The sequence below is a fragment of the Embiotoca jacksoni genome, unplaced genomic scaffold (genome assembly GCF_022577435.1).
Source record: "Embiotoca jacksoni isolate LCO1_2020_lvr unplaced genomic scaffold, fEmbJac1.0.p SCAF_38, whole genome shotgun sequence".
NCBI lineage: Eukaryota > Metazoa > Chordata > Actinopteri > Embiotocidae > Embiotoca > Embiotoca jacksoni.
In genome coordinates this window covers 893843-965931 of record NW_027185390.1, presented here as the reverse complement: position 1 = coordinate 965931, position 72089 = coordinate 893843, and the positions used below count along the sequence as shown (strand labels likewise).

The 72089-nt window shown below is 42.4% G+C and overlaps 1 protein-coding gene across 3 annotated transcripts; it reads left to right on the top strand.

Moving 5' to 3' along the window:
• The first annotated feature begins 11450 nt into the window (after nt 1-11450).
• Nucleotides 11451-52067, top strand: LOC138208450 (FERM and PDZ domain-containing protein 4-like). 3 transcript variants are annotated; one of them, XM_069166319.1, is made up of 17 exons: nt 11451-11985; nt 30087-30209; nt 33961-34112; nt 35927-36029; nt 37093-37138; nt 38214-38318; nt 38575-38682; nt 40268-40399; nt 41483-41602; nt 42124-42260; nt 42962-43088; nt 45028-45117; nt 45242-45424; nt 45609-45747; nt 46173-47192; nt 47616-48833; nt 49582-49649. In XM_069166319.1, the coding sequence occupies exons 1-17, from the start codon at nt 11945-11947 to the stop codon at nt 49584-49586; spliced, it is 3849 nt and encodes a 1282-aa protein (XP_069022420.1). In that variant the 5' UTR covers nt 11451-11944; the 3' UTR covers nt 49587-49649. The 3 variants fall into 3 exon arrangements, with proteins under 3 accessions (XP_069022420.1, XP_069022419.1, XP_069022418.1); XM_069166318.1 differs by having other exon boundaries at nt 11452-11985; nt 38214-38294; nt 47616-52067; XM_069166317.1 differs by having other exon boundaries at nt 11452-11985; nt 47616-52067.
• Nucleotides 52068-72089: the final 20022 nt, after the last annotated feature.

Here is a 72089-nt window from a genome sequence, read left to right as displayed (position 1 = left end):
TTTTTCAATCTCTCCACCTGCTGTTCCTGGTTTTCCACCCACCGATATTGCAAATATTTTAATGTTGACTCAGCAGCTGCAGACAGAATGAGACAATCAAAGTCAAGGGAATCGGTTGTGCTTTTTTGCATTACTATTGCATTAAAGTTTGCCACAAATCTGTAGCTATTTTCTCCAAAATAAATAAGTCATAACAGTTTTACCTTTCTTTGTTATTTTTAGTTCACGCAAAATCAAGAGTCCCAAAACAAAATGCTTTCAAGGCTGCACTCAGCTAATTCTGTAAAAGTGTAGTGTATACAGATGTAAGTGGTGGAAATGAGAGGCATTGTTCATTTCTTGGCTGTGATTATTCATCTCAGGTTGAAAGTGTACCCATCTCTCAAAAATCCCTCAGGTGGTCTCTCTTTTTTTCTTTTTTTTAATGTATTTTCCCTCATTTCAATCTCATTGGATTTGTACATAACAAGGAATTTATATTCTGGGGTATTACATGCTTTCTATAATATGATTTAAATGTGATGAAATTCAGTAGTTTCCGATACACACTCCTTGGGCGCTTTGTCAGAAGCCAGGTCTGATTCTCTCATTTTCAAACAGGTGCAGAGAGGTCGTGTGCGTCTACTGAAAGTGTTCTTCCTTTGGTTCTAAAGTACACCCGCTGCACCTCTTCCTCCTCGCTGCGCCGCAGGATGTTTGTGCTCGGATTGGTCGGGTCAGGCGGGATGGGACTCGGGGCCAAATCGGTCATAGGCCGATTAGTTTGCTGGCAGGTGCTCAATGTCTGGTCCTCCTCCTCATCCTCCTCCTCTTCTTCTTCTTCTTCTTCTTCTTCTTCTTCTTCTTCTTCTTCTTCTTCTTCTTCTTCTTCTTCCGCCTGTCGGATGGACAGTCATGTAAATAATTGCTGAGCAGAGAAAGCCAACGGAGATGATTGCGGGAGGCATTCTGAAACACAAAATGACCTGTAATTCAGATTTTCAAAAACACACTTGGAAGGAAAGTGTAGAAAACACAGAGAAAATAGGTGTCAGCTTTTAGTTTTGATCTGATAGGATATGTTTAGTAAATCTGGATGTGACTGACTTGTAAACAAATAACCCTTTCACCGAATAATCTAATTCATGAAAAAAAAACTAACAGAGTGACATCTCCTCTCTTTTCCCTCCCTGACACAGCAGGACTTTAATGTACTGTATACTCTGCTGAAGTTGTGCTGACACGTGCGAATGAGTCCTGGAAAAGACAGACGTCTAATATGACACACAGTTGCTGAAAAAGCAGAGTGTGTGTGTGTGTGGGGGGGGGGGGGTGCAGATATGTTGGCAGGTATTGGTGAGGCATCAGTAGGATGTTTGCTTGTTATTTGTGGTCGGTTGGTTGTTGTTTTGTATTTCTTTAGTCTCTTTGTTATTCACGCTAATAAAAGGAGATGATGATGATGATAATCTCACAGGGAATATCACACAAACAGAAATATAAGTAGTGCTCGTGTGTGTGTGTGTGTTCATATCTGGACGTGCAGACCAGACATGTAACCGCGTGTCACGATAAGTGGGGATTTGCGGCATAAATCCGACGTCTGTTTCCAAACAGTCGGGCGATCTTTCATAAATATCAGATGGGCTAATGTGTTAAAGCCACAATCCCTTAATGGCTAAATGCAGATGTGGCTGCGACCCTGCCATTTAAGAAACATTTACTTTCAACAGGGTTATCACCCGACGTTTATCTCGGAGTGTGTGCCTCTGCGCACCGCCACAGTTATGACCCATATGCTACTTAGCTGCATATGGTCTGATCTGCGTTCCCTCGCATGTTAAACAACTACAACAGATGGAGGCGATTTGGATCAGCAAGTCCTCTGTCACCCTTAATGGCTGTTTGTTACGTTGTCTGTTGCTGTTTTCATGTCTAAGATTTATTTTGTTAGAGATGGAGGAAGAGGCTGAAAAATTATAGTTCATTTCAATGCTCATTTATTCAGCATCAGTGAGCCAGCAGTAGCAGCAGCGAACATCTATTTACCTCCAGCTCTCCAAATCAGTATTTGTAAACAGGCACTATGATTTACTGAAAGTGACCTGCAAAGGAAAATTGAATGATGTTTATGGGTGTACCCTCCCTCTGCATCATTATTTTCCTCCAGCCAGAAACTGGGGTTGACAAGCTCATTGATTTTGAATGATAAGTGAAATTTCTTGGGAGAAAGTCAGGTAGAATAATCGTTTTACTGCACAGACATAGAAGATTTGAGTAAAAACCTGTTTATTTTTGCAGAGCAGTGTATCACGACCACTGTGCATCAGTGGGTTCAGTGATCAGAAAAGTTACATCTCAAGGTCTATATCACTCCTGGTTGTCCTGATTAATGTGGTCTTCTTGAACCTACAGTAGGTGCAAAGACATATACTGTAAATCTGGGCCTGTTTGCTAACCATGCACAGGTCTTACTCTTTTATGTTCCAGCAGAAGCATCCAATTTGTCTTATTTAATAGGCGGAGTATTTTCCTGGCTTGCTGATGGTGTCGGAATGAAACTCTGGGCAGTACCTCTCCCAAACCGTTGCCTTCTTTACCCTAAATGCCTCTGAGACCATTTAGTGCATCAGTTCTTATCTGAAACACTTTGTTGCTGTAAAACAGGGTGCATGTGACTTACAGCGCCAACATATAACTGGACTAATAAACAGTTGTGACTCTCAGAATCTGAAACAATAGTGAACAAAGCAGGAACCGACCAATGGGAAGATTTGAATGTGAAGCAGCCGCAGCATGAGTCGAGTGTAGCTGCTGAGATGAAATTAGTCTTAATTTTGGATTTGGCTTCATTTCATTGTGGAGCATATGAGACAACAGTAAGCAGCTGTGTGCACATGACAGGAGCTTAGAGTTCATACAAATATAACAAAATTGAGATTAATTAAAATAATGACTGTCAATATCCAAGATAAACAAATGGTGGAGCTAATTCTCCTGTTGGGTGATATTGTTTGCATTTAAATTTGATCAATCTATCATTTTTTTCCACAACAGCCAGATGTAAAAACTCCTGAAGATATGTAGAGATATTTTGCACTTTTGAAAGTTTTTTGAAGCGGAAATTGAAAATGCACAAAATCAGGCAGGTGGGAGGAAAAGCACATATGGATCCATGTTTATAATCCTATAATCCCAGGATGAGGTTTTGAAAATGCTTTGGAAAAATCCACCAACTCTGCAGTAATATGAAGTAACATTAAAACAGTATTTGTTGGTCATGATAACACATTTCCAGCTCCACAAATCGGGACACACATTTTACAGTTTGACAGCTGTACTTTTACAATGTACCACTCCAGTCCAATCACATTTGAACAAGTAAAATTAGTTGAAGATTGCAACACACACACACACACACACACACACACACACACACACACACACACACACACACAGAATACCATAATGCAGCCTCTCAGCTTCTGTTCCAGGAAAATCTGTTATTTATTACGTCGGCTCTTGCCCACACCACTTCCACCATCACTCTGGCTCTCACTTTCTGTTCCTCTCATCGCTGGGAGAGCTGCCCAGTTATGTTCAGCAACACTGGGATTGTTGCCCAAGCAAAAAAAAAAAACTCGGGCCCCTTTGTTGTCACACAGTATCGGCTCTTAGCACACTGTTGGTCCCCACATCCACCAATTTTAAACTATTTCTACTCAGTTGGAAATGACAGAAATTAGTGCGCTCGTTTCCATTTGATGAAGCTGTTTGGCTTTTTTTGTGTTGTCATGGGGCTTTTATTCCTGCCACAAATGTCCGTTGTATTATTATGACGTTTAAATGCACCGTTCTAATTATTCCATTAAAAAAAGAGAACTATTTTATTTATTGCATGTAAGCATGTGTTAACACACGCTTGTATAACTGCATTCTTGTGTGTTTGGCAGTCAGACTATTGGCTTTGCCGGTCGCCTCCAGAGATGCGGTTCTAAAAAAATAAATAAAAGCACATCTCTCTTCAGCATTCAAGCTTTGTGAGTGTGTGCGTGTAATTAAATGTCACACTGGGCTCGAAGAATAGCTAATAGCGTTTCATCAATTTGTTCAGCCTACATATGGGTTTCCATCTCTGCATTCGTGGCATACCTACCATTGATATGAATTCTTCTCCAGATGTTTTTGCTGGGAAGGTGTTTTTGTATGCGTGTTTGCCAAAGCGGCCTCCACTAAAAAGCTCAGGGATCCAGCCGCATGCTAATACGCTGCGAGGTGACAAATGGCTCCCGCCGTTTCCCGGTTTTCCTTATCGCCTTAGTGTCCGCGACAAGCGCCGTTATTGAAGAGCGATGTTTAGGAAGCTGACAGCGAGGACAGAGCGATAGAAAGAAAGCCAACCTGAGCCAAATGCTTTATTTGTTTAAGCCCGCATTGAGCAGTCAGGAACAGGCTGTGTGTTTCCAGGAATATAAAATATGGCAGGTAGATTAAAGACTCGGCTGCTCTGGGAGTACACAACTTAAAACACATTTTAATATACAAACACGGTTCTCGTGAGCCTGTGGAAAAGTTTTACAGGGTATTACCTGTTATTATGCAACACAAACTAGGCTTTAAACATTTTTTTTGGTGTAAGTTAAGACGGAAGGTGTGCGATATTTTAATCATCAAGTAATTAAGAGGTTTTCCTTGCAGTATGCAATTTCTTTGTTCATTCTGGTTCTTCCTCCTTGACTGAATTTCAAGTTTGCATTACCTATTTAACTCCAAGTTAAACTAAACCCTCTTCTAAATGTTGTCTTGAGATTGTCCATCTTTGTGAGCGTCCACTGTGCGCACGTATCACGGAAAATCACCTGAAATATTTTTGTTTGATTGTAAACAGTTCAGGTCACAGGTGACTGGAAACAAGGGGAGAGAGAGGAGCAATGATTTGCTTCACAATTACCCTACTTGGGAAGCTGCAGGCAGTGTATGTGTGTAACTGGGCCACCAGGACACTCAGCTGTGCTTTTATTTTCATACGGCTAATGCAGCTAAAAAAAAAAAAAAAAGCGACTTTCACACCGTGTGTCAGCAGCTGTTTTCATTCTAAAAAATGGCGTCAAGGTGTTAGAGAGTGCTGGCAGCTTTTGTGAATGTGCATGGCTATTTACTGTTGCTGTTTGTTTACTTGCCTCTCTCTGGCTCACCGTGTGACCATGGCAACCACATTGTCATACCAGGGAAAACAATGAAGAGGCCAATTGTTGTTGTTTCACAAACAAATGTGGCTGATTTTAACTTATTGCAGACATATCACTGCAGGTGAGGTTTATATATATCAAACAATAAGTTACAGTTTACAGTATTCTTATTGAAAATATTCAACAACAGTATGGCCTTCACTGGACAAGTAAATTATCTTTATACTAAATTTCTCATATTGTTAAAGATGTCCTTCCTTGACAGCTCCATGACTAGATTAGAGTAGGTGGATAGCAAGTAGCATAGGATGTTAGGAGAGCTGCAATAACAAGTCAACTAATAGATTATTCGATGGGAAAAATGTGTTGCATGTAGGAAAACCCGTATGATGTACATCAGTAACAGCTCTCACTTCTTTATTTGAGTTAATTTAGATAAATCTGCCAGAGTTAATGCTGTGTTCGCAGACCTGTTAGAACTCTCCTTTTATTCTCCTTCCATAAAATACCAGCTTTTCTTGCTGACCGTCTGTCATGTCTTGTTACCAAACCTTGAAATAAACATCTCCCCTGGATCTTTGATAGCTTTATATTTGAGGTAAACATCTTCTCACTTCTCCTTTTCCCTTTTGTCCTGTCTCCACCTCTTCTTGTATAATCCCTTCCCTTCTGTGCTTCCACTTGCCCTTTTCCCTCTGTGGTTCGTCTCCTTCTCTTCAATCCATCATCAACTCCCACATCACACCCTTCTCTTTCGAATATCCATCTCTCCCTTCATCCATTTATCCTCCCTGACCTTTCTCTCCCGGTCCCACTCACACCCTCATCATGCCTCCCAATATATGCGTCCCCTGTTCCCCCTCGTTGTATCAATCTAGTCCATTTCTCCTCCCTCCGACTCACCCTCTCCCTTCCTTGCTTTCGGGTTGTCTGCCCCATCAGATTAGGCCCGTGTCATAAGGAAAAGAGAGAAACAGGGAGATTGCCGGTTGGATTAAACGGGGTGCGGGAATGAAATTCTATGATCTCATTGTTTAGACGAGTCACATAAAGTTGCTGCGTGCGTGTGTGTGTGTGTGTGTGTGTGTGTGTGTGTGTGTGTGTGTGTGTGTGTGTGTGTGTGTGTGTGTGTGTGTGTGTGTGTGTGAGAGAGTGCGTGCGAAGCGTAGCGTCGGCTTTATCCCCTGTAATGACAGGGAGGAGGCCAGGAAGGCCTGGCCCCGCAGCGGTGCACGCTGGGAAACGGTGCATGTGGCTTTATTACAGTGACAGAGAGAGAGAGAGAGAGAGAGAGAGAGAGAAAAAAAAAAAGCAACATTTAATGAATGATGATTTGCTGTTGTATTGTATTAATTTATCATTATGATGTTGTGTACCTTTGACAGCATATTAAATGACTGCGCGGTCATGGATTTAACTACAGAGAGGGAACATTGCAGAGCGTTCAGGTGCGGTAAACGTGCTGTCATTAATATCGAATGCCTCATGTTGTGCCGTGACCCAGTAAAGCAGCGTGTGACATGACAATTTATTTGAATGAATACAATGGCTATAAAAGTGAAGTCAACAAGCAGTTCAGTATTTCTCACCGCACATATGTTGCACGCAAACTCCAGCATTTTTTGCATGGCTTGTTGCCCGTCTTCCTCTCTTTGTGTTGTGATTGCATCGCCTTCACCCGGTTGTTTTACTTTCCAATACCGGCAGAATTCTGCATTTGTTGACTTTCAACCTTCACCTTCTTCCTTTAACTGTATAAAAATGCTGCATTTCATGATGTAAAATAAAGTATCATCAGTTAATGTGATCTAAGAGGCAGCATTTACATCTACATGTAAAGGGTGAAGTAGAAAGGCGGTAAACAACCATATGTTTCATCACAGATATGGTTTCCTCTCTATGTATTTATCACTGTTCTGCAGAATAGAGAACAGTGAGATCCACACTAAGTGGCTGTTGCATTGTTGACAGTGATTCATGTTTTAAAACCACCATTCAGAGGCTCAAGGAAATGTCAAAGTCATCAAGGTCCAAATGTTCCTGTTGAAGAAATGTAACTTCATTCCACTTTATCATCACCGAATAAGCCCGATGCTTTACAGCATGATGGATATGCTTCGCTGCAGAACATTTCAACTGTGTGACTTTATTGTTCTTGAAGCAACGTGCAGTAAAAATCTCATTACAGGGTGCAGTTATGATGGTTATTTTGTTGGACATCCTGCATCCTGCTCTTTTAAAAGGGACAGAAGAGGTGATACAAAAACACTACACACGCACGCACAGGCAGTGTAACGATGAACTCTGTGTGTCGGCCATCATCGACCACAAGGTGAAGGAGTGCTGAATGCCAATGTGGTGTGTAATAATGCAGCACGCGCGCTTTGTCTTTCTCACTTTTCGCCCGCACTCCAATGGTGACCTTGGGCGATATTGTTATTCATTAGTAGACAGGCGGGCAGACTGCCTTTTCTCCTCTTATCTCTATCGGACAGAAACCAGCAGTGGGATGCCAGTGGCGTTCCTATCTGTCCCCACTGACTGTAATAAGCATCTCTGTTTTATATCAGCCGAACGGGGAGATCAGACAGCAGACTCGAAAGATAAAAGGAAACGTCCTGCTGTCCTGTCTGTCAGGTGTTTAACACTTTCGTAGACTGAAGGAAATAATTAAGTATGTAGATTTTGTTTTTTCATCCAGATGAAAGGGGAAAAAAACCTTAACGTGGAAACAAAAACTGGCTTTTTGGCTCCTCATAGTTCATATTTCTGTTTGCTATCACGTCATTCCAGTAGATCATTGCTTGGGGCACAATTTTTCTAAATGACTGTTTGCAATTTAATTAGTATTACATTTCAGAGGTGGGTCAAAGTCAGTGGGCCGCTTGCAATAAATTATTCTTTGAAATCTCCACCACCTGCTGAATGCCACCTGTTCATGCACTTCTTCTTCATCTTTTTACGAATTGCAAGCTTTAAAATTGCCATAGAAATTGATGTTTTTTTTGGTTTTATTATTAGTTTTAGTCATGAAAATGTAACAGAAACGTATGGAGAATAATTTATTATGAATGTGAATGGGAGAAGTTGCTCTTACAAAAAGCCCAAGTGAAGCCGTTTGTCGTCAGTGGTAAAGTCAAAGTCGAGTTGTAAGTCTTCTTTGATTTTGTCTTGTCAAAAGTCATCAAACTCACAAGTCGGGTTTGACTTGAGGAGAAAAAAGGAGAAAGAGAACGTCTTAGATGTTCCTCTTGTCTGTTGTTGTCGTCTGAGAGCTCGTGTTTCATATCGCAGTGTTCAAAGTTTGCACTCACAGTCCCTCTTGGGGTGGATAAACTTTGAAAGTTGAATGGGTGGCCAGGTCTCTGCAGGTGGAATCAGTGAAGTGCGGAAATAAAATTACAAGCTCAGATGTAAAAGGTTTTGCACTTCCTTTCTTAAGGAAGTTAAGAATGCGGACTCGTTTAATAAGCCATCTCGGGCGTTCTTTTGCATATTTATTATGCATTTCTGCTCCAGCGTGTTGCTCTTTTTCCTACTTTTGAAGAAGAAGGATGACATAGAAATATTCAGAGTCAGTTTTATTGGCCCCAGAAGATTAGGTTGATGAAATAAATAGAATTTGCCCGCAGTCTGAACCTAAATCTTCACAGGAGTTATGATATGGAACAAGGGCAAGCAGCAGAGGTTAGCGGAGAACACCGTGGTTAATCCACACACTCTTTGTCCTGTTTTGCATTCCTCTATGAAAGAAGTCAAAGTAATAAAAATGGGAGTTTGTGGACCTCGGCAAAAGTTCATTCACTCTCCCCCACTTCCTTCCCTCTCCGTCCTTGGCTTCTCTCCATCCTCCGAGATCCCTGCTCCTTTATAATCCTGTCAATTTGAAATCAGGCTACTCTTTCTTCAATCACTTTATCCCGTCTTACAGGCCTAAAGGAACCACTCGCTTACCAACACAGGAGACAATCATTAGTCACCATTTCCATCACGAAACCAATCAGCTCCTTCTGAAGTCTACAGCTTTCACCTTGTAAAACTAATGCCACCTTACATACCAACATCCAGAGTCCTTCTGTTATCAGCTTAACTTGTCTTATTCAAAAGCCTCACTATGTACAGGAACTTTGTGTCTGTCAGACAACCTTATCATCATGTTGCAGAACATATGCATTGCACAAGATAAGAACAAAACCCCTGTGTCTGCCCTGCTGCTGAAGACCAGGCAGTCCTATTATTTTTCTGGCTCCCATCTATGTTTGTTGTTCCTTCTTCTTCCATCAAAGTGTCGAGTCAAATATGTCGATGCAGGAAAGAAATAGATTTTGAAACCGTCTGGGGCAGATGACACATCACTCCCTGCCATTTCGTGGCTGTCGCTCTGACTTATAGAGGTCCACTAATCTAAGGACATCCCATTTGAAAATCGCCACTCTGAGGAGAAACATTTGAGATTTATTCACCTCAAAAAGTCTCCCATCAGGATTGACTCCTGAAAACTGTTATCCAAAAGCTGCCAGGGATGCACAGCACCAGATATCCCCAAATAACATCTATCAGTAATAAAATGCAGACAGGAAATTGAATGTTCTAACAGATAAAAGGGCCTTCATTCATTTCTTGTCTCCAGATGAGTTTGCACCTCAGCCAGTATGAAATTATGAGAGGGCACCAAAACCCTTTTGTATTCCTGCCACCCACAGAAGTATGTTTGATGTGCATGCATTTGCTTCAGTGTGCGCTTCAGGGACGAGCAGGGTCATCAAAGAATTTTTTGCATCAAAGCTGCCTGATGTAAAACGGCTGCTTTGTGTCGTTGCTGCTTTGCACTCGGAGCAAGATAGGGGACACACATGATGCCTTTGTATTCACAGACGTGCAGCACACTGAACATACAGCTCATTCCCACAGGGTCAGGGTTCATTTTAGCTATTCAAATGTGTTGCTTTAATGCTGGTGATGTTGAAGGCTACTGTTTGGCATTGAACAATAGCATCCTAGAAAACTGCCGAAGATTATGTGACAAACACATGATGTTATGCTGTTCTTGTGTCCTCAGACAGTCTGGGTTGCATTCTTGTAAAACTTCTCTTAAAATACAGCAGAGTCAGAGCTCAGCCACAAACTTTTAATGTGATCAAGTATGCAGTCTTGCGTTGCTCCCCAGAGAGTTGTTCATGCTCATAAATAGTGATTAGACTCTGCTAAACCATCGCAATAACTTTTTATGAATTCTTAAATCTTGCGGTGTTCAGAGAACACCAGCTTCCATTTCTCTGATTTCATGTGTCGCTTGATATCATGTCTCCCGGATGATTTCTTGATCTGACAGCTGTTTATAACTACAACCCTTCTAATTACCATCATCTGAGATTGTTTTTGTGACGGTGAGTACAATATGACAGAGGAGCATTCTCACAAGCTTGTATTATTACAGGTAGCCGGTACTGCTAAAATTATTGGTAAGAAATGATTTTCCTTCATTAATAGAACTGAAAAACATGTAACTTACATTGTATACGATGTAAAAGCTCCTCTCCACTCATTTGCATTCAAATGAAGTTCATCATCACCACTGAGGTTCATTTGTGGCTGGTCTTTAGCTGCTCGTGGCACAAGGCCAACAGGAGCAGCATCTTGCTAAGGCTGAACCATCTGTGCACGAGTTAACACACAAATACACACAAACACACACACTTGTTAGAGTTTGATGACTGGCTACAAGAAGGGAGACCTTGAATGTTATTGTCAGGGACAGTAGCAGACTGTTAGAATTATCGAGCTGGAGTCAGTTTGCTTGTGTTAAATGACATAACTGTAAGGTTTTCAAAATAAAAGATAGAAAGGTTGTTGTTTTGTTTTTTACAAGAAAAAGCTGTCGTATTTTTCGGCTTCGAAGTGATGCAAAGCCAAATGTTCGTTCTGGATGAGTAACGATGAAGCCGTGTGTGGACTGCAACACCAATGCATGTTTGTATCACAGTGATGCCGCTCTGTATGACACAGAAGCTCACCGAGTAAAACCAAACAGAGGGGGAAGAAAAAGGAAAACCATGAGCGACGGGGTCTTGCTCCCATCAGCGTCCCATTCTGCAGAGTCAGCTTTCCTCTGCCCATCACCACCCTCCCCCCTCCTCCCTCTGTCTCTCTCAGTTGCTCTCTCTTTACAACCAATGCACTTTTACTCTCCTCCTCCTCCTTCTTTCATCTTGTACCACCTCCTTCCTCTGCATCCCTTCCTCTCTCTGCCCTGCAAAGAGACTTGCATCCCCCGATGAGCAGAGGGCAAAGCCGGAGCCAGAGAGCATCCATCATCCATTCGCTTCGTTCCTCCCTCTCACCTCCCTCCCTCTTCCATTCTCTCTCCTTCCCTCCCTCCCTTCTTGCCGCGGCTACGATCTCTGCACTTCTCCATGCGCTGAGATGGAGAGCGCATACACAGGGCTCATTGCAGCCCAACTGATTCAGGTGGAGAGCAGCAGAGTGCAGAGAGGTGGAGGGTGACCCTCACTGCTTATCATCACTTGTGGAAAGACAGGGAATTGGACTGTCTGCACACTGGATGGGAGCTTTCAACAAGGCTGATACCGGCTGCCGTTTGACTTTATTTTCTTGAACTGCGAGTAATTCTGCGTTCCACAGACATTTGCTGATTCCTGATATGGATCCGGGTTGACACTGGTTGCAGTTTTAAATGTGAAAGGATTCGGATGTGGATTAGAATGCTGATGTGGAGCTCCTGAGCTCTGGGACGTAGCGCTCCGTAGCTGGAGCACATGGACATGTTTGGTTTCTCCAAGATGCCAAAGCTGTCTGGGTGAGTGTGTGTGTGTGTTGACTTTTAAAATTTAAAGGGCATTCAAGTAATTTTTGCAAGATAACAACCTCAAAAGGGACGTGTAGGAAATGGAATGCACATATTTATAATATGCAAGGCTGCAGATTGTATTTGTAGAGCATAGCCTTTTTAATTTTTTTTGTTCAGATTTACAATGCCAAAACAATATATCCAAGGCAATTCTTGAGAAATAATCATGTCTCTGCATGTTTCAGTTTCTACCTGGAGGATTGGACCATGCATTCAGGGTTTTTTTTTGTACTTAAAAGTTTTCTCACTCTTCCAATGAAGTATTGCACTTGAGAAAAACTGTGGTAGCAAGGCTAGGAGGAATTAAATAAATATGAGAGGCTGCAATGAATGGTATGATTCTGTGTTTGAGGTTGTAACTTATTTTTTCTGCTCCATGTTTTTGAGCATGTAGAAGTTGGATTGTGTCATTTATTTTCTTCTACCACTACTTGTGTTCTTTGAGCGACTTAAGTAACCACCATGTTGAGATCTGTTGGGTAGAACTCATGCTAAGATGTGGATAGCAACAACAAAGGCTCAGGGAATGTGGGAGGAATAAAGTCAGTGTTCAAGGAGCTTCTGGATGGTGGCAGGGATTCGAAAGGAGATAAACAAGAGGGGACGGACAGTGGGCGCTGAAAAGGATGCGAAGTACATTTTTGAGTTTAAAACAAGACTACTTAAGAAGGCAGCTTTTCCAGATAGGATTTCCAGTCTCCTCTCACACCCACTGTAATTATTTTAGGTTCATGGGAAGACCTTTCAGTTGTCACGTGAAAAGCCTGACTTGAAAAGCTCTCTGCAGGCCAAAACCTTGATTTCACAATCAGAAAAATAAACTGTATGATGATGATGAAGAGCTCACTACATAACAAACCCTGTCACTCGCACACACACACACACACACACACTCGCACACACACACACTTCATGATACACATGTCCATAAATACATGTTTGCATCATCTTTGAGTCCTGGGTGGTCACATCACTTAGCCCACTAAACGTGGCTCATGACAAATCTCTTAAACCTATACGCCACCACACCCATTCGATCAAAGGCTAACATCTGGACTGCGTGAAATAAAGAAAGTTTAAAGGAGCACATCTGATCTGATAGAAAGAACACTTTGAGCTAAGAGCGAAGTTATATTGTTATTTTCCCACATTTTGAGGGTTGATTGAGTTTCTGTATTGACTGCATCGTCTGTCAAGTCCGTACTTAACTGACTTTAGGTGAATGCTGTGGAAGTCGTTCTTAGAGGGACGTAAGAAATGTTGTGTTTGATTTATCATATACTTTTGCTGGCAGGTGAGCAGCTTTGTAAATAATAATAAGACGGATAAACAATTGAGTGTTCCAAACATAAAATGGAATACATTTATGTTTAGCTCATTAATATGAATACCTCCCACGGCACCGACACAAGTGTCTAAAGTGTGCATGTGTTGCACTTGATACATTTTTTTTTTATCTTCATATGACTTCTAATTTGAATAAATAGCTTCAATTTCTCATAAGAAGTGCTTCTCATCTCCTTGTTTTCAAAGAGTTTTACTCTCGCGGGAACCAGTTGCGCCTCTCTGGATGTTTAAGTACCGTGTCAACTAGTCGTAATGTCCTCCCCACGTACTTTCACACATTTGGCTCCATGCATTGTCGACAGAATGCAAAGTGTCATAAATTAACAATGACGTAACGCTAACAGCCACTGAGAGAGAGTTCGCGTCCACGTTGGCGACATTTTGCAAAGACCCAGATGGCGGGTGTGCATCTCTGAGCTGTCATGATACGACTTTGGAGCATTCTGTTTGCAGATGGCATACAAGCCAAATTAGCTCCATAAACTTTAATGAGAACTGGTGGATCATTTGTCACCTTAAAACGCTCGTGATAAATCATTCATTGTGAGATGGGGAGCAAAACAGCTGTGTCAGGTGAAAGGGATCCGTGTTTGTTGTTTTTATCCTAATTGTGGACTAATGAGAGTTTTGTCATGGCACATCTGGCTTCGTTTCATGAACATTAACCCGATCTCTCCTATCTATTCCAATGCATGCCTCTTAAAGGCAAAGACAGGACCTGTATCAGCATTTTTAGTGTGGGAAAATTTTGGCTTTAGTGTGCTGGCATTTGGCAGTGAAACTAGCCGGCAGCGCTTGTTTGTGTTCTGTATATCAGCTTACACCGAGGTGTGCCAAATTGCCATCTGCTTTATGCCAATGCATGCTGCTACTTCACAGGGCAAAGTTCCATTGTACTGAGAGCCATCTGACAAGTCACGGCATCCTGATAGTTATTCAGTGATTTTCAATTTTGTGTAATTCGGGGAATTTATTACATAAAATGACCTGTAAGTATTCCATAATGCTCTTCAGACGTCCACGGCGGAAACATTGCCTATTGTGGAAGTGGGATTCCTTATTTAGCACTGTATATTTCTTTAAGTAAAACCCACATAACATATTTGAAAGATGAAATATCCCCAGAAATCCTCGCTTCACAGAAGATCTGCGCATCTTGATATGGTATTGTTAAAGTTAGGAAATGATTGTTACTGGCAAATAAATGCTTTAACGTACAGATATATGATCAGGCAACTAAAACACCTGGTTAAGCTAAGGGGAAGATTGAGGATTGTTTTTAAAAGGCAATTCTATTGGCCTGTATGTGAAGCCGAATGTGGTAATGTACTGTATATGCTCATCCACCACCCTGACCTCCACACATGCATGTTGGCATTAGACATAAATCGTGAGGTGCCGAATCACCCAATTGGGAAGTAACTGAGGATACCAGGCTGCCATTTCCATATATCCATGTTTCTTCAAGTCCTATCTGTGGCATGGTTAATTAATATGGATTGATTTCCCCCGTACTTTGCCTGGGAACAGTTTAAACGAGACATACACTTTTGGAAATCACTGTTCAAATACCCACATACCCATATCTATACTGCACAAGTTAATGGTTGAGTGACATTTTGGACAATACAACTGTTCGCTGTGTTGTATGCTAAATATGCAGCTACAGCCATGACAAAGTTAGATTAGATTAGCATTAAGGCTGGAAACAGGATGGAAAAGATAATCTGGCTCTGTTCTAAGGGTAAAAAAAAAATATGAAAACAATCCCTTTAACGTTGGACCAACTTTGTATCGCTACACAAGATTCAAGAATCCTTATTGTCATTTGCACATGCCCAAGGTACATGCATACAGGTTGAAAATATTTACAGAGAAAAAGAGTATGAATAAATGTATCGCACATATTGCAAGCGTAACAGCGTGGAATAGAAGAACGTTTAATACGATGAGCAGGCAAAATGATTAAGAGTCAAGTATGGGACACTTACTAAACTAACAAACACACACACACTCACTCACTTCATTCCTCTCTTTCTCACTCTCTGCCTGTAACCCTTAAAGTTGCACGATTTTCTTGATTTGAGTCTGGATAATCCTCCTAAGGGATTTGGTTGGTGATGACTGCAGGGGGTGGTGGGTGCGGTGAGGGTGAGGGGGGTTGGCAGGACGAGCACTGTCGGCTGTTTCATTCTGTATATGAAATCGCATCACACCTCGTTCTCTTTCTCCCTCCCTCACTCACCTGTCTTTCTACTTTATATGGCAGCACATCCATCCACTTATCTGTGCACAATCCCTGCTCATAATTTAAACCAGGCATGGTCTGCTTCCTCACTAGGTGTGATTCGTATTTCAAATACACTTTGATCTGGTTTTCAACTGTATCAGCATGTTAAAACATACTTTCAAACATGTTTTCTTTCTACATTAGATTCAAAACTATGACGTGTTTTTTCTTTAAAGTGTTAAGCCACAGCAGCAAGTTCCTCCAGGTCTAACACATATTTGTTAGCCCTCAGTGCATATTTAATAAAGATTTCAGCTCTTAAATGAAATGCTTTAATCAATCCCACATTCTTAGCAGTGTTTTCTCTAGGGATTAATTTCCTGGTGAACACTAATATTCTGTTATGTTATGATTACCGCATTTTACTTCCCATAATTCCACTCATCTCTCACACCAGATAAGAGACAGGCTGTGGCTTCCGCTCCCCTTTGACGCGAGACCAAATTTCATCAATTATTCAAATGACGCAAGCCTATTTTGTTGTTTTGTTTCTTTTTGCTCTATTCAGATTTTCAACTTCCTTTTCCTCTTCTCTGCTCCGCAAAAACAAATAGCTTTCAGAGCAAGCATCGTCTCCCAATTATGCTTTCATTCTGGAAGAAACACTGAAATACTGAGATGATAATATGCTGGCTGATCAGTGATGCAAAAAGTGACTTTTTCACCCAGGGGAGGGAGTGTGTCACGTGTTCTGGAGACGCACCGAGAATGTGATGTACAGCATATGTACCTCTGTTAGCACTTCCGTATCTCATGTATTCTGCATGGAGGCCTTGGTTAGGAAGCAGCACTGCTCGGTGCATTATTTTATGACACACAGGTGCGTAGGCTTTTGATGTATCAACGGTTAACTGCCTTGTTGCGATGTCATTTCAGTGTTTCTATTTGCTGAGACAAGTTATTCTTTTCCCTAACGCCCATCATAACGGGGCTTGTAATTGTATTTGGCCTGAGGGGGAACCCAGAACCACCCATGTATCCCAAGATGATTCACTCAAGTAATGACTTCATTCTAACAGTACAGTTTACACTCGGCTGAGTTATAAGATACTGTATGATACAGTACGGTATTGTGTGACGTGATGCGTTATGATAAAGCATGATACGACACGAGACGGTACGTTGTAATTCAGTATGATACGGAGCGAGGTGCTATGGTATAGCACGATACGGACCATTACGATGGGATACGATCAGTGCGTAATGCAATGCGATATGGTACATCGCGAAATAATACGACACGACACAATCTGCAGCGTTGCAATGTGATGCGGTATGCAGTGGCAAGATACGATGCAGTATTAAACAGAACAGTACTTTTGTAGTTTTAAGACCTGTTTACTGCCCCTTTTTGTCAATGTGTTGCCCTCCTCAGCACAGTGGGAGCTTGAAAATATCCATAATACATTATTAAGAAAAATTGGTGTCCACACAGGCTGCTTCAGTCAATCAGTCCAGACTGAGTGACATGGTTTGATGTGTCACTATGTATACTTTAGAAAGGCAGACCAGTAGTCTTAAGTAATCTTTAATTTGTGTGCTTCGCCATTCGTTTTTCTTTTTGCATGGAGACAGGCAAATTGTTTCTGATTGCTAATTGTCTCATTTTTCTCTAACTTCTGAAATATTCCTATAAAGAAGATTTAATGTTTCTACAGTCAAAATCCTATACAGGTTTTGCAAGACGGTTGCAACCAGATGCATATTTTTTTGTATGTGCAGAATTTGTGAATTGTAAGAGTGAAGTGCATGACTCTCAGTGTACTGTACCTTCGTCCTGCACCCTCCGTACATCTTACCCTTGCAGCTGCCGTGGTCCCCTTTTTTTTTTTCAGATAAATGTTCATGGATGCATTCCGGAAGTTTAGCGTTGGTTTAACACACCAAGGACATTTCAGTGTTTTTGGCATCCCCGTTCTCTTTACATAACAGGCAACATCATCTTAAAATCCTCCACAAATTGTCAGTGTGTGAGGATGCAGTTTTACTGTACATGTCTCTTAGCAAGCGCACACTCAATTATTGATCACTTTGCCTTGGTTTTACGACATACAGTGAGCAATTCTGTGGCTGTAGGACAGAAGCAAAGTTAAAAATATCTTCACCATCTTGCATTTTAAATGTTTCCTCTCTCTTACTCTCACACACACACACACACTGGTATTCTGGGTAAATATTGAAACAGACATGACAGAAAGAGTGTGGAACTAATGCATCCTGGTCATGTATCTTTAATGTTGTTTGTTCAAGTTGGAAATTTGTGTTTGGTTGCATAATTTTGTTTTGCATTTGTGATTATGGTTTCCCACATCTGAGTGTCACATAAGTTGTCATATATGGGGAAATAGATTAGCTCCTTAGACTCTTAAATCATTGAATGAAAGTTATATGATAGAGTGAGGGTGAGGAGATGATGAGTGAATACGTTATCTGGCTGGTGAATGAGATTAAAGAACATCTAGTCAAAAGATTGTCCAAAGATAAGTGAGTGACAAAGAGGTGACGGATGAGCCCACCCTAAATGCAGCCAGTTGTTTGCTTGCTGATACATTTGCTTGCTAAAGAGGCTAGTGGAGCAATTAGTTCTGCTCCAAATACTGCCACATAATACTTAAGTGCCAACGTGTATTCTCAGAGCCACGCTGCCACACACACACACACACACACACACACACACACACACACACACACACACACACACACACACACACACACACACACACACACACACACACACACACACACACACACACACACACACACACACACACACACACACACACACCAAATGTACTGTAAACCTACGGTACAGTATTCACTCATGTACATAGAAAGTTAAACTGGCCTGGTGTGGCTGCACTGTATATATGTAAACATGCGGTCAACAGTCCTGAATCTCAGGTCAGTTGTGAGTTGAGATGTTATTCTTTCTTTGCTGTTTTGTCACAACCATGACTGTCACGGATTGTTTAAAGAAAGGCAAACATTCTCCCGCGGGCCTTTGGCTTCGCACAGTAGGATGTTAAATCAAGTGAAAAGCGGTAAAACTCAGACTTATGGGAAACAAAATATTGTTACACAGTCAAAAATTTAAAAAAAAAAATTCTCTTTTGGCTATTTTTACTTTACTGTCACAACTTCAGAGCAGCATCTCCGATTTTGAGCTCCATCCAGACACCAAATCTGGCAACCTCACGCGATGACTAGACTTCAGGGAGCTGTGCACAGTCTTTGCACCTAGCCGTTGTTTGCCAAGAAATAGTTCCAGCATGTAACTTCCACTAAATTCACATTTTCTTTTTTTTTTTTACATTTCTGTTTATGTATGCGTTAAGCAAATATAATATGTTAATGATTCATCCATCAGCATATAAAATGTATATCAGTGGCAAATCAGATCTTACTGCACTTTTTATTTTCAGTCTTTTTTTTTTTTTTTTTTGGTATGCGTGTGTTTGCGTGTGTGCTGTGGGCGCACCCAGACAATAAAGAGATTTTGTTTCCAACATTATGATTCAAGAAGCAAGACGGGAGCGTAAGTGTTTCTCATTCGTCCTAATGATCACCATTCTCCTGTGTAATCTTATTTAGGGAGCGTTTTGCGACGCTTGTTCTGCGGCGGTATTTTTAGCCTGCTGAATTATGCCTCAGTGTGGGTGCAGATGTTCCTGTCGCTTGTAATGCTTTCAGCCCGCATGTCTTGTGACATGGACTGAATACGCCCAGTGACAAATGAAGTTGCTCGAGTGTGTTGAGCAGCGTAATATTCGCACATTGCTGCAGCTTCGGCTTCTTGAGCACACTGGAAGCAGATGCGCGCACACGCTGCGCTCTTTCTTTAACCTTTCCGATTGACTTGAACCAAATAGGCAGAGCTAGTCAATGCTTTGGTTGTCATCACGTCTTTGGCTGTCGTCACATCACGCGAGTACGACCAGCCAACCAGAAACTAAGTGGTGGTGAAACTCCCCACAGGCATGACCTCAGATGAAGTACTGCTCCCCAGTCCAAACATGAACAGGGCTCTGACACAGAAGGAAAAATACAATTAGTAAAATGTATTTAAAACATGTACATGAGCACAAATTGAGAGCAGTTATTATCAGTTCAAATCTAAATCTGGTTTGTGTGGTTTTGTTCATCACAGACGTGGAAATTAAGGTGACCAGAGAGAAGTTTTCTTTGGCTTTCTTTGGGGATCCATCCATTTGATCTTATTCTTCAAAGCTGCATCTTATGGCTCTCTCTTAGGTCCATTCATGGACAGCAAAATGGTGCAAACTGCACTTGAGATGCAAAGGAAACAGGAATTTAACAGGAATTTATTGGCTGAATATATGTTGAGTGCAGACAAACAATTACAATCGTATAGAAAAAACACTTGAGTTAAAGTGGTTTTGGCCAAATTCAAACATCACCCTTTCAGCAGCAGCATAAATATAATTAAAAAATACAATCACCATTTCAAAAACTTTGTTTATAACCTGCTCCGCTGCCCTTTCGGCCCCTCCCTTCCGCTGGGCTTTATGTGACATTTACAGAGAATCAATGGGGTGTTGTGTTGCTGTGTTGTCCCACTGAGACGCATTGCTGTGCCGCAAAGGTTGAAAAGCAACGCTGTAAAGTGGTTTCAGTCTGCTGCTGATAGAGATACTATCAGAGTGTCGCGCGGTGACAGGTTGTAGTCACAAGTGTACTATATGTAAGAGGGAGTAATTAGTTTGATTCCATCACCTTTATCTTGTCCTGTTGGTATTTTTCTCATCCTGTATTCACCTTTTGCCGTTGTCCTTTTTATGTTCCGACCTTATAACCACTTTTATTTAGAATTGAGTGAACAGAGGGGACTTTTTTTCCGAAGAACAAATATGCATTTTAGACAAAAACGGTGAATATCAGATAAAACATTGTGCTTTTTTTTTTCTTTTTCTATTAACATTAATAGTAAAATGATGTCGTATATGCTGTGATTAATGTGTTATTATCAGATGGGTTCATTCACAAAAAAGTGTTGAGTCAAACTGATGTTAAATCATCCGTGTCTGACCGCTTAAGACTAAAGGGAATATATCATCTAAAGCAATACTCGGAGCTGAACAAGCATGACGTCCTCTACTGTAAGGGTCACTCCACCTATTGATCTCTGTTTCAGTTCCCTCATTTTCAACACACGAGGCAATCTTGTCAGTCAATCAAAGCTTCGACTTAAATAGCTTCCAAAGGGCAACGGCCCTTTTTACAGTCACATATAAATTGTCTAATAGAATTAAAAACGTAAAGTTCCACAGTGTGTGCTTAAAGGTTTGCAAATATATAAAGTGTAGCACACCGAAAAATGAAATTTATTTTTTAACAATTAAATAAAATGTTAAATACTTTTCTGTTTTGATGGAGTAGCTCCAAGACGGCCCAATGGAAGGCTTGACTGCAGGCCAAAAGAAGTGGATGCATTAAATAATTACAACAGAGGAATCAGTAACAGCTATTGACCGCCCCCTCAGGGACGACCACGTAGTTTATGTTTTTTTCAATACATGAAGAAAAGCCCAGGTGAGCTTCCAGCCCCCCGTTTTTATAGACTTCGTCTGGATTGTAGTGCTTGACTTGCTGTTACGGTCCCCTCCAGAGTGATCCATACTTACATGTTTAATCTCCTCTCCCATTTTGTAGTCTAATGTTATTCTTTCCTGCTCACTTCTATTGATTTAGGTTTTCATGAACAGTTTTTAGTGTGTGTGTGTGTGTGTGTGTGTGTGTGTGTGTGTGTGTGTGTGTGTGTGTGTGTGTGTGTGTGTGTGTGTGTTTTGCTACGACCAAGATACCAAATCGTCTCATTGTGAAAGGACAGGGTGTGCCCGGTATAGTCTGGTACACTCCCAGTTTGTGAAAGAACAGCGAGGGGAAATAAATGATAAAGGATGAGTAAACAAAGCCCTTTAAAGTCTTCTCTAGATGGCGTGTTTTCCGAGACAAACTGTCCGAGGTGATACCAGCGTCCTGTTGTCCACTGTGGGAGCCTCGCTGTTAAATGAGGCTGCAGGGGCTGGAGGTTTAACCAGGCCAGACAGCTGTGATTGATGCCGCTGACTGTGTTTATATTGACGGAACCCCGACAAGTTTGTTTTTTCTGCTCATCCACTGTATTGCATCGACTTGAATATCAGTATTCTGCAAAGTGCTGTGTAACAACAAGGGAGCTGTCCGCGGTGCTGAAACCAGCTGAGCGAGGGCCTCAGTAAAGCAGCTCCCTCACTCACCTGCTTTGATGTCTTTGTGAGGAGGCGCCTTTTACGGGGAGCTTTTAATTGATTCCATCATCATACACTGTTGGCATGTTTCCACATCAGCGACCGACGAGTGTTTGTAAGGAGCCGAGTTTCATCTCGAGAGGGTATAACGATCCAATTCCCACTAATCAGCGCGAGTACAGTTCGGCCTTTATTAAGATCTCAGAGAGCAGTTCATTTGCAGGGCGAAGACTTTATTATGTGCAGTGCTGCATTACAAACGCAACATTTACCCGCAACCATAAAACGGAAGAATAGTGGTGAGTTCACTGTCTCTGCATATAGGGCTGTTATAGGCTTTGGATTTAAAAGCTATGTAGCACAACAGGACGGGGTCATAACTAAATGATTAACCCGTTGAACCAAAATTTACCTTTAATATTAATTTAACATATAATTTGATTGATTTAACATCAGCCTCTTCCAGGTCTCCGGATTACTGTACATTGTTTTCCAGTGATGTATCAGATCACTGGCATCTGACAGCTGTTTCCCTGGTTGAAAAAACAACCGACCAATCAGAGCTTTATTGGTGGAACTGATTGTGACATCAGCTTTAAGTATATGCATGAAAAATAACAGCAGACAAACAAAGTGCTGGTGCAGGTTGCTGTGTGCTTACTTATTTCTCTGAATGAAACCAAACAGGGATCCAACAGTCACTTGATATGGTGCTCGAGGGTTGAAATAAGGACCACTCGCAGTGCCAGAAATTAGTGAGTCCCACCAAGATGGATTCCGATTTGTCTTTATTGTGCTGTTTACTTCCCCTTGTATGTTGTTCTCAGAGGTGTTCACTAGTTCATTAAACCGGTAGTTACAAATACAGAAAAAAGTTCTTACAATTAGCTAACTAACTAGGATAATAACGTAACGGGACAATAACTCCACATAGTTTACTGTACTATTGACTCATGTCTCTTTGTAGGAGCAGTTTATACTGTGGCAGAGAAGGTTAAGTAAAAGTCAATGGTGCACCACTGCTCATAAGCTGCAGTTGTTGCTGTTTTGAACTTTAGCTCTTTTTTCCAAAACGGTCTGAAACCTTGTCAACTTGGATTGCAGCGGTTCTATTGAAATGGCTTGATTTCTTCATTTTAAATGTTGCTGTGACCAAATCTTCGTAAAGCAAAGTATCCACCTCCCAAATACAAACCTGCTAACATGAGACCGAATGTCAGATCAGTCAGATTTTCAGGCTGTCAGGAAGAAAGGGCTCCATCCAAAGTCCTGATCCTGAATGTGGTCTTTCGGTATTACATTTGAGTCCTCAGTTGCTGTGGATGCTTGAAAAGGATCCATGAAGCAGTGAGTTTCTGAATGAATGCGAGGAGCGGTTTCAGTGATTCTTTGAATTTGCACGTTTCATTTTCAAGAGGTTTCAAATGCCTTCACTGCAAATTTGCAACTTTGTGAAACTCTTGCAGTTTTATATTCCATTATGCTTGTTTGGCAAACATCCTCCCGTTGCAAGATGTCCAAACAGCTCGCAGAATGGAACTGTATGTTCAAGGGTGTTACATAAAAGGAGGCCGTGTGTATGGGTGCACATGCTCGAGTGTGTAAAGTGCACTGAGAGCCAAAGCATGTTGTCTTCAGATAGTAGAGCTATATAAAGTGAGAGCACTTCTAGGGCAATTTTTAACAACGTGCACCAATGTTTCATTTATGAACGGCATAAAGACTGAGTGAGTAAGAGAGAAGGTAAAAGAAAAGCCGGCAAATTTAATGAGAGAGGATGGGGGAGGAGGGGGGGGGGGGGTGCGGGTTGGACGAGAGGATGGCCAGGCGATGTCTGGTACTGTCTCGCTAGGAGCTAAGATTGTGTTAAATTGGAGCAATAGTGAGCATAATGAGGAAGACTAAGAGGGAAGAGGCTCCATTAGGGAGCCAATTAAGAAATTTGAGTGACAGATCAATGCCAGGTTGGACAATCCTGTTCTGGTGACAGCAGCACAAATGTACTTAATTCAGCTGAGATGTTGATACTCCACACGCACATCATCTTTGAGAAGACAGCTCCGACCAGACACACATTTTACATTGGATCAAGACCTCTGTCGTACTGCTTTACAGTAAAAAAAAAAAATAGGTGTTGCTTTACGGTACAAAGCGGTAAAGCAAAAGCACATTGTTTAATTTCCATGTTTACTGACATTAAAACTTTTAGAATGAAGTTGGCAATAACAGAGTCACAGCTGTGACCGAAGCTTATTTTTTTTGGAGACCGAATGGATCAGCGAAGCTGCTTGCCATTTTATTTTCCGACTTATATTGTCAAGATACGATTTCCGAGGCACTCGTCACCCAATCTGACTCACTTCCAGATTTATAGCGCACGGCGTGACACAGATTGGGTACGAAATTTGATTAGACCCCGCTCGTTCGCACAGTGTAAAAAACGTACATGAACCTGTACGCTGCTATGTCAGACCGTATGGGATTTAAGTCAGCATCACACTCTGTGCTTAATTTTTTTTTGCCAACTTTAAAACCAGATCTGGAGAAAGACAGTCAGCAGCGCCCTTCAGCCTGTGCATTTCTGTGCGACTCTCAAACCAGAATCTGATTGTTTTTTAATGGAACCTCCTGCTGAGTTTAGACACATTCTTGAAACTCGCAAACTAAGAGTCACTTCAGGCTAATTGTGACGTTTTTTACAGGGCGGTTTTTTCTACTCATGTTCTATAGTTTGCATGTTCAGTCGTGTGAAATCCGAGCGAGTGAAAAGTCTGTCTCTTTGCATCTCATCTCAAGTTCAATGAGTTGAAATTTCTTTTGATTGGTTCAGATTTTGCCAAAGCACTTAAGTCATTATATCAGTGTTAGGGAAAGACCTCTAACACTGATATAATGACTTAAGTGCTTTGGCAAAATCTGAACCAATCAAAAGAAATTTCATGGACCTTTTTTTTCTATTTATTGCAGACCTAGCTGGCGTGTTATAGTGAAGGGGACTGAGAGCGAAGTGACCCAAACTCTAATTTACATTTTCCATGTATATTTCACACCGCTCCACCCAACCACTTAACCGACACGTCCTTGTATTCTGAAAAGGGCTCCTCAGCTCCAGCAGCATTCAGGACGCTCAGCAGCTCAGCTTCTAAAAGCAGGAAAATAAGTCTCCCAAAGAATTGTGCTTGATCTTAAATTACCCCAGTTGTTCTTTAGAGTGTAAAGTGGTAAGACTTGGCAGAGCAGCTGAGGTTGGGGGAGGTGGCTTTTACTTTTACTAAGTATAGTCGTAATGTAGGCTAAAGCATCTTGGAGAGCTCTTTGGCTTTTGTGCAAATTCGGTCAGTCTGGATAAAGATCTTGAGGGTTGTTTTGCTAAATTGAATGTCTCCTGTTGTGCATGTGCGTGGTCTATTCAAAAAAAAAAAAAAAAAAAAAAAAAGGAAGGTCAAACTAAATTATTTTCGCTCCCAGCAGTAGTAAGCACCCACGTCACTAGCAGAGACCGTCCTCATTCTTCTTGAGGAATGTTACAGCTTCGTGTTTGAATTACAATTCGGCTGATCATGAATTCTGAATTCTTGAAAATCTATCTCGGTAAAGGTAGAAGCAGAAATAGCTCAGTGACTCGGAGTCGTCTTTCCTTTGTATTTTCCATTTACGTGACAGTCACACATCAGAAGCTGCTAATGTCAGGGTTCAGTGGTCTGCTTGAAAATAGTCTTATATCGGGGGGAAATCAGCGCAGAGCCTGATAAGACATACTCATAAACAGAACATTACTTAAAATGAGAACCCACCACAGATCCTCTGTGGATTCCGGCTGTATCGGTTGCTTCTGTGTCTTCATGTAATCCCAGACTGACTCCATGGTGTTAACATGAGGGCTCTGTGGGGGCCACAGCAACTGCTGGAGGCCCTCTTGTTCTTGTTGTCACTGAATAATAGTTCTTTATGACTTTTCTTTTGATGTTATCACAGCATACCCTTAACTTATCATAAACTCTATTTCTAGTGGCTCTTAAGTTGCAGGACTCTCTATGAATGCCACAACATGCATATTTACTGATGAAAAAAACGTATTATAATCCACTCTGATGGACTACTAGGTATTAGGCATACATGTTGTATGTGTGTGTGTGTGTGTGTGTGGTACTATAGGCATTACCGTGGCTGAACCCTGTGTTGGATTCCTGGACAGTAACAATCCAAATCAAAGCTGCAGTGCATGAGAAATGAAGCATCTGTAGAGAGACGCCCAGGTCTCAGTGTTTGGACCCGTGCGTTCTTGCTGACTGGAGCATGTGGCTGAGTCGGGGAAGTCTCTGCCAGCTGGCTCGAATGCTTTCTGTGGAGCTTTGACATATGATGCAGCGAAAAGCAACCTGACGATCCCTGGTAGCCACCAGCTTTGTTACTATAGTGGGATTGTATCTATTCATCATGTGGAGGGAAATCTATACGGGTGCCATAATGTTTCACTGACTGCGTATGCAAAAGGATTGTTGTGTAATACATCGCTGTGATCCAATCTGGTTCTTTGCATTTTAAAGACGCCAGTGAAAAGACGGAGAGGACCGATATCTGTAATGACAGTCTATGAAGGAGCAGCCATGACAAATCGGCAGCACGGCGGTTTTATGGGGGAAGCAAGCATCAGGGTGCTAATTTACTCAAAAACAAATATTCTATCTCTGTGAATTAGTTAAAGATTAAAAAAAAAAAAACATTCTTAGTTTATTTCTGCTAATTGAATGGCAAGTGCACATTTAACTTCCGTGTCGAGCGACCTGTCATTTTTCAGTCCTTCATCGCCATAATATCAGATGGATTGCCATAAAACCTGGAAGACATCCTGGTTTCCAGTGGAGGAATCTGACGAGCATATCCAGCTCATCCAGTGTCGTTTCCTTAAGCGCCACCAGCAGACCAATTTTTTGTAAAATGTGGCAACATAAATTGAATTGAATAACTTTCAATAATAATTGCAATATGCCAAAATACCTGCATACCAGAAAATTGCAACATGCTAACACACTAAAATATGGTTGTCGGGTAAGCAGTGCACACCTTAAACATGAGCAAATGTTAGCATACAGCTCCCAAGCAGCTGGCGGGGAGCGATGATAAAATTGGTTTTCAAATTAGATTTTACTTAGCATGTTGCAGTGACGCTATCTTCATGTACCACATTCCATTATAATTTTAAAAGAGCATTACAAAAAAAAAAAAAAAAAAGGCTTTATTCATTTAATTGGGGTTCAACTCTTCATTAAGAAATGGTCTGTGTCAGCAGATTTTTGTCAAAGAAAGCAAAAGACATTGATGGAGTTTGTGTTGTGAAGTTGAGCGGTAGTGTGAAGGACTGAGAGAAATTGATCTCCTGAGATCAAGTTATTGAGGCGAACATGAATTGATCAGTTTGAAAGAAAATAGCTTTTTGAAGTCAGTACAGTGTCCTTTTGCAAAGGCAACCGTAAGAACAAAGCAACCCACTGCTTCTTTTGAATGCATATTGGATTGCTGGCATATTGAAGGGAAACGCTTCAAAGGGGTAAACAGGGGAAAAGCCCTTGTGTCAACACTGTAAGTTTGTGCCACTTCAGTCGGACAGAAACTCTGCTGCATAGTTCATCGAGAAGGCAACCTTCACGATGTAGAGTCAGGGGTTTTATGTTTACAGTTCGTAAGTTTCTGCACAGAGATTCTTTCCTCAGTAATATTTAGCATTTTATATACTGAGGAAGTAACGAGAGAAACCTGAAGGAAGCCCCAACCATCCTGATAACGGAGTTTTCATTATTGTTTGTAGTGTGTCTTTTTAAAGTCACTGCTGTAAGTTTAGTGCTGTTGTCGCTGGTGTAAAAAGTGCAAACATTCTTAGATTTTAACTATAAAAAAACAAAAAAACGAAAATCTCCACGTGACTTGTATCTAAAGCAGAACGAGAGGTAGGCAGAGAACTTCTTGGAGGCAAAGAACGATAAATCTGCAGAAAATATCCGCCTTAAATTGCCTTGATTGATTTAATTTGCAGTTTTGTGTTGGATATATTTCCATGAAATTTGTACACGCATTCATGGTCTCCAAAAATGAATCCCAATATCTTGTCAGCATCAAGATGTTCACATTTAGCCTGTCAGGTTTGCGCTGACATTTATTTTCTTGACTCGGCCGAAACTTTCGTTTTGCTGGCAGCACCGGTTGCCCTTTTCTGTCTCGCTCTGACAAAATAGGAAAAAAAAAAATAATGCTTATATTTCTGGAGGAAGACCAAAAGTGTGGAGTGAAATACAGCAGCGGTGCCATCCAGGTGAACTTCGCCAGCTTCCTCTTCCCACTTCTTGCTGTGAGATTCCAGCTGTGCTGCAGCGATGTTTCCATACACGTTGTTGCTCTCAGAAAATCCTCTTACTCCACACACACACACACACACACACACACACACACACACACACACACACACACACACACACACACATATCCTCACATATAGCTGCACACTTATACACACAGAAATACTCATACCCACACACACACACACACACGCATAGCGTGGATTTGTTTTCTCTGTGATGAGAGGGATTATGGGATAAAGGAGGCAAGGCCACGGCAGTTTAGTTCAGTTTGGACCAAAGCTGCTCTCAGCAGCAGCACAATGACAAACAGATGAATGTCTGGCTGCACACTGGAGATCTGCGCAGACCTTAACGCCGTGGCGCCGGTATATTTGGAGCGCCGGAGCCTCTGATTGGGATTTTAAAGTGTCGGTGGATCTGTTTTTCCTTCGGATGACTGAGGATCAGCAGAAACATGCGCAATCTGCGGACAGCTGCAGAATCGAGAGTCCAACTCTAAAGCCCAACAGTGTTGAAATGGATTTGTTGCTCTGAGCCTGAATATCTGGTTTTGTTTTGATGCCGGAGGATCATTTTCTTTCTTTTTTTTATTTTTTTTATACACTGCAAGCTCTGACATGACTGACTGATGCATTCAACCCATCAACAACACAATATGGGAATCAATCAGCTGGATTCTTACGGTGATGACGTCCTTATCTAGTATGCACCTACTTTAAGAATCTTTATGAGCAGTGATCAGTTCGTCACTTTTAACATCTAACAGTGATAAAGGCCCGAGTGTTGAAGCTTCTGATGTGCTGGAAACCCTGGAGAATCTGCACTGTATTAGAATATTTGTCTGAATATAATTGTGACTGTAGCGATGCATCAATCACAGGCAGACGTGGTTTATGGCAGAGAGGAAGCACTCTACATAAAATATATCAGAGATGCGCACAGACGCTCAAATGCAGCTGCATTTCTCTGCCTTCATGATCTTCTGTTGCATTTGTGATTACTTCTGTAGAGAGTTATGGGATGGATGCTTTATGATCTGTGCATGATTAGTCACTGCAGCATGTGAGACACTGGAGACTCAGCTTTCCAACTCAGCACGGCTGATTCACGAAGATGATGCGTCCAATTCTCATGACAGGATGAACTTTTTTTTTTTGTCTTCCATAAATCACACGGGTGCCAGAGTGGAGCCACTCTTTCCTCTTCATCCTCCCGAAATCCTCAATAACATTGTTAGCGTAATTCGTGAGAAGCGAATCAGCTGTCACATCAGTGCCTTCCCACACCGCACGCACACGGCTTCGCAGAGCGACCACCGCAGCGCTTGCCAGTACATGCAGCCATCGATTGGCTATCTGCAAAGCCGATGAGCTGTTATTTGACTGCAGTCGATTGCACTAAGCAGTGCTCTCTCGCACTGCGAGCCAACAGTGACAGACAAGGAGTCACGCTAATTGGACTGAGAGGAATCCAAGCAGAGGTGCACAAAGTGCCTTCACGTTATAATTGAGACGATCATAGTACGAAAACCTTGAAATGAAGGTTAAGATTTGTTGCCTCCCTATATCCAAGCACTTCCAAATTTTCAAATTTTGAAGTGACAATCTGAGTGAAGTAGTTGCTTCATCTTCATTGTAGTCTTTAAAATGAGTTAGGCTATCCATCTAAGCAGGTTTGCGCCGTCTTGATTCAGAATGCCGCTTCTTTTTTTTTTTTTTTTTTTCTGTATTTCCTTCAAAGAAAAGTGAACCTCAACTTCATCCATCTTCTGAAACGTATTCTTGATAACATGCTCTCTCATTTACGTTACAGCCATAAGAACAAAGCGTCGGGCTGGCCGCCCCCTGGCCCAGGCTCCTGGGGTGGACTGCAGGGGCCCCCGTACAGCTGGGACAGCATGAACAACACCAGGGAGGGACGGGACTGCCTCACCAAGTATGTGTGACGATAAACACCGGGTTTAAATGGGTGGAAGTAATGTATGCATGCAAAATCATGCACTCACGTACGTAGCTCCAGTTTTCCACAGCCACACCTGATCACATCGCGGTAACCCACGTGAGAATTGTAGTGTAGATACGGGACATTTTATTGGAAATAGTATTCATAAAGCAGATTTTCAAACTGCCTCGTCTGGCACCTGTGAGCTCATCAAATCAGGTGTTGCAGAATGCTGCGAATACATGCAAATGCAAACATGAAAAGCACTACGATAGATGTAAAATGGATTTGGCCAGTTTGGAAGTGGTGGAACATCCTCATATACGTGCAGACAGCAGTTCAGTGAAGTAGAGGACTTGTGCACAGAATGAATAATGTACAAGTATAGAGTTTGTGCAGCGTGAACAATAAGCCAGTATGTATTATGTGGTTTAAAAGTGGCCATTATGGACAATTAAACATTTAAATCGCAGTCAGAATGGAATACAAACGGAGTTAAATATGTATGACTTGCTGCAGATGCAGTATGCATGAAGCCCTATGTGCCATTCCCACAGCCATCACGCCAGTTTAATCAGGAGCAGAGTGAAAACATGCTGCATGAACCATTGTTTTATCTGCTCCTTTCATCCCCCACGTGCACAATCCTTCAGCCATTGTTCAGGAAGTTTTGAATTCTGCCAGCGCACGCACTGGCTGTTGTCTCAGTAAACTTGTCATGCAGGAAGAAATCTTGCCACATAAACACACAAACTCTCAAGCCGGACTGGCGTCGTGGTGTCAGGCGTACAGAATATTTTACGGTCCAGCTTTATGTTAACACTATGGGACCAACTCTCTGTGCAGATCCCTGATGTTTCTGTCACCGTGAAAACCTTTACTGGATATATGTTACTTTTTGTTTTGTGTGGTGATAATGAAAAACATACTAATCTATGACTGGTCACTCCTAATATCTACTTAATGTACTGTCTGCTGTCCTCCTTTTCATGTCCGCCGTCATTTTATTACCACTGTAAACAAAAACAAAAAAAACGGATGCCAAGAAAAGAGTAGTGGCTTGCTCTGAGATGAGCTGACAGGTTGCACATCCATCTTTTCACGCATCCATCACTCATCCCAAGACTACCTTCGTTTCCGGGAGTTTCTTCAAACAAAAATAGTGACAAAAGCTCCAGAGGCTTGAGCTCGATTAGCAAATTTATGAATCAGTCCTGATCATTAAAATGAACATCTAATCAATTATCTCAGAGTAGATCTCATCAGCCTGACTTGTACGCACTGTTAAAGTTTGTTGGTACCTAATAGTCAAGAAGAGGTTAAGCCAGGTATGCTAAGCTGTTTATATAACATTAACATGCCACACTTTGTTCTTGACTGCATACATCTTTTTGGGCTCGTGGTGGGTGTCCATTGACATCCTCTAACATTTGCTCACAATAAAGGGCTGTAGTGTATAAACATATAGTCACTTAAACTTGACCTTCGCCAGAAATTCATCAACCATTTGTCGCAGGAATTATATTTTTTACGAGCAAATTTGTTTCACAATTTCATTTTCATGGAGGAAATTAATGTTTACTCCCCATATTTTGTCAGTTGTTCAGTAGCATGTGTTAGCCTCTAGTTACTAAAGTATGATGAGGGAAGGAGTTTTTTTTAAATGGTAGAAACCTCAGCAGCTCCTTCAGGCACACGACAAGACAAGACAAGACAAGCGTGGACTTTAGTTGCCACACTCTGTTCTGTCCCTCCATGATGAGCAGCGCTACCAGGATTTGACCTTTAGTTTCCAGCTTTTCCTCCTGACCCCATCGCCCTCTCGCTGTCCTTCTGTGGGATTAAACCCCACCGACCCTGACAGGGGAAGATGAGCCGGCGTCACAGATTGGAACATGCTTCATTTCAGGCAGATTTAGTTGGAGGTTTCTGCTCTGTATGTACATCAATGTGATAATGGGGGCGAGGGGGGAAAAAAAACACAAGGTGGGAAGTGGGGCAGAGATTCAGATTGATCCGGATTGGTTGGAGATAAAATTGCATGTTTCATCATCAGAGGGCAGATTTAGGTAAAGCTGCAGGTATATTCATGAGTAAAGCCACACTGTTCATACAAAATCTAAAACGGATGAGGAAGGAAATTCTCTTGTAGATGTTATCCGAGCCACAGCAGACACCCTGCTGTTTCATGGACTTGCGTGCAGAGAGGAAGCAAAAGTTGCTAAAGGAGCTTTTTAAACTGCAAAAGAGGGAGGGAGGGAAATAGAAACACACAGGGAATGAGTTAACCCCACTGAAATTGTGTATCACCTCTTAATTAAGAGGCACTCTGCATTCTCAGTGGCTCAGCCCAGACAGACGTCTGAGGTTCAGCAGGCGGGAGGTAATTTAATATGGTGCATTTACATTTTAGTGGTGCTCTCACCCTGAGTGCAGTGACTTGCAATAAGGCAAAGAGGAGAACGATGTAGAATTTCACCAATGTTAACCTGTAGTTTGGTTTTGCACAAAAGATTGGTGACATCGTGCAAATAAAGGTCAAAACTCCTGCAACTCTTCTTTCGGGACTCAACAGTCACGCTGAGTGAAGAAAAGATAAATGTTATTGCAGGCATTTTTGCTCAACTGGAAACGTCCTGATGCTTTCCCCTGGCCACGCACCACTATTGATATCACTGTGTCCACCTGAGCATAAAACTGAAACACCAACAGCCTCAGGGTTTTATATCCACACAGATAGAACTTGGCATTGATTAAAGTGAAGAAAGTGCCCTGGAGCGGAGCATCAAACTTACAAGTCACCTGGAAAAGATATCGGTGAACTCAGGAGATGTAATTAGAAAGGCAGGTTGGTGTCTCATCCCGAGCTGACGACCGTAGATTTAATGATATCAGGCTGACAGACTGCGGCTGTAAAATACACAGAAATAAGGAAGCAGCATTTTTCTTGACTGTACACATGTATTTTGACCAGGTATTATGGAAACATGTGACTCCAAACATGGAACTGTTTGGCTGCTTAGGATCTGTATCCATGTGTGTCTGTTTTGCTTATATTAGTTGTATATTATATAGAACTTGTAACACCAATGATGACGATGAATGGAATAAACTGTTGCCAAAAACCAAGAGAAAGTACATTTGTAGAGAGCATATAAAACAGAAGTGCAAGTCCTTTACACATTAAATATGAATAATTATGACTTGATTAAGTGATCAGGGCACGTTTATTCAGAATAGTCTGCAGACTTTTATACGGCTCTAAGAGGTAAATTGGTTCCAGATTGCAAATCCGAGGCGTTTTATGAAAGCAGGACCCACGCTCTCTTTTATAAGTGGCTCTTAACCATGAAGTGGTGTAAACGTGAGCCAAAACTCTGATTTATGAGCAGCTGATTGAACAGATCAAATCATTCATTCCTGCTTTAATGTTATCTGCCTGAGCTTAAAAATACGTTGTTTTTTTTGTGCTATAGGACTGAATTCAGTGATCAAATTTTAATGTGCACCGAGCCATGTTCTTTAAGAAAACCTTCTCAAACCAGTGGCACTGATTTGATCCAGTCATTGTTCCCATTAGCAGCTACGTGTCACCCCGACTTGCTGACTCATCTGACGTCACTCTGGATGAGTAGGTCAGCAAATTGTCTGAATCCTGAGTGAATTAAAGTCAAAGTGAAATGCTGGATGTTGTTTCACCACATAGACATTTCGGTTGAACTTTTCTGTTCCTCCTCTTTTTCAGCCAAGTGTCCCAGAGCAGCTCCCTGGAGGAGGTCCACCTGGACGGGGTCCCTCCCGCCCCCCGCCTGGTGGAGATGAGACGGGACCCCGTCCTGGGTTTCGGCTTCGTGGCAGGCAGCGAGAAACCGGTGGTGGTCCGCTCTGTCACACCAGGTGGGTGTCACAGTCTGCTGTCTGTCACACTGTTGTTGAAGTCAGAAATATATTAAAATCAAACACAAGCTTTATAGCATATATTTTACAGACAAATGGCGAAGCAAAAAACACAGTATTATACAGTCTAATATACAATAAACAAGAACTACAGTTTGTTCCAAATAATGTCCATTAAACTTGCATTACATTCAGACAGATAGCTTTTTAAATATCAGCTGCATTTCAATTTATTTATGTGCTGTACCGACAGAATAAACAAACTCATTATATCCCCTGACTTCAGCAAGGTAGTCAGTGATACAGTTTCAAATGTACCTTCCTCTATGCACTGAAACCTTAAATTCAAACCAGGAACACAGACTGTATTTAAGTTTAGTCTCTAGACATTTTTTACGTGTTCTGGATTAAATCTCACTTTTTTGGCTTTCCTTCCCTGCACGCCTGGCGGGAGAGCTGCTTTGCTGGCAGCTCCCTTGTCAAATCATCACAGACACACAAAACTCTTTCATATCGTAAGCGCTGTTTTGCACTCAGTTTAGGCCTTGCTTCTTCTTCTTTTTTTTTTCATAACCTTTGCCATGTAATAACCAGACTTCCTCATTTTAGACAAGCGGTAATGTCAAGAATTAGCTCATGACATTGTGCTAGAATGTTATTTTTAATATAATTGGTTTTTTTTTTTTTTGTCTCGTGATTTTAGCGAATATTGCACATTTCAAACTTGTCTCCATCTAAAGAGTTGCTTTGAGTTTTACCACTGTTGACTCTGTGATTAGATTAGATTTAGACTTTATTAACAGTGTGGGCAGTGACTCTGTGTTGACTGGATCTCACAGCTGCATAAAGTGACTGAGCTGCATATATTATCCTAAAGACGAATAAATGGATCAAATGACAATAAAAGATGATTATTTCTCCATGTCAGATGATTGAAAGCACAAAAAGTCCACAAAGCCTGCCCTGAAAAAAGATTCATGTCTGGTAAGATGTGATAATGCTACAAGAAAAAAAATAAATCAAATAATACAGCTAACAAAACAAAATGAACCCTGATACCTCCTGCTCTGCTCGTACACTAATATGCATGAGTGTGTGTATTGAAATCTCAGTTTTATCAGTTCCTTCGACACACTTGAAGTGAGTTAATCGCTGCAAACATTTGCTGATGTGAATGTTTACAAGGAACTCATGCAGACTTTCTGAGCGTATCAACCCTGCGTTTGCACAATTAACGTCGTACTGACCAAATGCAAGAAAGAAAATGAACACAAATCCATTTTATTTTATTTTTTTCCTGGAAGTGTTTTGGTCGACTGGCTGATTGCCAAATTGCTGCCGCTTACAAACTCCGATCAGCTGTCCGCTCCGTTGGCTGCACAGACCCACATGGGGATTAAGCATCTCAATAATCAATCTGGGCTGAATTCTAAGCAGACAATTGAACTAATGAATATTCTATTTGGACTGGGTTGGCCAAAAAGGGGAAGACACAGTGTGTGCTTGCAGACAGTAGATTAATGCTCAAACCTATTACATGTGCCAGGACACAAACACATACAGCTAAATAGACGTATTTACAAATTACCTGACACATTTGTATGGACAGAATCACACACACAGTGTCCCTTCAGCTGCTATTATCCCAAATCATTCACAGCTAATCTTCATCTGAGACTAAATCTCTGCTTTGATGGAGCCATTTCATCAACACTGGCTTGTTTGCGTGTGTGTGCGTGTGTGCGTGTGTGTGTGTGTGTGTGTGTGTGTGTGTGTGTGTGTGTGTGTGTGTGTGTGTGTGCGTGTGCGTGCAGGTGGTCCATCAGAGGGAAAGCTGCTGCCAGGGGATGAGATCATCATGATCAACGATGAACCCGTCAGTTCGGCTCAGAGAGAACGAGTCATCGATCTCGTTAGGTGGGTATAAAATAAAACTGGAGGGGGGTCTGAATCACGGCCAAAACCTCAGAGCAGACAGATACAAAGCTCCCCGACCCACACTGTTCACTGCTGGCGGCTGATAACTAAGATTTAAAGGGCCAAAACACTCACATATTGACCATGTACATGGTTTTTAGTTTTATTGCAGATTTTTGCCTTCTGTCTGTGACAGTGGGGTGAATGGAAGTTATTCATGGTATTCATAGCTATGTTAATATCCTGGTTATTCTGAATAATTCACTAACCTTGCTGAAAACATGTTATTATTGAGTTTTATTGAAGATTTATGTGATTTAAGGACAACAAAAGAAGCCCCAATCTCAAAATCTCAGCACATACAACATAAATATTAGCATAGGTAGATGATTAGGTACCTATCATAAGCTATATTATAATGCTATGTGCAGAAATATGCACATTTTGTTACATAATGTGACATTATGTGTTTCTTTTGGACCACATCTGTACTAAATTGCCTTAAAACTCAGTGTCACATGAGCACAAATTGATTCTATATTCCAATCAAAGCCTTACGTAGCAATTAATCAAAGTTATTATCTTTGATTTCCCTTTAAAATCATCATTCATTTCATTCCAATGAAGTTCTTGACAAGCATTGGTAATGCTTCCCACTGTGCAGCTCAATGCTTCGTTGGTACAGTTCTTCTCGTCACACAAATATAATAGAAATGCTGAATGAATAAAAAGAAAGACACATTAAAAGCTTTTTTCTCTTTTAATGTGTGCAGCTTCCGTGTCTCAAATCCTCTTTCACTTCGTAGGAAATTCAGTCACATGGGGTTTTTTTTTCTAATTAAATGGGAAACCAATGAGTTGATGTGTGTGCATGCTTCTGGTTTTAACTACGTCTATTCGAGAGTAGTGATTGCCAGAGGCGTCTCATTTCATTTCACCCGAGCTAATCAAGTTCCTCTTGTTTATCTGCCATTGTTGTTCACTGTGATAGTTGTTGTTGTTGTTGTTGTTGTTTTTTCCGTGATTTTTGTTGACTTTGTGGTTTGCTTCCTTCCGGCTTCAGGAGCTGCAAAGAATCCATCCTGTTGACTGTTGTCCAACCGTATCCTGTGAGTAGATCTTGTAAATCTTTTTAAATATAGTTGTCCAATATTATGATATTTGAAAACTCAAAACTTTTTATTTTCTTTGTGCCTCGTTCACTTTCCACGTTCCCATCCATTCATGTATTACCATTTTTTTGGGGGGTCATCTTTTTGAAATTTATATACGTTTTGTCGCACTAATGAATGTTATTTATAATCATTAGAAACGAGAACATGGTCATGATGATGACTCAATCTGAAATTCATCATCATAAAGGACAGTTTGTCCTTGAAAGTGTGTCTGGGGAGCTGCAGGTTTGAAGCTTGCACCTCAAGTTTTCTCTCAGCTGAAACTGACCAGGACAAACCTCTCGTCCAGTTATACTTAATGATATTCATTATTTTTAATATTGTGACTAAATACCATAAAAAAAGGCAGAAAGCAACAATGAATTAATTAATTCTGCTTACACCCATGTAGCCATAGCCTGATGTAGCATTTTCCTCTGTGTCATAGAGTGCCATTGTCCATTTATTGCATGACACAACATTGGGTGACAGGTTCTTTCCTTACCTTCAACACTGGAGCTTTCTACCATGTCACACGACCTTCATCGTGTGGAGTTCACCCAGTTGTTGACCCATTTGTGAAGTTTTCTCAGTTGGAACAAGTGTGATTGTGGTTGAGTGCAACGGGAGTTCAGGTTTTTGTCTTTTCATTGAGTTTCTGAAAATCAGGAAAACGCAAAATAATGCCAGCCAGGAGATTAACTGATGATCCAGCATATTCATCTTCCTCTAACCACTTTCTCCTCCAGAACATTCTCTTCTTTTGCACCAGGATTCCTTTCACAAAATCACAATTTTAATAACTTGCAGTTAAAGCTGTTGTTTGATTGATTTCTTTAATGTTAAGTATAGATCGTTTGTACTTCAGCTCATAGTCTGCTGGAAACCTGTGTTTTTACTCTGCACGTGTTTATGCTTCTCTTTATCTCTTTCCCTCCATCTGTCTGCCTCTTTCTTCCTCTTCGCCTCCTCTCCATCTCTCTCTCTCTCCCTCTCTTCCTGTCGCTCTGTTTGGACGGTTGCCTCTTAGTCTCCTAAATCAGCGTTCATCAGTGCAGCCAAAAAAGCCATGCTCAAGTCCAATCCGGTCAAAGTGCGCTTTGCTGAGGAGGTCATTATAAACGGCCAGGTTCCAGTCAGTTCTCCCGCACGCACACACACTCACACACACACACACACACACACACACACACACACACACACACACACACATACACATGCTTATGAATGACCTATATAGGCGATGGCAGATGGTTTCCACTTAAGACAGACAGCTCAATGAATGCAAGACAGATAAGAGAATCACAAAAATGAGTTATGACACGACACTTTTATGAATTCCTTCAAAGCGACCGCAGAGTGAAACGACCGATGTTGATCCTTCTTTGCAGAACCCGGTGAAGGACAACTCTCTTCTGTTCATGCCAAATGTCCTAAAGGTCTACCTGGAGAACGGGCAGACAAAGTCCTTTCGCTTCGACAGCAGTACCTCTATCAAGGTGTGTGATAGTGTGTGAGTGTGTTCCACCCCTCAAGGCATACCTCACAAAATTAGCAGTCCCTGCTGCATCTATAATTACAAAGGGAGAAATTCATTCGGAGTCCAGATTAGTGACACACTTAGACCATGAAATTCAGTCACTGCTTTAAATTTCATTCGTTCGAACAGGTGATTTACTCAGTGAACGTGGCAAAGAGCATATTCTCATGTTTCTCCTTGTTGATTCAAATTCAGTTGCAGTGCTCTTTGGCTCTTCACCATAAAAAGTATTATCTTAATACAACTATTAGTCAAATATTGATTAACAAAATCTATGTTTTATATTTCTGACCCTTCATTACTCTCCAATTGGTGGGACAGAAATGACTAATATTAGAACTACATGTTGTCAGATTTTGCTAATTTGAATTCCACACCAGCCTTTTTAAAGTTTATTTTTTGTAAATTACTTAACTTCAAAATAAATTAATATCTTCATTTAGTAAGCGATTTAATTATAGTAACAGTTTATCTCCAACCACAGTAATTTTATCCTTGAAGACAGATTTTCTTTGGTGCAAAAATAAACACAACACATGCATCCACTGTGAAATTGTCTTTCAAATTGTCTGCATAAAGGAAAGACTGATGCCAAGGACAATTAAAATGTACTCAGCAGTAAATTGTTCTATTCAGAACAAGACTTACTGTCTGAAAACAAGATTTTAAGGCTCAGCGTGATGCTGTATAATTTATTAAGAGGATTTACGACTCCACAATGAACTCGATCACAGCTGTTGCATTGTACCTTCAACTCAGCTTCACCCATAAAGTAACTGATCAGTTACTGATAAAGTAACTGATCAGGTCTTTTGGGAGCAGAACACCTTACTGACCAAAGTATGTTTTTGACCCAAGCTAGGGGAGAAAAAAAAAAAAAAGTTAGCACCTGAATAAATTATCCTACCTTGTAACGTGCATATTTTTTAGCAGCTGATATTTCTGTAGGCAAAGAAGTTTTCAGAGTTTATGTTTCTGCTGCAAGCACAGAATCCAAACTGTGCCATTTCGCCCAAAGTTCATGCATAATGCCATCATATATTACAATTATGTTTCCCCGCACAGAACTCTATAGTTGTGACCCAGTTCCATATTAAACACTGATTTTAATCAGGTGTGGAGTGTACTGTACATAGCACACTCCACACCTGATGTGTTCAGGTGTGGAAAAAGTGACAAACTCTCAAAAATCAGAATGCACAATAAAAAGCACTCAGGTTTTTTGTTTTGTTTTGTCGATACCGCCTGTTTTCCCTCAACGTGATGCACAAAGGAAAAGCAGAAAGAGCTGAAAAAAACCTGACTCAGAATTGCAGATGTTGAGAAATCTTGAACAACAAAACAATAAAAAAAAAGTTGCTCTAAAAAATAAAAACATATTTCAATATCTGAAGTTTGCACACACAAATTGCTTCATTTCCTGTTGGTACCATCTGAAAAATGAATGATTTGTTATGGAATTACTGCAAGATAGAAATATAAAACATATGCCAGCTCTCATAAACAACAATACAAAACTGTTTTGTATGATTTTCTTATTCTAGGAAGTGATCCTGACCCTGCAAGAGAAGTTGTCAATCAAATGCATCGAGCACTTCTCCCTCATGTTGGAGCAGAGGACTGAAGGCTCTGGAAGCAAACTGCTTCTCCTGCATGAACAGGAGATGCTTACTCAGGTACGCTTCCTCCTCCTTCACTTTCTTTGTCTCCTTTTCCATCTGATACACACACACATACAACAACACACACACACACACACACACATCCCTGCTCAGTATTCAAGCAGCATTTAGCCCCAGTGTCATTTATCAGCACTGGCACAGCAGGGGCGACAGCTCACATTACACCTACCCTCCCACACACACACACACACACACACACACACACACACACACACACACACACACCCAGCCTCATCCACAGTGTCCGCTCCATTCTAATGAGGTTGCGGGATCACAAGAGGACAGTTTTAATATTCATGCCACACAGTTCAGATGTGAAGCTCCACACGTGGCACACACAATGGCACAAGAGTGTTTAAGAGTCATTCTTCTTTGACAAGCTTGATAAACCATACGCTGTAACACACCTGAGTGTCGGTCCTGATGACAGGCGTAATGGACAACGCTGGTAGTGCTTCCAATAGAAAATAAACCCCCTCACCCCTTTCACACACAAATAATTTATCAAAAAATGATCAATAATCAAAAGACGATGCTGGTCTTCTGGTTTTATCTTGAATAATAAAATGAGTGCACAGATGCACAAAAGACAGCAGCAAGAACGTTTTTTTTTTCTGGTTGAATTACATAATTGTGTCTTTAGGCTGTAAAGAGGTTTGAATGGGTTTGAGTTCGATTATCATTTTGAGAGTATTTACACTTTATGCTCTTTTTTTTTCCTCCACAGCTGAAATAACTGGTTATAGTGCAGATTTTGTTCAAAAAAAACGTTATTAGTTTAAAATTAGATGCTGATAATAATTATGATAAACCAGAATAAACCGGTGGTCTCCATGAAAGGGTCACAAATTAAATCAGGGTGGTCAGAAGATACTAATTTCTCTCTAATAAATATCACATATACCTTCCAAAACACTGGCTCCAGCACTTCCCATAATACAACATCTTTGATGAGACCTGCCCTGCTGGAGTTGAAATGCCTTCATATAATTTCACACCTATCATGGTTTTTTTTGCTGTCTTCATCCATCTGCACAGGTGTTCACGCTTCTCTTTGTCTCTCTCCTTCGGCCCCAGGTGACCCAGAGGCCCGGCTCCGACAAGACAAAGTGTTACTTTAGAATCAGCTTCGTGCCCAGGGACCCCGTGGAGCTGCTGCGGAGAGACGCTGTGGCGTTTGAATACCTCTATGTTCAGGTGAGCGATGGTGGTAGCAACAGCTATAGTAAGTTAACCAAAACTTGTCGACTATAAGAAAATAAATCCAAACCTTGTTCTGCCAGATGGTTTGGAAATGATCAACAGAATTACTCTGATTCATAAAGAATAAATCCTTTCAAGACAAAATCCCCATTTGCAAATAAAGACTTCAAATAAACTCCTGTATAAACTACTTTCCTTCTAAAATAATAAATCACTTCCCTGTAGGATTCCTTTGATAATTAGTCAAGTGAAATAGCCTGAGAGGAGGAAAGCTAATCATCTTTTCTTGTCACACTTCACCCTTTTGTGCTTCCGAGTCCTTCATCCGGGACTGAAAGCTGTATCGCTTTGAAGGAATCTCAAGCCACCAAGGTTGAGAACAACTTCATTTAACTCGAAGGAGGATGCACCGCTGCTCGAGTTGTTCTTCGGAGAGATGAAATGTGCCTCATAATCCCCTTAAAAAAAATAACAGATGTCGGGTGTCTTATTTAACTTCCCCTGCTTTGCCGCAGAGTTGTAACGACGTTGTCTTGGAACGGTTCGGCCCCGAGCTGAAGTACGACGCTGCGCTGCGATTGGCTGCACTGCAGATGTACATCCTTACCATGACAACCAGACAGAGTCAGAAGGTCTCCCTCAAGTATATCCAGTAAGTCTGTGTGTAAATGCAGTGTGTTCTTTTGTCACTCTTAACATGATGTGATTTTAAACTGTTGTACAGCCTGGAGCTGCTCCATCAAAAATGAATGACAGACTGACTTAGACTTTTTTTTCGAAAAGCTTTTTGATCGTTCTCCAGAGGTTTATCAGGGATGGTTGAAGTAATTTTCCTTTTTTGGTTGGATGCATCTATTGCAAATCATAGTTTTCTGGCGAAACAATCAAATCTCACCCTCTAATTAAATGTCTAAAGAAAGAATCACTCCCAACACAAATATCAGACAAGAGGAAAAACCACTTGTCTCATGATGATACCTTAACCTGAATGAGTTAGGAGTTTAAATATTATCCAGAAATGACCAAACTAAAGCGTAATTATATTCAAAATTTCAAAATGATCATCGTGGCTTACCAATTTAAAGGCTTATTTTTAGATTCTCGTCTTTTATTACCGTTGCGCAGCACTGCAGTTCTTTCAGCACAAACAATTCCTTCACATTTCGAGGTCCTATTTCCACAGAGAAAGCTCTCCTCCTCAAAGTCAGTCCGTTGTTTTGTTCTCTTACTGACAGCCTGTCTGAGAGTAATTTCTAGCTCCTGACTGCGAGCATTTAAAGCAAAGTCCGGTGGTAGTGCTTTTTTATTTCTTCCAAGGGCGTCTTTATGCTGAAATCAATCTCCTCTCCACAGAAAGGAGTGGGGTCTGTCGCTGTTTCTGCCTCCCGCTGTGCTGTCCAGCATGAAGGAGAAAAACATCAAAAAAGCCCTGACACACATCCTCAAAACCAACCAGAACCTTGTGCCTCCGGGGAAGAAAGTAAGCAGCTCTCTTTGTCTTTCTTTGCCCTTGTTAATAAACTTCTGACACACACACACACATGCACACAAACACATTGTCTCTGCATTGTCTGATGTAATGTCCAAAAATAGCACGGCTGCCATCCTCAACCTTGTTAAGGTTCTCACCCTTGTCAACCCCTAAGACCCTTTGTCAAGCTACTCTTTGAATGCTAATGTGCATAACAAGCGTAATGCGTTGTCAAACCGAGTGCATAATAAGATATTCATATTCACACACACGTCTCAGTGAGGGGCAGCTAACCCAACTTGGGCTGAACTTTTTTAGCTCTTTCTGAAGCTGTTTTAATGATACGAGCAGCTGCTGGTCTCTTCATTCTCCAGCAACCATATTAACCTCGACAAGTGCAAATCAGCATCACATCAAAACAGAATTAACCCGTGCAAGAGACTGTGGCTACTGATTTACTTACAGCTGTCGTGCAAATTAGCTCAGTGAATCAGAGTTAGATAGATTGTATTTATGAGAAGTCAACAGCACATGTTCTCAAAGAGCCCAAAACACACCTGCACTGTTGAAACAACAAATCTTTAGGCTGCAAGATTTTAAAAATGAGGCTGGTGATAATTTATAGTCATATCATTGTCAATCAATGATATATTGTGGCTTATTTCCGAGTGTAAAAGAGTTCATTTTTTGTCCAGAAACCATTTAAAAAATAGATGAGACACACACACACACCACTGCACTGCTCCTTCATTGCAATATACATGGGTGCCGCAGTGTATGTAGCTGATCCCACGTATCCAGTCCTGCAGCTATATACTCACTGGAGCACCAAATATGTATTAATACTGGCTGAATATTATATGTCCAGATGTTTTTCTTCCAGGATGCCCATATTTCTTCTCATTATATGACACCCGAAGCAGTCTGTGGTGTTTATTACCATAACACACCATGCACGAGTGAAATCTTCAGTTCTTTGAACCACAAAATGTGACATCATCTATATGTCATTTTTATGTCTCACATTTGACATACATGATACGATAAATTGCTATTTTCATGATAATATATATATATATATGTTATGCTGAAAATTGTTTACATGTGAGCCGTGACGCATGCACCGAAGTTGAATGTCAGCCATCAGCAGGCAACTTGATTTTTCTCCAGATTAATCTACCTGGTACATCTTCACATGGTGGATGAAGGAACGCAGCTCAGGTTAAACACTTCATGTCCGATGTATATGTCGAGCGAGCCCGAGCAGCACGATGCACAGGCTGGCTGATCATTTGTATTCACAGTGGCGGCTGCTATATCTCGTCCGTTGATTAGAGAGAAATACAGCCGAGCAGCACCAATGAGCTGGCATGTAATTCAAAACGTTCAGCTTTCTCATTACAGCCTTGAAGTTATCACTCAGCCCTCATCAAAAGATGCCGCTCACTGGGTTTAGTGGAGAGGCTGAGCAAAGACAATTTCTTTCTTTCTTTCTTTCTTTTTTTTTTTTTCATGTAGACTTCCCATTAGCTTTTTGTTTGTGATAGTGTTGGTGAGGTAAAATATTACTGGATTATACTGTGGAATAGGTGCATAGTAGAAGTGAAGAATTAACAGTAAAGGTATACAACTCCAGGCTTTGAATAAATACACATCTCTCTGAAGTAAAAGCAACATTACTTTGAAAAAGACTTCGGTACTTTTAAGTTCTGAAAATCCCACTGAGCCTAAATGATTGTAGAGACACACATCCACAAAGACACTGAGTGCTGCAGCGGAGCAGCCCTTCAGATTCTGATCAGATTTAAATGACATGATGGGATATAATGGAAAATCAGCGACCCACATCAAAATGGCCTGAGAGTGCTTTACATCCCGACACTAGAAGACAAATGTTCTGGTTGAAGTGATTTGGATTCTTGCTAATGCATTCCCCCTCTTTGTGCAGCTGACTGCTTTGCAGGCCAAGGTGCATTACCTGCGGTACCTAAGTGAGCTCAGACTCTACGGAGGAAGGGAGTTCAAGTCAATACTTTTGGTAAGGCCATTAGTTTGAGATTGGACTTGAGTTTTGATCAATGCTCATACGTTTGCGGGAACAAAAGTTTAACACAGCTGGTTTGTTTTTGAGTTGTCTCATGCATTCGGACTACTTTCTGCAGCAAGGTGAGAAGCAGACAGATGTGACGCTGTTGGTGGGCCCACGTTACGGCATCAGTCACGTCATCAACACACGGACCAACCTGGTGGCCCTGTTGGCCGACTTCAGCCACGTCAACCGCATCGAGATCCTCACTGAGGATGAGACCAACGTCCGACTAGAGCTGCATGTGCTGGATGTCAGGGTGAGAGCACTTCTCTTTCAAAACAGAAGTACCAGAAAATACTATTTTGTCCTGCATAATTTTCAATTATGTTTTCAATTATGTTTAGTTTTTTTTTTTTTTTTTATCCTTTATTTCCTTTTTTAATTTGTTCTTCCTCCTTACATTCACCCTTGCTTCCGTCCTTCTCTTTTTATTTGAACAGCCCATCACACTGATCATGGAGTCCAGTGATGCAATGAACCTGGCTTGTCTAACAGCAGGCTACTATCGCCTCCTAGTGGATGCTAGGAGGTCTATTTTCAGCATGGCCCACTGCAACAGCACAGGAGGGGATGACCCGAGTGAGTTATAATTACATCATCCATGTATGCATGTTTGTGTGGTCCAGATAGTGTGGATTAAGAAATATTATGAAAGCACGGGTCCCTCTAAGACACCAGTTTTTGACAAAAGTGGATACGAAACAGTTTAATTTGTGTTGTAAATGTAGTAGTACCTTTGTTCGGGCACACTACTCCATATAAAAACATTAAGTGAAGTTTAGAAGTTTGTGATCTCTCTCACTGGCGCGTTTTGAAGAAAAAGACTCCGAGCTAGATTAAGTGACTTAAAAATTGATATTTTACAGTGCAGCATTAAAATTCAAACACCCTGAGGTAGAGTACTTATGAGGTCGAGTGAAAAGAAGGCAGTTGCTTTAAATTTTAATCAAAATGAAATAGAAAACACGTAAAGTAATGAAATCTTGGTTTGCTGCTGTCTGTAGATCAGGATCGTGTCCTGGAGTGGCCCTACAGCACGTCATTGGGTGACAATGAGGAGCCATTACCGGGCCAGGGAGAGGCCTACAACAGGGACTCCGAGTATTCGGACAACGGGCAGAGGGAAAACTGCATTTCTCCTTACTTCCATGAACCCCCAAACCCTGACAGAGACCTTGGGACACGAAGAAGTCCGTTGCCCCCTCCTCTTCCGCCTGCCACCAGACACAAACCTCAAGATTCACCTCGGAGCGCCAAAGTGTCATTTATTTTCGGGGGAAACCCACCCTTGAACCAGCCGAAGAACTTGGGCTATGAACGACTGTTGGAGAGCCCCGAGGTACCCGAGCACAGACCACCCTACTTGCACAACAACACAGACTTTCGGCAACAGGACAGAGTGCCATTTCAGTTCAGTGGTCTGACACACGTCTACAGTAACATTATAACTGAGGAGGGTGGTGAGGAGCCTCTGCTACGGGAACTCTTTTATCGCGACACGACAGACGATGCAGAGGACGACGACGACGCTTCCGGTGAAGAAGACTCCACTGGGGGGACACCGGTGGGTGACAAGCCAGGTGGAGATGAAGACAGCGGTAACCAAGGAGGAAGGTTACCCACTGCGACCGGCAAGGCCACCTTTCTCGCCCTCTCTGGTTCCACCGATGACATCATTGACCTGACGTCGCTGCCTCCTCCGGAGGGAGACGACGGCGTCGACGATGACGAGGAAGACTCACTGCTGCAGACGCTCAACCTCGCAATTGCAGCTCCGCCGCCGGGCTTTCGGGACAGTTCAGATGAGGACGCGGCGCCTGAAGGAAGGCCCCTAAGCACAAATGACAACGATGACATCCCGGTATCGTTAATTGATGCCGTTCCGACGCACGGGGAGGGGGAAGGGAGCACGGGAGGGGAGAGAAGGCTGGAGAACGCGGTCATGAATACTCTTCAGGCACTGGAGGCTCTATCGGTCTCTGAGCAGAGGCCCCCCCCGCCGCCACCCAGCGGTAACAACCCAGGTCTGTTGAGTGATGTCATTTATGTCTTTGTTTTGCATTGATTTTCAGTCATTTTTACTCGGCCCAATTCATGCAAACACCTGCGGTGTTCAGTTCTGTTATGATGTCATGTAGATCACTAAAATGTGTTGGCTTTCATTTGTGTTGGTTTTATCAGAGAAAAGCGGTTGGATTGTAAGATTTGCTTTTTTTGTTCTTTAACACATTTTCTCTCCACTATTTAGCTTTAACTGTGACTTCTTGTCCGCTTTATGTTACCAAACTCCCAAAACACACCCATGACATCAGAACAGAAACCATTAGTACAATGATCTTACTCATTCAGTACAAATGTAGTCATAGCTCTGCATAACATTCAATATTGTACACCTTAAAGATCTTTTTGAATAACACATATTTAACTTTGTATCTTTTTTCTTCTAGGTGTTTACACATCTCGTGGCTTGAGCCCGGAGTCATCCTCAGATTCTGGCAATGAGACCAACTCCTCAGAGATGACTGAAATCTCTGAACTCGCTGCGACTCACAGGCTGAGCGAGAGCCACATGCGTCTTCTGGTTGCCACGAGGGAAGGATACCAACCTTTGCTTGAAGAGAAAACCGAATTCCCAGTCTCGCCCGGCACCGGAGGAACGATACAGAAGAAACCCCGTAGTCCGACGCGGCACCTTCAGCCTCCGGCTGTTCCTCCAAGACGGATCCTGCGCTCAGACACCGCATCATCAGGGCCGGACGGCTTGGAGGTCAGGTCGCAGACTCATCTCTCAGTCACTCTCCAGCGTCCAAGTTCCACCACGCCAGGAGGCAAGCACCATAGAAAATCTGCAGACTCCAGCGGAAAGTACAACACCTTCAGCGCGAGGGATCTCCACAGCCATCTTGATTTGGACCAGCGCACTTCATTCTGCGAGCGGGATGAAACTCAGAGAAGACAGAATTCTTTTCCGGTAGAAAATTCGGTCGCCGAGGGCCCCGGAGTGAACAGCCCTCCTCGCGACCACCGCAGAAGTCCTCGCCCTTCCTCCGCTATCTCTGATCGCCTCATAGACAACTTGGGGAACTGCGGTACTGATAATGGAGCTGCGGCTGTTGAGCAAGATGAACATCTGGTTGTAGCGTCATTACTGTCCCCAGCCAAAAACTCCAGATCAGGAGGGTCTGAGCAGGGATCAGACATACAAAGCGACCATCAGCCAATTTCGAGGCAACAGAGCGTCGCACGGTTGTGTGAGTACCATCTAGCGAAAAGGATTTCAAGTTTGCAAGGAGAGGCCCACAATTCACTGCAGGGTTCTCTGTGTTCCTCACTGGATGCTGGTGGCAGCACGAACAGCAGTGCCTGTGCCACCCCAACGGACTCACCGCTCGGTCCCGGTGCAATCGAATCAAAACACCACCATTTGCAAAGACACCCACTTTCTAGTTCGTCCTCCTCATTACTCAGGGTGCTAAACTATGAAGATAGCAAACCTGGAGTTCCTCTCGGCGTCCCCGGGCAGGGTGCTCAGGGAAAAGACCTCCACCCTCACGCAGACCCTGCCCTCCTTCGAAAAATGCTGCCCAATATCCACGGCCCCGGCGCTGGGGCGGAACCAGGCCGACCATCCTCAGCCACGCCATCTAAGCATAAAGAGACCACAGGTACTGGGAGTAAGAGGCCGCACAATGATCTGCATGCTAAACAACAGGCCTGTTTTAAGGGGCTGAACCAGAAGGAAGGCAGTGAGGCCTACAGACAGCTGATTAACTATCTAACAGTCAGCCAGATGCATCAGGGAGGGAAGCTGCACAGTGCAGGCATGGGAGGGGCAGTGAAAAAGGACACCAGGCGCTTCATCACGAGCAACCCTCAGCTTGTTGAAATGGTAAAGAATAGGGGGAGCACCATTGCTCGCTGTCCATGTATGCCTTCTTCCATATCATCCCCATTCCTCAGCCCGAATTTAGTAACCCCCAACGCGGGCACCGTGCAGGTGGCAAATAAAAACTCACGTTCATACCATTCTGCCACGCTTCCCGCCAAACTCAAGAGAAGTCCTGATGTGCATGCTCAGAGGCCGAATGACAGTTTAGATTTGAGGGCGGCTACTGCCGAGAGGAGGAGCTCCTTTTCTGGCCTGGAGAGTGAGCTAGAGAGGAGTGGTGTGGACCCAGAGCAATTTCTGTCACTCTATAAAAGAGAGGGCTGTATGAGCCGTGAGGGGGAATTTAATGCAGGCGGAAACCGTGACGGTGGAGGTGCCATGAACCGTCCCCCATCTCGGTCCAGAAGTCAACCTAGTGGCAGCACAGAGGACTGGTTCAAATCAGACCCGAGGTCAAAACATGCAGTTCGTCAGTCTCCTCATCCTCGTCCTAATGATTCTCTTTGTTTCTCTGCTGCCCCCAGTGTAAGTGGTCAACGAGCAGACCTCAACACCATCTCACTAGGAAGGGGAGACCACCCTTCAGCTTTTATCAGGCAGGCATCTACCAGATCTTGCATTGCATCACCGACACCCAACGCACAATCTCCACCTCCTCCGCCACCTCCCCCACCACCTCCTCCTCCTCCTCCTCTGCCTCTGTCCATGCAAGCCAACACTAGCTCCAGCAACTCGGGATGCCCCCAAGAATCCATCCACTGCATCCAGTCCCGGCAGAATCAGAACCACCTTCAGGCCGTTAACCCAACAGATCCCTACAGCAATCACCTGCAACGGGGCCGCGAGCTCAAACGCAGCTCCAGCAATGTGACTCCCAATTCCGGCAGTGTGGAAGTTCTGTTCGATAAGCCCACCCGCAGCCGGAGCCAGCAGCCCTTGTCACCATTGCTGCCCCAGCAAGGGGACACCAAAGTCCAGCGAAGACCGACGAGGAAGCGGCTCTCCAAGAGCTACTCCCAAGGCTCTGTAGCTTCCCACACCGCATGTTGGTCTTCGGGGTGTAGGGTCGACAGTAGAAGGGCGTCCGTGGCGTTTCCATTACAGAAAGACGCAAAACACATGAAGGGCTCTCAAAAATTGGACACCAGTCCCTGGAGATGCAACGGGCCCTTCAGCTACTGTTTCTTTAAACGTAAGAGTGAGGGCGAAGAGGATGAGATTGAGTGGGAGAGGCCCAGACGGAGCCGAGTTGGTATCGACAATGATAATGGGTCCGCCTCAGCCATACTACCCTATGGCTCGGCAGTGGATGCTGCTGGGGAGCAGCTGTACGGGGAGGTCCTCAATAACATGAGCTTTAGTGACCGACTGTCACGAATCAACGCACTCAAGGACCGCATGTACAGCTTCCCTTCCGGCTTCACTGATGTCCGTCGTGATGCCAGTGAGCTCATTGCACTGGTGAGATCCAGCGTCGGCCGCTGGGATCGCGGATTCCAGATGCCTCTCCAGGATGTATCCCAGTGCAAGCAGCTCCTCTCTGTTGAGTCAAAAGAATTAGGTCGGGCGTGCCGGAGGATGGCGCAGGCCCACAGTAGTCCTGAGGAGATGCTGCTATCCGTAACTTGTAGCTTTCAGGTGCTATGCTGTCTCTGCGAAGCTTGCATGTGTCTGGTCAGGGGGCTCGGAGCCTCGGCCTCACACCAACAGAGAGAGGTTGTGGCGAAGGTGGACGAGGTTGTCATGAATTATATCTGTTTGCTCAAAGCAGCCGAGGCTGCCACAGTGGGAGCACCAGGGGAGCACAGCGTGAAAGCCCTGGTCCGCCACTCCAGTACCATGTCGGCCATTGCTAACACACTCACCCGCTCCCTTAAAACGCTGCTTAGCAAGTAGAGGCTACTCTTTATGCTTTATAGTGTGGCCTACGCAGTCGGAAGAAGTCTCTCTTTAAGCATCTTGTTTGTTTGGAGTCTGCCGGAAGAGTCGTATTTTTCATACAAGATCTGAGCAGTTTCCATATTAAAATTAAAAGAAAAATAAAAAAGTGTAAGACTTGTTGCAGTTGGACTTAACATTGAAGTTATTTAACACTGAAAAGATGATGAAGATGCTAAAAGACAGCCCTCTGACTGCACTTGCTATTTTCTGATGACAATATTGTAATGTATATTTACAAAGCCATAGTGTCACAGACCTTTGTAATATGATATGTACCTAATAGAAACTATACCCGTTTACCTGTGCATTATGTAACTTATTAAAAAATGTATATAATGTACATAAATACAATATAAATCTATTATTTGCCGTAGCAGTTTCAAGAAGCTGTCGAGTATTCAGCTTACTTTTCTTTAATATTATGCAGGGCTGGAGTGAATTCACTTTTAGTTCAATCAGTTCATGAAGTGCAGTTTTACTACAGATATTTATAATTGTAATATTGTACCTGTAGAAATATAAGTAAAAATGTTGTCACTGTCAGTCGAGTGAAGAAACTGTTGCATTGTCATTCACATGCTAAATATTAGGAGGGATTTCTGAATGAATGTGTAAAAGTGAACTGATTTCAACCCTGCTGCATTACAATGCATTTTTTGTTTTGTTTACTTTTTTTGTGCAAGATAACGGGAACATTTGTTAGAAATGTTGAAAATACAGGGACACTAAAAATTACACTGCATTTCTCATTGCTTCACATTAGATTATTTTCAGATATGAATAATTAGCAGTAAATAATAAACTGCTTCCCCAAAAACTACACAACTATGATATTAACAATTTAGAAAACAATATTTCAGATTGCACACTGTGTTGAATATGTCCAATTATTTTTAAGTTTGTGTGTTTTATTATCATGTTTTGGAATAAGTTGTGTGCTCGAATGATTTATTATTTCACACTATGTATCAAGACGCAGTTACGTCTCTTGAGAAAGAAGAAATTACATTCCTGTTTTTTTTGTTTTTTTTCAATAATCCACCAACCTATTAAAAGACATTTTACAGATGTTTTGTTTATGTCTTGCTCCATGTGTCATTTGGTTTGAATGCTTTGCTGTAACATACAATCAGCTCCGGTGTCTTCTGAGGATTATTCCATTTTAGAATAAAAATACAACAACCAATAATTTTAATGTCTATTTCATAAAAGGTTATGTCTTTCAAGGTTTACATTTAATAAATTGGAGTGTACAGGCATACTCACAGAACAGCATGATGTGCATTGAGAGAGAGCACTTGGATAATAGATTTTCTTTTTTTAATTTATGCATTTATTATTGCATTTTTGACGATTATTTCCCACACTCTTGGTTCGGCTTTTCACATGAAAACACGAGATATTTTGTGAATTAAACATCCATTCTTCAAACTGACAAGAGACGTATGCACATCTGGGTCGGAGTTGCCTTTTCACTAACATTTCAGGAGTCAGTGACAGCTAAAGAGCTGCAGAATGCCTCTGAGATCCAGTTCCATGTCCTATATAAAGGGCAATTTGACATAACTGTAGCACTCTGACAGCCCGCAAGAATGCCATTATCCTTTTTTTTTTGGTCTGTGATGGTGTAATCCGCTCTCAGATAGATGACCGTCCACCGGAAAATCCAGGTTTGTCTGTTGTCAATGTCGCTGGTCCAGTGTAAGCATGAAAACAAAGAATAATACACTGCCAGGCACAAACTGTTATAGAACATAAAGTGAAGAAGGAAAAAAAAAACCAAAAAACACACGCAAGTGACTTAAGTATATAAAGGCACTAAAAGAAAAATACACTTTTAAACATTGTTGTACAGTGCTGCTGCTGCACTTGCTTGTAATGTATTGTCCGTGTGCCATTCATGCGTGATTGACCGCCTCGTCACGTGATCTTTCAGCCCGAGCAGACCGCGTCTGCCTCATTTGCATATTGGGCGCCTGTTCTCCCCGTGCCGTGACGTGGAACCAATCACTTCCACACAGGCGGGCAGGCCACGCCCGCGCGGCAACTCGTGTGTCGCGCGTCCCGCTCATCAGCATTGTACTGGCGGCGCAGCAAATAAAAGCTGGACGTTTAGTGTCCCCTCAGGTGGGTGCAACTTAATGGAGGGGATTTCGCTGCGCTCAGTTAAAGATGAGGGACACTAGCGGGGTCGTGAGCGCCGCCGGCGCCTCCGAGGGAGCCGCTTAAACCGCCGAGTCCGCCAGAAGCGAACTACCACCGTGGAAAAGTTATTGTTCGGCGAGCCCGTGGGAGGAGGGGGGGAGGAGGTTAAAGTTGAGCTAACGGGTAGCTCCACGGGCTCCGAGCAGGTTAGGCGACGCCAGGACCTCAACCTGAACAGTTCGGTCACAATGGCAGCTGCGTGCCACCCGCGACGCGCCCTGGTGGAAATACCTGCGCCGCAGCCCAAAATTGCCGGTAAGTGTCGACGCGGCGACGGCTCTTGGTTGTTTTGAAGGTTTGAAAACTTTGCCGCCGCGCTAAATGGCACCGCGGCCGTGCGCCCGCGGCGCTTCACGCGCCGGTAAGAACTGCGCCAACTTTCCAAATCCGTCGTCCTCGTGCGTTTTATTACGAGACGCAACTCTCGATGCCGGTTTCTGCTCGGCGCAGCGGCTTTTGGAGGAAAGAAATAATCACTCGAAACGCCGCCTTTCAAAGAGTAGGCTATAAAGTTTTATTGCTATTTTTATTACTATTATTAATTTTTTTTTACAGCTCGGATGAGGAGGTCCTACTTGGAAATTCTAAGTGCTCGTTTGACTCCAACTCCGTTTGCGAGGGGGAGAAACGCGGTTCCCAACACGAGGCGGGCGCAGTCATGTAAGTCCCACTGTTGAGCCATTATACCGCTACCTGCAAAACTACTGGTTGTTGTTTTTTTGTTGACTTTAAAGGCAGCCAATGTGACGTTTGCGTCTCTGTTTGCACCCATCCAGACCAAAACACAAATCTCCCCGAGTTTTTAAAAGTAAAACGGTGTTGGAAAAATACTATTTAAACTTTTTAAAAGTTTTGTATTTTTAAAACACACCAAAAAAAACATCCTATCTTGGTGAACCGGGGCGTCCCGGTGATTCTTGTTTTTTTATCTGCCTGGTCGTTTATCAAACTAATCGTCTTCCTTTTTTGTTTTTCAGTGGACTTGTCCATCGGCGGGGTGTGGAGAGGAAGGATGGAGGAGCAGTGTGAGAAGATGGAGGAGCAGCATACCCCACTGTCCAAACAGCAGCTCGTTCAACTGATCAGATCTGTCATCTTAGTCGAACAGGTATTAAAGCCACCCATTTCATGTCAACATATTTTGAAGATGATGAGGGACGACGGAATGAACCATATATTTGGAAAATGAATGTACTCTACAGTGGTGTGAAAAAGTGTTTGTCCCCTCCTGTTAAAACATAACTTAACTGTGGTTTATCACACCTGAGTTCAATTTCTCTAGCCACACCTGTTCTCAATCAAGAAATCACTTCAATAGGACCTGCCTGACAAAGTGAAGTAGACCAAAAGATCCTCAAAAGATAGACATCATGCCGAGATCCAAAGAAATTCAGGAACAAATGAGAAAGAAAGTAATTGAGCTCTATCAGTCTGGAAAAAGGTTATAAAGCCATTTCTAAAGCTTTGGGACTCCAGAGAACCACAGTGAGAGCCATTATCCACAAATGGAGAAAACATGGGACAGTGGTGAACCTTCCCAGGAGCGGCCGGCCGACCAAAATTACCCCGAGAGCGCAGCGACGACTCATCCGAGAGGTCACAAAAGACCCCACAACAACATCCAAAGAACTGCAGGCCTCACTTGCCTCAGTTAAGGTCAGTGTTCATGACTCCACCATAAGAAAGAGACTCGGCAAAAATGGCTGCATGGCAGAGTTCCAAGACCAAAACCACCACTGAGCAAAAAGAACATTAAGGTTTGTCTCATTTTTGCCAGAAAACATCTTGATGATCCCCAAGGCTTTTGGGAAAATACTCCGTGGACTGACGAGACAAAAGTTGAACTTTTTGGACGGTGTGTGTCCCATTACATCTGGCGTAAAAGTAACACCGCATTTCAGAAAAAGAACATCATACCAACAGTAAAATATGGTGGTGGTAGTGTGATGGTCTGGGGCTGTTTTGCTGCTTCAGGACCTGGAAGACTTGCTGTGATAAATGGAACCATGAATTCTACCGTCTACCAAAAAATCCTGAAGGAGAATGTCCAGCCATCTGTTTGTGACCTCAAGCTGAAGCCAACTTGGGTTCTGCAGCAGGACAATGATCCAAAACATACCAGCAAGTCCACCTCTGAATGAATGAAGACTTTGGAGTGGCCTCGTCAAAGTCCTGACCTGAATCCTATTGAGATGCTGTGGCATGACCTTAAAAAAGGCGGTTGGTGCTGGATTTTTTTTTTTTTCTCCCTTAATAATAAAAACCTTAATTTAAAAACTGCATTTTGTGTTTACTTGTGTTATCTTTGACTAATTTAAATTTGTTTGATGAGCTGAAATATTTAAGTGTGACAAACATGCAAAAAAAAAAGAAATCAGGAAGGGGGCAAACACTTTTTCACACCACTGTAGATGCATGTTTTTTACTCGTGTACTGGTCAGCTGTGCACCTTCTCTGCATTTGACGCAACCTGAGATGTGATGTGCTGTGTTGCATCTCAGAGCCAAGAGCCCCGGATCATGGCATCAGACCTGAAGTATCTTCAGGAAGACCTGCAGCTGAAGAAGGCAAATGTTTATAGGTCCATCCCTTACTCGCGGTTCGGCTCCAACAGGGACGCTCACTGCTACAGAAAGGCGTATCCTCACCTGGTGGCATTCAAAGTGAGTATGCGAAGTAAAGTCATGTATCATTATGTATTAGACTTTTAAAAGCAATTTGTTTGTGTGTGGGGGGGGGGGGTCTTTAAGCACATCCTTTGCTATTCGTGTCTAATTGAGCCTCTTTTTCTTCTTCAAAGGAATATTTTGGTCTGGAAGATTACAGGGTGCTCTGCAGGATACCTCTCTGTCAGCAGGGTGTCTCATTGTGTCACGCTAATCTGTCACCTCCTTATCCTCCCCCTCAGGTTTCGTGTCAGGAGTGGGGCCAGGTTCTTCTGAGGAACAAAGAGTGGGACGTGGCGCTGGAGCACTCGCTGATGGCGTGGCGATTCACCAGCGAGTTGCCGCAGTGGGACACGGCGAGCCACAACGCTCTCCGAGAGCAGTGTTACAGCAGCCTGGCAGCTCACGGCCTCAGCGCTCTGCAGCACCACCGCCCCGAAGCCAGCAGAGGACGCGAGCTGCTCAGAAGGTGTGCCAACATGCGCACTCGTGATACTCTCATTGTTGTCGGTTCAAGACAATACCGCTCCGGGAAATTAAACGCGTCGGTTTTGTTGGCACATAAACTCCGCCATTTTTTTTTTTAATAACGTGCATGCATCTGAAAGGTTACAGGGTGAACCAGATACCGAGTGTTTTTGTCGATCCCTGATTTTAAAAATCACCTTTTATTTATTTTTGCGATACTAATGAGGTGTTTTTCTGGTGACTATCCTCGTCGGTGTTAACCTGATCCTTTCACAAACTGAATGAACTCGGGTCACTCGGGGAAATAAGGTTCCGGCTGCATTTCCTGCCTTCAGAAATATTCTCCGTCTACCGCGACGGGTTTGCTGGCAACTAATTTCCGAGTTAAATATCCACCTGACAAAAAGTGGCTTGGACATCCTTCTGGAGTCCCGTCTTGCCACCTAAATGTAAGTGTATACACCTTTCAGACCTGTAACACAGCTGGGTTCCACTCTCTTTACCACATGGGTGTTTACTTCAGCTCTCACTGGGATGTGTCACTGTTACTTCTAATGCTTAAAAAAAAATGTTTTAAATTAGTTTAGCAACTAAAGTAAGATTCAGAGCACAACTTCACCTTGCATTTTTAGGTAGGGACTAAAGTGAGCTATCAGTCTGTTGTTCATAGTTATAATTTCTTGGTGTTTGAAATAATCTGTGTCTGCCATGGAAAGCATAAGTGGTGCACTATTATTGATGGTACAGTTGGAAGATTTGAGATGAAATTTAACACACGTTTTTCTCGCTTCAGGTTGAAGATGGCTCAGCTACATAGCCAGTCAATCGTTCCCTGTATCCAGGAGTTGCAGAGGATTATGGGATGTGTTGAGGACTCGTCCATGGATACAAACGAGAGCAGCTAAACGGCTGGATTCGCGCCAGTAAAAAGCGTGCTTCATAGATGAGCTAAAATGATCTGAGTGGCAATGGGCCGAAAACATTTTTACATGGTAGTGTTTGTTTGGGGGGGAAAAAACCCACTCCAGTATTCTTCCAAAAGGGGCACCGGAGCGAATGCAAAACGGAGAAGTGCCACCCAATGCGGTTTCAAAAGGTAATGAAAACCAACCTGAATGAACACCGCCCTCTAAAAGGCTGAAAATGCGATAAAACCTGCATTTAAAACGCACCATTTTTGCGTCGTGTTAAGAGGAGTTGTTGCTCCGCGGCGTGTCCATCGGTACATGCAACATTTCGTTCATGAATTACCCTGCAGCTCCAAAAAGAGTTTTTCTTTCTTTTCAGACGTTCACATTTCGAGAAAAGTTACATTCAGTTAGAGATTTCTCATTAAAATATTTGTATGTTTTTAGTACTTTGTCTTGTATAATTTGCATTGACAGCTGAAATGTAAAATATGAAATGACCTCTGTTGGTGCTTTATATGGGTATGTAAATAAGCTTTCGTTACTTTTCAAGGAACTTGAATCTGTGGCCTTCGTCTCTGACTAGTTATGCGTCTCATTTGTACAGAGTCTGTCATTGATTGCACTGGTACTGTTTGTCCTGAAAACTTGAATTTTTTTTATATACATATATATATATATATATATATATATATATATATATATATAAAATAGACAGATAATTTAAATAAAGTCCTTACAATGAACTTTGGAAAAAAACAACCTGTGTCTACTGTGTTTCAACATGAATATTAAACAGCAGCTGTACAGTGTTTACTTCAGATATCACTTCCGTAACTTAACCTTGCAGATATTCTGCTTTAATTCTACTGGCCAGGTGTTCATGTCAACGCAGTGTCGGGTAGTTCGGTTGGATCTTTGATTGCAGCAAATATCAAACCAGTCGTGTGAATATGCAAAGTTGTACATGTACAATATGGAGATAAAGTTGAGTGGAAAAAAAATTACCTGTTCAATTTGAATACGATATATTTGTCCACTTCAAAAACAATTGGTCCTTTCAAAGCATGCCATAGTGAATGAGTGTAGAACTGTACATGTGTGTTCAACCTGTGTGTGGTGTTCATATTTGTCTTGTCTTTTTCATCAGTGTGAATTAACCCCTTACTGTACTGGTTGTGTTGTTCTCCACCTTTCAGCTCATTGTGTGCTGCAGTGTCTACGTGAAACCTGGCTGCTTATTGGCTGCTATTGTTAGTAGGCTGCTGTTGTTGATTAGCAGGCTTCAATGGTTGACTTGTACAGTGCAGCTTTCATTGGAGGCTGCTGCGTCCCAGCCATGGGCCATTACAGCAGATTAGAAGATTAATTGATCAATGGATTAATCCATTCTGGCAGCCTGAACGCTGCTCTTGCAGTTATCATTTTGTACCACTAGGTGGAGCCCATGTAGCACCATTCTACCAATATCAGTCTATATGGAGTCAGGCTTGTGACTTCAGTGGAGCAGTGTTAATGCCACTGGAGAAACAGCTGTTGCCATGGCGCTCAGTGGAGTGAATATTAAATAATTTTTTGAATGCTATTTAGGGTTCAAGATAATGAATGGGAGGCTGATGGGGTGAGGGGATGTTGGCTGACAAACAGGCTTCATGCTGTAGTGCCATTGTTTCCCTTCGGAGGCGAGGGTCCCCTATGAGATCTACAATTAGTAAAGGGATATTTTGTAGATTTATTTCAGTGTCCTCTGAAATACAGGATTAATATTATTATTTGTCTCCATGGTATTACAGCCTATAGCAACTCGCAACAATTTAGCCAACCCACATACATATATATATATATATATATATACGTATATACGTATATATATATATATATATACGTATATACGTATATATATGTAAGGATATATATGTATGGATATATATGTATGTATGTATGTATATATGTATGTATGTATATATATATATATATGTATGTGTGTATGTATATATATATATGTATGTGTGTATGTATATATATATGTATGTATATATATATATATATATATATATATATATATATGTGTATGTGTATGTATATATATATGTGTGTATATATAGATCGATATTTGTATATTGAGTATTCTGGCCTACATTAGAAGCTCTTGTGTCTCTCTCTGTCATACTATCTTTGTTGCAACTCATTAGAGAAAACAATCGTAATGAAAGAGAGGATGGTGCCCCTGTGCCCTTTGTCGAAGCCATCCCAAAAGCTTCATAGGTCGCTCTGTGACAAAATATAATGCAGAAAAATCATAGAAATTGCATTACAATGTCAAAATGTACCACTGCAGCTTTTTCCCTCTACACAAGTTCAGTATAGAACTGGGGCTATTTCACGTGTGATGTAAAGGCATGAGGGCACCCGACACCCCTCTTTCAAGCTAATGTTTCTCAAAGTTCAGGGCCTGAACCAGAAGCAGCCGGCATTCCTTGTCGTCTGTTATTTTGTCCCTGAAATGTCCTTGAAAGAAGTCCTCTGCACTGATGCAGTGTACACGTTTAAATGCTGTAGTTACAACATGGCTGGAGTATAAAAAAAAAAATATTTAAAATAAAAAAAAATATATATATATATATATCAGTGCTTTACAGCTCCCCTGTCCCTTGGATGTTGTTTTTGAGGTTGCCTTCGCCACGGTGCCAAGATCAGACAGCTACAAGCTACAAAGACAGACCTCCCTGTTTGTTTGCCTCTCTGCATAGCAGTAAATTCTCTGTTTTACCTCGACGCCATAAACACCCCCAAACAGTGCTCTGTCATGTTCCCAATGCAGTCTGTCACTAGAGGTTAGTTCAACGGAGAATGAAAGAATATTTCACGTTAGCTCGCAGCCGTGGAAGCCAAACGCAGCTAAAGAAAAATATATATAGAGGTGGAACAGATTCAAAATAGAGCTGGGTGCCATGTGGAGAAGGAAAGCTCGGTTTTAGTAGAGGAAACTGTTTCAGTTTCTCTTAATTAGCTAAGTGTGTTTTCTTAAAAAAAAATATCAGGAAGTGTAGAAATGAATGAAGCAGGTGAAGGAAACGGGAAAAGAAGGGAACACTTGATCCTAAAATTGCTCCCGCAAATCTCTGGAAGTCACAGATGGATCATGTTCCCAAGGAACGACTAATGCCCGCTGTTACAATGTGAGTTTGCATTGGTTTCCATTCATCTTCAGCCACCTAACAAGAGGCTGATTCACACCTGGGATGCCAGCAGAATGTAATTAACTGTAATTAACTAGCTGTGAGGATGGAAACCAGCGACAGTGAGAGTTCCAGACGGGAACACAGCGACCGTGTTTGCACACGACTCCAATAGTCTGACATAGCTGAGTTCTTCTCCCAGACATCTGTACTCCCGTTCAAAACATCTGTTGCTTCAGCTTTGCGCAAACAGAGCTGAAAGAAAGGGGAAGAGGAGCACTTTGATGTCATGGAGCTGCAATTACAATGATAACTCGACAGACCCGCCGCGTAAGGTACCAAGGATGCTGATAAAAAAAGACAAAAAAACGGCCTTGGCTGCCACAGTGCCGGAGATGCCTTTTTACATTCCTGAAGTTGAACAGTGTTGTGTAATAGCATGGGCTGCCGTCGACAGAACGAGCTCCGCTCCAAGTCAGGGGATGGGGTTTTGAAGTGCGACAGAAATTATCGGCTGAAACAGCTCGCTTGAAATGGTGTGAAACCGTCCGCTCTCCCGCTCATTTGCATGTATTTTGTGTTTTCTAGGTCTAAATAAGCTGGTGGACCTCTCACAGCCACGTCACAGCAGGAGCAGCACAGGTAATAACATTTATGATGCATTTATTCCATACAAGTGTCTGAGTAAGCAATGACAGCAGGAAGAGCTATCTGCATCTAATAGTGCCATTAGTTACACACTACAAATACTGGGGAAAAAAAAAAAGGTCTGAGTAGACTGTTCTGCTGTTTTATTTTGATAATGTGTATTGATTTTGGTATTCTTGACAATGAAATGCAGTGGAATATGCTGGTAAAACACAGTAAGTGGCCCTTGGGTTAAAACTATTTTGCCCCCCCCCCCCCCCCCCCCAAAAAAAAAAAAGACAGAAAGTCATTGTTTCTGAGGTTGTTTTCATCTTCTGAGATTTTCACATGGAGCTCATTTACAGACATTTGTAATATTTTGCAGCCTTGAGCACCTCCACCGTGGTTGGTGCCAGATGTGATCAGCTGGAGGCATCTCTCTGCCTGTGATTGGTTATTACATTGTAGGAGAGTTAAGGTTAGGGGTCATCACTTCATTTAGCTCTCGTTTCATATTTCATACAGTTCAGTTTACAGTCTTGAAACTTGACGATCATCATCAGTATTAACCTGTTTGAAAAGCAAATATTTCTGTTGTTAAGGCAAGTCTGGTTTTTTTTTTGGTGTTATTTCATAGGATTTTTAGCCCTGTATGCACTTTTGGACCAACCGTCAACCACTAGCTTTCTTTGCATCTCCTTTGCACGATGAATTGCGGGACATTCAGCGCACATACATGAAGCAGATTTCAAGCAGATCTTGCACAAATTCGGACTCCGGGCACCTTTCTGTTATAAACACGGCGCATTCCCTAAGCCGGTTTTGGGACATAGATGATGTGGAGCTGCAGTGCTGCTATTCGAGTCAGTTGTGCAAAAACCCAAGTGGCCATACGGATGCTGGCGAAGGGATTTCCCAGCTGGCTGTCGTGTCATCTGCACCAGAGGCAATCAACCGTCTCATCTAGAAAGTGAACAAGTGGTTTTGTCCCAAAATGTCAAACCATTCCGTTCATCGAGTTCCAGTGGCTGAAGTATCAACAATATCTTGACTTCACATCAAAATAATCATTTCGTCCCCAATTTTAAGATTAACATGCAAATGTAATCAGCATCTGCTCCGCCGACTGCACTTCAAAGCGACACAATGGAGCACTTAAATCACACTTTTGAATATTTTTTTAAACCAATATGTCAATTTTGATTTAATTGGTATTTAGGTCTTCTACTGTCAAATGTATTATTTCTTCTTGACCAGCAGATATTTCCTGTATTTTCTGGGTTCATACCAGTTTTTTTCAGTTAGAGAGGCAATTTGTTCAGTGGCAGAAGGTCAAGAGAAATGAGCGTGCTCTATCAAATCCTGAAAGTCGTCCAGTGGGAATCCAAATACGCAGTAATGTACAGTTTTTACAGCGAGATCCGCCGCTGTGGCTGAAATTGTTTTTCCGCTATTTCTCCTTTTTAACACTGCACGGTGCAAAGAGGTAGACAAGACAGTAGAGGAAGTGATGAGGAATTACACTTAACAAAGGTCAGGGGTCGTATTTGAACCAAAAGTTGGCGGCTCAGGGGCTCCTTGGCTCAGATATTGACGTGACTTGAATGCTGAGCATGTATCTTTGACCGCTTACAAAGAGCAAGCTTGGTTTGGCAGGACGCGAGAATAAATGACCACAAAATGGCACTGTCACAACTAATCAAATCAAGGTCTTTGAGACGACTGAAAAAATTTTGGCTCCCAGAATCGAGTGCAAGTGTTTTAAAATGCAGGTTGATTCTGCGCGGCCCTCAGGTCAATGGAAGCAGGTGCTCATGAATAAAGAGGGAGTTAAATATGCGTGAAGTTATTAATTACAAGCCTGATATTCTTACAAGGCGCTTCTGTATTTCTTTTGCCTTTGCCAGTCATGCCTGCTGTCAATACATTTCTTCTTCCTTTGCTTTTTTTTTCTGTTTCCCAAGGTGGCTTTGGCAGCTCAGGTTTTATCCCGCTGACAGTTGTCCCAACTTATGAGTTGTTTTTGTTTTTTTTCTTTTGGCACAATTATTATTCATATTTGCTTATTTGTGTATTATGCATTTGTTTTGTGCCTGGAGTCAAAATGATAAGATGCAAATGTAGCATGACACATTCAAAGCAGTCGCATAAATGAAGTAAAGGGTTTCAGAAGTTTCTTTTACTTTCACGTGCATGTTTTGTTGCAACTTCTGCTCATAATTAATAATAAGTGGTCAGTTGCGTGTAGGAAGAGGTGTGACGGTCATACATGCAGTGCTGCAGAAGTTGTCTTTAGTCTTTAGGCGTATGTTAGTCGCTCTTTAGCTGTGGCTGTAATGTCGACTAATGTGCGCGTGTTCAGATGGAGGATGGACACAATACACAAGCACACAAAAGGCCCAAAGAAATGTTTTTATTTGCGGCCCTTTTGATGTGAGAACAATTGTGACTTCACTGGTGGCTCTGCTGTAAATCATTTAGCATCTGACAGCGTGAAGAGGAGGGAGGAGAAAATTGAGCAGCGGCGAGACGGCGGGTTGGGAGAAGCAGAAAAATCAGCAGGCGGCAGCGGCTGGCGTTCATCAACACACTTATACAAATAGTGCAAGTAGAAAATATCCCGGTTATGGTCTTGGGATCTGTGACGTCGCCTCTGTTTTTTGAAGGCAACGTTTTGAATCCTGGAGTCTGATCATTTGAATCTTTGTTAGGCGTTTGGTGAAATAAGCTGAAGCCGGCCGAGGGAGAGTTTGTGTGCACACGGACATGATAAACAAACAACAACGACAAAAAAAAAAATCCTCTTCCTGTCAGAAAACGTTAAATTACACGCGTGACTGTGGCTGCTGTTGCTGCCGACTTCAGAAGAAATGCATCAGATGAAAATGACATGCTTGACTTTGGCTTTTGGCTTTGGCAGTAATTAAACTCTAAATAAAGTCAAGTCAAGTCGAGTGTTTTACAGGAGAAAAGTTTTTTTTTGCCGCTACTTTTTCAGACCAACGGTGGGCATGAATAAGGAGAAATATCAGAGAGCCCATCAAAAAAACACATCAACATTCGTGCTGCCATCTCCCAGTGAAATGCTCAATATTACCCAGGACATTGGTCTAATAGTAGCAGCTAGACAGGTGGGCACCTATTCTATTCTATTATTTTATTCTATTGTTTCTATTATTGCTTCTGTATGTATGCTGCTGTGGCGAAAAAATTTCCCCTCGGGGATTAATAAAGTATATACCTACCTACCTACCATACCTACCTACCTACCACCTGGGCTCGCTGTCTTCTAATGTGCGCGTTAGAGACAGAGACAGTGAGAGCCGACGTCGGTGAGCAGCATAATGGTGGGTGGCGGGGTCTTGAAATGACAAAGGCGAGCCGCTGACCAGCCCCGAGGGGGCCCCGTCCCGGGGTTGTGTGTCATTAGCTCAGTCTGAATTGGCAGCAGACTACGGGACGGCCGAGCGGCGGGGACAGCGGTGCTGTTTTCACGGCTGAGTGGAAAGCGCTCGCGGCCATCGCCTGTCCTCGCTTTGCCTCTTTTCTGGGGGAGTGAGCTCCATCCAGGCAGCGTCAGGCAGGCAGCAGATTCCTCCCACTCCCTCGGCTGCGCCGCCAGATGCACACCGACCACACCGCACCACGTTACGGTGTGTCTTCTTCTGACAAGTCCGTGTTGTTGTATGGGTGTGTCAAAGTGAGCTAAATTGGCAGCGTTCATTTAATTATGAGCATACGATCATCAGTGTTTGCATTAACCTGCTTCCATTATAGTTCATTGAACACGTTTCGGCAAATTGTGCTCAGCAGCCCAAAGCCGGATCAGCTGTGTGGATGCACCGAAGGCTTCCACTCTCGTCATTTAAACCGATTTGTAAATAGCTTGGTTGCGCAACACATATGGAGCTGGAGTCTGCGCGCGATGTGCCGCTGTCCATCCTCCTCAGCCATGTCGACGACCCCATTTCAATTTAGATTCCGAGTCACACTGATAGGCGTGAAAGATCTGGAGTGAAAGCTAGATTACTGGCCCGGAACCTGAACACAGAAGTGCTGACGGTGCCGAAAGCAGAACACAAAAGTAGAGAGCTGTCAAGCTATAAAATTACACAGCGAGCCGGGGTGAAAAGATGATTATGGGCAATTATGCAGCCGAAAAAATGCCCTCAGAGGGGAGACCTTCCGCGTTTCAGAGGTTAGCTGGGATGGACGTACAAATAGCAACACAAGCGAGCGCCTGCTGTGTTTGTTCGTGTCTCATGTGTGAATGCGATTACCTGTAAGGTGTATGATGAAATCTACATAGTAGATGGCATTAAGAGCTGAATCCACTACCGTACGGTGCTCTTTATCGAGATGTACCCGGCAAAACAGTCTGATCTCCATCTTAAATTCAAATGTGGTATTATTCTGCTTTGACGCCAGATATTTTAGCTGCAGCTTGTGTCTGTATGTTAGAGTTTATCCATTTGATCTTGTATATGTATATTTTTCACAGTAGAAGAAGTTGCCCAAAATCCAGTGACTGTTTTGTCTGAATTGTCCCGGAGATGAACGTTTCCCTCTGCCGGCCTCGCCCCATTTTTTTTGTAACTTTTAACAAGTCACTTTGAGAGTTGGTGTTGACTGTTACTTCTAAGCGGCCAAACAAACAGGACTTTTGCCACATAAAAAGAAGAAGAAAAAAAAAAAAGCATCCACTGTTTTTCCACCTCCAACGACACCTTTCATGTGTTCAAACGGATCGTGCATTTCAGCCCTCCCTGCACGCCAGTCTTCCTTCTCAGACAGGAAGTCATTACAGGGGCTCTCACCCCATCACAGATGGCCATTTAACACATCGCTGGCAACTGCAAATGAACCAGGAGTAGCAGCCGCTCGACTAGACCCAGCCGACTTTGCACAAATGTTTATCTCTCGCTCACCTGCTGTGCTGGGATTGGAGGTGCACTTCAACCTTGGCTCCTTTTTTTAATTTTTTTTATACTTTATTTATTTCATTCTGTTTGTTTGTCACAGGGAGCGCTCGCTTTAAACTGGAGGATTGGGTGAGGTTGTGTCATCGTAATGGGATGCCTTTTAAATTATTTTTTTTTGCATACCTTGCTGAGTAAACACCGTTTAGCTCGGAGTCGCCGAGAACGTCCTCCTTTGTTTATTCTCTGTTTCTTATTTCCCTTTGAGGAGCACAGGGGGAAAGAGCTGACGCACGGCAGGCGTCGCTTCTTAAACCTCCTTCTGCTGCCCCATCGAAATCTGTAATAGCCATATTTGCTCTGTCAAGCTGCCGTAGCCTTTCGGCGCGTTCGCAGCTCCACTGGTGATAAAACAGATAAAGCCTTCTTGACAAGTTAAAAATGAGAAAGCAATTGCGGCTGACACCCTTGAGACAGCTGTCCTTTCTCTCTCCCTCTGTCTGCCTCTTCATCTTCCTCCCTCTCGCTCCATCCTGTTTGCTCTTGTTCTCTGGAAACGCCTTGCTTGTTATTTACTATCTGTACCGAGTAAAATATTAACGAAGATACCTCTTGAGGGTGTTTGCAAGTGCTCGGCGATATGACTGTAGCCGGGCTATTAAGGGAGAGAGCCTTAGCACTGAGGGATGTAAACACAGGGCCTATTCATTAGTCCCTTCCTATCATTCTACCACTTTGCATTTAATACAGTACATTCACTCTCCGTCTCGAGCTCAGGATGTTGTTGACATATATATTTGGACTGCGTGAAGGCGTGCGAGGGAAAGAGGAGGGCCTCAGATTGTCTGTTTTTGTGCAAACTTTGTGCCCTGCTTCTGTCACATGAGGAGGAGGAGGGGGGGTTGATAGAGCAGCGCTGGTGAGGGCGGGCGTCTAAATCACGGTTTGGAACGGACCCTCGGCGTGGCGATTGGCTGTCACAGCCACAGATGGAGGACGGCGCCCACAGGAAAAGGATAAACTGTCTGATAAGCGCGCGGCGAGGTACAGGGCTTCTGCTGGCAGACAGGCTCTGGAGAGGGGGGTGGGGAGGTGGGGGGGGATGGAGAGAAAGGTAAGTAGATGGGAAGAGAAAGAGGAAAACGAGTCAAGAGGGAGCAGGCAACAGATGAATCTCCATCTGTGTTCGGAGGCGAACAGGGGACGGCAGCGAGAAAACAAGCCAAACGACCACTAAGGTGCGGCTTTGGTCTCATACCTCTTGTGGGTTTTTGCTTCTCCGAAGGAACACTTAGGTGCATTTCGATATTTCCCCTCTCTGCCGAGGAGGGAGCAGCACATAATTTTGTAATAACGAGCTGGGATGAGTGGCATCAATCAGCTGCCTCAGAGACGGAGACCAGTGCAGCAGCTGCAGTTGGAGCAACTGCAAGAAGGGTTTATTTTAATCAATGAAAAAAAAAAAATCTGTCACGCAAATGACACTGACTGACTGAAATGTGGTGGAATAAACTAATCGTTGTTAGTGAGCAGCTGCACAGCGAGCTGAGGGGCTAAAATCAGACAGCTGACCTGCGACAGACTGTGGTCATTGACCCCTGGATCCATTTCATTGGCTAACCTTTATAGGAACTGGAGAGATCTGTGACTAGGGAGATGACCAATGGCATGATTTGTACATTTATTAAATAGACTTTTTTTATCGAAAATATAGTCGGATGTTACCCCTTTGTACCCATCAACATTATGAATAGTAACTGTAATTTAATGGCAATAAAATAGTGGCTTTTTTTTTTTTATTGTGAGTTTGAGGAGCAACAAAAATGTTGTTGACCAAAACATTTCAACTACTTGTGTTCTGGCCGTTTTCATCGAGCAAACACTGAAAAGCAGACATATGCGTGTTTTGGAGGTAGAAGGTTGCAATGATGGTTAAGAGAAAGCATCGCATAGCATTTTACTGTGACGTGATGTTCACGGTTATCACTGTTCTCTGGTCTATAGAGAAAGACTGCATTTGTGCTTCTAGCTCCACTGCTTTACTGCAGCTTATATCCACGCAACATTAGCGGATGCAAACAAGTTTCCTCGAGAGACTTCTGCTCCGAAGTCCACTCACCGTCCTTATTTCCGGCACTGCCGTCAAAGGCTAATTCAGCCCCACACGCAGTCGTGCGGGCTGTATCAGAAGCTGGGTAGAGTTGTAATAATATCACTGCAGTAATACAAAAGGGATCTGTGAATGAATCCAAATACAAATACCTCCCAGATTGACAGAAGCTCTATCTGCTATTCCCACAGCCTGTTCTCGGTTAAGTGGCTTTTCTGCCTAAGACCAAGCTGGATGGAGTTGGCTCTTGAAAAATAGTGCTTATCTGTTTATGTGGGTGTTTGTTTGTAATATACAATGAATTATAGAACCGCCTATTATTACCGCATTGGGCCTGGAGTGTTATTGCCTACCTAAAAATGAGGGAAGAAAGAAGAAAGGCATACTAAAGAAATGGCACAAGCTGTTACCTACACTGAAATTACAGGTCAATTCACAACCTTTTAGATACTGTTAATCAAACATTCGTTGGGGTCATATCATATCCAATTGAACAGTGGTGATAAAAAAAAAGGCATTTAAAAAAAAAAAAAAAAACTAATGTTATGCATCGCATAAAATAACACATAGAACAAATGTGGTTTTGAATAGAGACATTAGTAAAGGTACTGTACATGCTTTGTTTCCTTTCTTTCTCTCAATACTAAGCCACATCCAATACCTGTATCTTTTTTAGCTGCGCATGACGGAATTGTGCTTCTAGTTTCCCTTTATTAAATCTTTGCCGTGATACCATCAAAAAGCACATTAAAAAAGGAATTAATTATGATTTAAGAAGGTTAAGTGCAAGTAAATGTGTCACTCTGGTGATCAAGGATCTTGCATATATATGCGGGACATTGCATATCTTCAAACAGAGAGGTTCAAGGGTGTCGGGGGGGCACTTCCTACAAGACCACAGCATCACGGGAACTAATATTCTCCGCCAACATCTGAGACTTTATTCTATTAAGATGAAGGCCATCTTATTTTAGTCAGGTTGGCCGAGACCCAGAAGAAAAAAAAAAAAAAAAAAAAAAAAAATCAAAGTTATTTAAAGCAGGATCCTAAAATCAACGCAGCAGCAAGTCGGAGTCGGAGTTGTGGAGTTAACCGACTCTCTGCCACATCTCTGCTCCTTTACAAGTGAGAGGGAGCCGGAGATGAGTTTTCTGAAGATGGTATTCAGGGGAGTGAGGAAAGAGTCAGGTCAGACTTCGATTAGCAATAGCGATTTGGACAGCTACACAGTGTGTCTCACCCGGCAACAAGAAGTGTAAATTGACATAAAAAAAAGTTTACAAAATTAAAATGTGCACTAATTGTCACTCACCAGGACACAGCTTGTGTATCCTTAAGGTCCTGCAAACACAAATGAATGATGTGAAAATGTATAAATACCTTAATAATATTTCCAATCGTGAAAGCAGCATGTACCTCAACATTTGGAGTGATCGTGGACCAGTCAGCAGTTAGAACAGGAGAGAAAAGATCTTTCTTCTAACTTGAGTCACAGGAGCGACCTTCAGCTAACTCCAGAATTTCACGACTTAGACATGAGAGACAAAGAAGAGAAGAGAACTACAACTCCCAAGAACACTTTTGTCCAGTCTTAGAGCTTTAAACACTGCAGCTAACAGGAAGTGGAAGATATAGATTGAAAAGTAAAAACTAAAAAGGACAATTTACAGTGTTAAAACATTCATCCAGCATCACTTAGCACCGTGTTTGCCATTATCACGTTTAGCCACCTGATAGCAGATTTTTTTTTTTTTTCACGTGACGAGCCCGATGCACTGCTGGTACGCCCGCGGTTTGATGATGGAGAACTAGTTGAAAACAAAAGAAGATAAAGTAGCCCGAAGTCCATAATTCTAATCCATACCTGACTTCATGAGCATAAATAATAATTAAAAAACAACAAATGCTTGCAGATTCTTTGGGTTGCAATCTTGTATGTTTTTTTTTTAAAACATACCAGCCATGCTTCCATGCTCAGCTTTATTGTCAAGGGATGAAGATCTGTCGTCTCCTTTTTTTAATGCCAGCTGTACATATTGATAGCAGACAGTGAGATGGCTCTCGCAGTGCCACAGTCTGAACACTTATTCCAGCATCCCTTGGCTACATTGTATGTCAGAAGATAGGATGTGCAATATTCTCCGACTGAGAAATGAATCCACAGAGATTTCTTTGTGGCTTGTCCAGATAATCCCTCTTTGGTCAAAGCAAAAGAAAACCCTCTGCTTCTTTTGCCCGAGGCGTCGGGGAGACTCTCGGAGGAGGCAGTTTTCATTTCAGTCGCGGCCTATACTTGTGGCGTCTGTTTACCATCCTGCGATACAGTTTAGAGATATGGGATGAATGGCTGAGTTGCTCAAGTAGAAAAGGCAAAATCGGCAAAAATATATCCCAGTGGAAACTTACTTTTTTTCATTAGTTTAATTAATAAGAGGAGAGGAGAGGAGAGGAAAGGAAAAGAAAGGAAAGGAGTTTATGCCAAGCATTCCCTCTGCAATTTACAGTCCAGGGGGAAGTAAATATCTCTTTTCATTATTCAGGTTCCCTTGGGCTGTCAGCATCTAAACCACTAAGATTTTAAAGTGAAAAAAACATTGTCTGATGTGCTCCGAATGCCGAAATAAAAATGAAACCATTACCTTATCAGAGATGTTTGCGTGTTGGGTGTCCGTGTGTGCTTGTGCGTGCGTTGTGCGCTCACGGGCACACATGCAGGCGTGTTTGCGAGTGTGACGAGGCACCAAGTTGCTCCCATTCCTCGAAGTCCCCCCGGGCGCCGGGGAGCATCTGCAGTCCCTCTCTTTTCCATATGCCCCGCGCCTCTCAGTCTCATTCAATCATTAATTCAGGGTGATTATGAATTAACAAGCCACCATCACTCTTTTTCCCTGTCAGATCAGCTTGGATTTTCCCTCCCTTTTTTTTTTTTTTTCATGATTCAGGCATTTGAAGAAAGCTTCTAATTATGGAGGCAAATCTGCCTCAGGTGGGTAGTTTGGCATGACGATGCTGTAGATTCAGTTGCTATAGCGATCCACTTTTTTTTTTTTTTCCAGTTAGAAAAACGTATTATTTAGATTACTTCTTTTGGAAATTCTCTTTTTAGAGACCAAGGAGCTAGAGTTCATTTCTCTGTTTCATGCAATGAGAGTAAAAAGGTCTTCCCAAATCCAAGCCAGATTAGACACCAATGCACCAGTTATTGATGTACATTCCCCTGAGTTGCCTGCAGATTTTTCTGTATATTGTGTCCAGAAATACTGCAGAGCCGCTCGTACTCTAAATTCAAACTCGTCCCCTCAAAGTTTGTGAGACTCCGATGGAAATTCTCTGCAGGTGGCAAAGAGAACAGACCCCTCGAGGGGGTGGGTTTTTTCTTTTTTTTTTCTTTTTCTGGTGTTGCTTAGACACACGCACGGCAACGGGGACAGATGCTTGCCGACAACGGGGGCCTGAGCGTAGCATCCTCCAGTTGAAGGGCGGTCTCCTTAATCACCATGACACCCTGCTGCTGTGCTGCTTTGGCAAAACAATGCAGAAACAAACACACAGAGCAAACTTGATTAGATATGTTCTGCAGGGAGGGAGATTTACAAGCTCCGTGGTGCTTTTCCAGGCCGGGCGTCTGACTCTAACACGGCGAGATCACAGGGATTTGAACAACAGTGAAGTTTTCCTCGCTTTAAGTAGCATCTTTTTTTTTTTTTTTAATGTAAATCGTGTCTAATGATAACAAAGGACAGCGGAATTAGTAAGATCAGTACTTATTTTCATTATACATACACTGCAGTGCCATATATTTATTACCTGCACATACATAACTGTTGGAGATTGCAGTTAGCTGTGCAGCTTTTAAACAGTGTGTAAATTGCAGCCATTAATCCCACAAACATCACACTCTGGTCAGAAGAAGGTTTTTGTTACCTGTTGGGTTGAACTTGGTGAAACTGCTCTCTAGTATTATGGCTTTTGTAGGATTGCTGTTACATTTACGCCGTGTGCCATGTTA

Bases quoted from the DNA above. Each gene is read 5' to 3' on its own strand.
- LOC138208450 (XM_069166317.1), top strand. From the start codon at position 11,945: ATGGACATGTTTGGTTTCTCCAAGATGCCAAAGCTGTCTGG. The intron at 30,210-33,960 runs GTATGTGTGACG...CCTCTTTTTCAG, and splicing joins GGACGGGACTGCCTCACCAA to CCAAGTGTCCCAGAGCAGCT. The intron at 47,193-47,615 runs GTCTGTTGAGTG...TTTTTCTTCTAG, and splicing joins ACCCAGCGGTAACAACCCAG to GTGTTTACACATCTCGTGGC.